The 72,089-nt window shown below is 37.2% G+C and overlaps 2 pseudogenes across 1 annotated transcript; both read left to right on the top strand.

Moving 5' to 3' along the window:
* Window positions 1-37,081: 37,081 nt before the first annotated feature.
* On the top strand, window positions 37,082-38,318 carry LOC100396300 (PRELI domain-containing protein 1, mitochondrial pseudogene; annotated as a pseudogene). Its single transcript, XR_013529194.1, has one exon. The product of XR_013529194.1 is annotated as a PRELI domain-containing protein 1, mitochondrial pseudogene (transcript).
* Window positions 38,319-41,554: 3,236 nt separating this feature from the next.
* Window positions 41,555-42,885, top strand: LOC100395944 (keratin, type I cytoskeletal 19 pseudogene; annotated as a pseudogene).
* Window positions 42,886-72,089: the final 29,204 nt, after the last annotated feature.

Below are 72,089 nucleotides of genomic sequence, written 5' to 3'. Positions count from 1 at the left end.
AACCCACATTGCACTGTACATTCATTAGCACTTACTGGGCCAAATGCATTGTTGACCTTGTGAATTGTCTCTACTGCTTTACAACCAATTTTGAACTCAAATAAGAAAATTGCTTGAATTTGCTTTTTGTCTAACATCATTTCCATAGTCTAAAATAAACATAAAATAAAGAGCAAGTAATACATCATTAGCAAAAAAAGTCATAAAGCGAGAGATGCCCATTAAAATGATATATAACATAACCACATTTATTTAAGAATGTATTTCAATATCAAACGGCAAATTCCAGCAATGCAAAAACCACTGCAATTACTTTTGCACCAACCTAAATATCTCTTTTCTTTCTTTTTTCTCTCTTTTTTTTTTTTTTTTTTTTTTGGAGATGGAGTTTCATTCTTGTCTCCCAGGCTGGAGTGCAGTGGCGTGATCTTGGTTCACTGCAACCTCCAAACCTACTCGTCCCAGGTTCAAGCAATTCTCCTGCCTTAGCCTCCTGAGTAGCTGGGATTACAGGTGCCCACCACCACCCTAATTATTTCTTAAATGTATTTGATTGAAGTCTCATGTCTCCTTAAAATCTATAAAACTAAGCTTCACCCTGACCACCTTGGACATATGTTCTCAGGATCTCCTAAGGGCCATGTCAGGCTATGGTTATTCATATTTGCCTTATAATAAATCTCAAATATTTTATAGAGTTTGACTGTTTTCATCAACAAAATTGAGATGAGATTATTTCAGCAAGAAAAGTTGGAAGAACCTAGAAATGGGTGAGGGAAGGATGGAATAGAGGGAAGGTTTTCATAGGAAAGAGCAATAGGAAATAAGGAGAGGCCGAGTCAGGGAAAGGAGGCAATGCAGATGATCCATCATCTCTTATGCCCAGCCAATGAGGTGTAGTTTTTAGCAAATAAGATAAACCCAGGGCAGGAGACATTTCCTCAGTCCCCAATACCTTCACCAGTCCTCAGCACTGCCAATATTCGTATTCCAAACAATGCATACAACTAATTTACCTTCAAGTTTCTTTAAAAGAGTTAAGTTAAGTGAAACACCCTCTGAAGCAGTTATGGAACAAACTCCTCTCAAACTAATTGACTAGTATACAGCTAGAAGGAATTCACCACAAGAGGATGGTCTCCTGTGAAGCAGCTGGGGGAAATGCACCGCCCTAGGCACTAGAGTAGAACTATAACCAAATAGGTTACCTGTTAGAAAATCTGGCATCCTACAAAACGAAAGTTAAAAATGTCATTAAATTTGCTTATTGGCTGTGTAAACAAAAAACGTGTAGGCACTGAAACCTGGGTAGAAGAACACTGCAAAAGTGTTTCTCACACGCACACAAACACAATTTACTAACTGACCCCCGCCCCCCCCCCCACACGATTTATTAACCAAACCCCGGATTTCCTGCCCCGGGCCAGCTAGGGCCCTTTGTTTCAGTCTTCCGGCCTCAGGCCAGGTAGGGCTCTTTGTTTCACCTTCCCAAGAACTCTCTGTCTCTAATTTTCCCCGCCTCTGGCCAGGTAGGGTCCTTTGTCTCTGATTTTCCCATTCCGGCTCTTGAAGATGGGGACTAGGTGACTCAGCGTTATAAAATATGTAGCCAATCCGGTAATGGAGTCAAAGATCAATCAATCCGGGGGATGTTTGAAAGAACTCCCCTCATTGGACGAGAACATCAATGGGGAGGGAATAATTCAAGGGTAAATACTAGCTGGCCCCGCGTGGGCTGGAATCCTCTCCCATCTCTTCCCAGAAAAAAGCAGGAGCTGTTCTTTCACTCTGCCTAATAAATCGCACTATCACAAACTCTCTGGGTCCACGAGCTGTAAAACTCGCCGTCTCTGGGACCCTTTTCCCCATTCTTCAGGGTTAGAAAGGCCAAGAACCTACTGTCCAGCTGCAGCTACGCCTGGTTTCCATCCAGGTGTCCAGGGTTCGACTCCGGGTGTGGGAACCAGGGAATCCAGCTAGCAATTGTATTCTGGCTACATTATTGAAAAAAAAAAAAAAAGCAAGGCAAAGAGTTGGTCATAAGCCTGAGAGGAAGAGAAAAACAAAGAGAACTTGAAGATAGGGAAATATGTATGATACGACCTGAGTTCTAAAGAAACAAGTGTAAAAGATAGAGCCATAACAGGCTTTTAATGTTTTTTTTTTTTTTTTTTGGTCCAACGCAGCAGGCATAAAGAAACCAACCTTGTTAATAGGCCTCCTGGGGGCCTGAGCTGGCCCACATGGATACCTAGAATACCCCTGAAACAGCAAGTGGGTGCAGCTGCCAAGTGTTAAAAGTGTCTGATTTTCAGCTCTTTCATTGATATTTCCATCCTCTCTGTAAAAATAAAAGCCAAAGCTCATCATGGGTATTTAAAAATAAATTGGGATGAATAGGATTTGGTCTCTAATGCACACTGAAACCAGAAGGAGATACAGCAACTCTTCTATGTGACTTGGCAAATAGTAAATGGGTTCTCAATCTCAGCCCTAAATTTCTCCAAGGTCTAGGGCCAGTGGGACAGCACTAATTTACAAGTCTTCTATAATGTATTAAAATATGTATCATTATGTTTTAGGAAAAATATTTAAGTCTTTATTCAACGATAAATACTAGTATGGGAATTCATTAAGAAACATCAAAAATGATTTTTTGATTTACTTTCTGTGCCTTGATGGTTTCTAAAAAGTAATTTATCTTAACAATGCATTTTCATGTTTTTACTCTTTTAAATAACATCTATGAGGGAACGTTTAGCTGAACTTTAAAGTTACAAGAAATACTGTGTCTTTTATGATTCCAATAACGTTTTTGGCATTGGTCATTATTGATTATACTAAGTCATTATTAATTATATTAAGCATTCTTTCCTTTATAATACAGATTTTTAAATGCAACAATATATTATAAATTCAATTCATTTAAAAAATTCCATGTTGAAGCATGTATTTTTATCATCTACACATTTCTTTTTTACACAATTTGCATGTTTAGTATTTCTCATTTTGAGCTATTCTTTCATTTTATCTTAATTTTTAATGACAATGTTAAAATTCTATTTTTTAATTATATGTTCTGTATCTTAAAGTGATAGGTACATTTTATTTTCTGTAGAAAATAGAAGCTAGAAAGTAGAATATGGTAGAAATAGAAATAGTAGAAACAAGTAGAAAATCAAAAATAGAAATTGCATGTGTGTAGGGGATATGATCGTAACAGGGTTAAGTGAAGAAGTTCTTTAGAACTGGAGCTTGTGAGACTGATAGCAATTTTACAGGGAGAAGAGGAACCTTTAGCCAAACAGAGGGGTGGGGGGCAAGAGCTGTGATAGCAATATTTAAACTCTTAGGTGAGGGACTTCAGGGACGAAGTTATTATGGTTCTACATGTTGAAAATGATCAAAGCCTGAATAAGTTAAGTGCAAGTAGAAAGATACAGATATTACAAAAGGAGAATGTTTCTAATTTCAAGGAAAAAATATAGGAGAAGAAATACATTTTGTTAGTGGAATAGGAGTACAAATCATATTGCTTTCAATGTCTACTTTATGATTTCCAAATTGATAACCTTAATCCAGACATTTTTCTTGGTCTTAGAAATGATTAGACATTTTCACCTGAATATTTCACAAATATTTCAGTCTAAATATTATAAATATTATTAAAGTTTAAGTCCATCATTTTTTTTTGTACCTCAGTCCTGCTTCTGTTTTTGTGTGTGTGTGTGTGTGATTAAAGCTCTACTACCCTTCCTGCTTTTGAGCCCCAAATCCTGACTATAACCCTTCATTTCTCCAAGTTTTGCTTATAGCGGCCTGCTCAAAATCTCTCAGCCCTGTACCCACTACACTAGTCCTCCTATTATTGCAGGTGTGTCGAATGGAGAGAATACAGTCATGGGCTCTTAGTTTCTGTTTCTGATTGAACCAGTAAAGCCCCTTCCTCATTCCTCTTTTCTACTTATCACTAAATGAAGAAACTAAAACCCATGGTGTCAGGCTGCTAAAAGCTTGAAACAAAACAGAACATCAATAACAAAACAAGCAGGTATTATTGTCTTATTTCTTCACCTGAACTTACTCGTTACCTCCAGGTTCACATTTCTTCAATCAATTCTCTCTACTGCTTCTGGAAGATTTGGAAATGCAAGTTGTATCAAGATCTCGCTTATTAGAGGTCCACTAATAGGTCCTCACTGCTTTTGAGGTAAAGTAAAAACTTTGCCCCACCCAAGAGTCTTCCTAATATGATCTCTTTTATCACAATATATGCACTGTACATCATCCATCCAAAAATAAATGTGGGTCAGAAAATGCCAGACCTTTTGATAAGTCGAAAGTGGCAGACAGAAGATGAGCGGTTGCCAGTGACCAAAGACTGGGGGATGCGGGAACTTCTGGTTTGTTTGTTTGTTTTCTGAGACACAGTCTCTCTCTGTTGCCCAGGCTGGAGTGCAGTGGCGCAATCTCAGCTCACTGCAACCTCCACCTCCTGGGTTCATGCGATTCTCCTTCCTTAGCCTCCTGAGTAGCTGGGATTACAAGCATGCCCCATCATGCCTGGCTAATTTTTGAACTTTTTAGTAGAGTCAGGTTTCACCATGTTGGCCAGGCTGGTGTTGAACTCATGATCTCAAGTGATCCGCCTACCCCAGCCTCCCAAAGTGCTGGGATTATAGACATGAGCCACTGTGCCCAGCCATTTTTTTTTTTTGACAGCCACCCCAGTGGCTGAGAGCACAGGAATGCAACAATGTACCTGGCTAATTTCTGAAATTTTTTCGCAAAGATGGAGATTTGCTATGGTGCTAAGGCTGGTCTTGAATCCTGGGCTCAAGTGATCCTCTAGTCTTGGCCTCCCAAAGGACCAGGATTACAAGCATGAGTCACTGGGCCCATCCCATGAGTCAACATTTTGAGGTGATGGCTATGTTCATTCATGGTTTTCTTGGCATTTCCATGACTATACATTTATAAAACTTATTGAAGTGTATACTTAATTTATTAAATTTTATTGCATGTGTTCTACTTTAAAATGATAATATAATGTCAATACAGTATATAACTGAAACAAGGTAAGTTTCAGGAAAAGTATATTTTTAAAATATGCATTGCTGTATGTAAACTCTTAAAAACATCTATCAGAAGACACAAATGCATCCAAAAATATTCAAAATTGTCCCTGAAGGACAGTGTCACACCTCTGAAATCTACTAGAATAAATCATTTGGTACTTCACAGCATAGGTGAACTTGAGGAGAATATGCCGTTTTGATTATAAATGAGGAGGTGGGAAAAGTATCTTGAACTCCATGTGGAAAAAATCAAGGCATCCCAGCAGATAGCAGACACCGAAAGACCAACATGCCAGAGAGCCCTTCTTGAACTTTCCAGCTCAGACAGCCCTCCTGTTGAATGCAGCCACATGGGGGAGTCCAGGAGAGGCCAGCAGGGGAGGCAGCAGGCTATCTGCAGAACTGTGAATAAAATAAATAGTGGTTCTCAGCAGTGAGAATCTTGGATGGTCTATTACATAGAAATGGAAGACTGAAATATCCTAAATCAGAATTGGGGGCTGATTTGAAAACGTGTAACATTTCATTTCAAAAATCTAAAACTTGTAACACTGGGGTTGGGACGAATGTAGATAAGAGAATAGCAAGGAGATTGTGAGCTGAGGCTGGAAGAGCAGAGAGAAAACTGCCACTGGAGGCCAAAGTAAAGGAGATGATGTCATGTAGACAGAAAAAGTGGTAAAATGTCATCAGCGTAAATAAAGAAAATGTAAGGAACTTGTTTATTTGGTATAGGGCAGAGTGTTCATTGAGTCAGCATTTTTATTTTCTTTTAGACCTATACATATAAGATGTGGGAAAAGAGTGATAAACGAATGAAGGAAGTGTTCGGTTGTCAGGCAGAATTGGCAAATATGGAAGTCCTAAGTCCAAAGCAAAATTGCGAGAAATAAGAAATGGTTGTTTTAATCCATAGTGTTCTGGGGTATTACAGGGAACAAAAGAATTCCCACAGCATTCATCATTAGCTACGACACCAGAAGCCAAAATGCACTTGTTCGTAAGTAAAATCATTTCTTCGACTTAAGACAAAAATTTGAGTAAAGTTTTGTTGTGTTATTTATGTTAGTTTGAGCGATATGAATTTGCACATCATCAACCATTTGTCTTACAAAAATGATACCTTCATATGGTTTCACTTCATAGATTTTCATTCCGCAGTAGAGAGGCATAACAACGCATAATACTTCACAGCACTTACAATCTGAGTATATCGGCAAAGTTGCGTAATTTACTAAACTCGATTTTCTCCTCTGAAATTCACACTTCCGCTACATAAAAATGGAAATAAGAATGACACTTCCTCTTCTAGCTGTTTTAAGGATTAATGAAAATCATACATGTTAAGAATTTATAATGCTCACTTCACTCACAGTAAGCTCCCAAAATGTTAGATCAAAACTTCTACCTATTAGTATTATTAAATTAATATTATTACCTCACTCTTGTAACCATTTCACTGACAAGGTAACCAAGATCAGGTGAGTGTAATTAAAATTTTCATAGTAGCAGATCCAAGTTAAAAATCTATGTCTTTCTTTTGAATACCAGCCTAGTCTTTCCCTAGATCATGAGAACCACCCTGGCCTTTTGACACCTTTAGTTAAATATTGTACTTAGATCTACTATATGTAGTAGAAATTCTTCAATTTGCCTGTATGTGTCTGAAACCTCCAATATTTTCCTCCCTCATCCTGAAATTCATTGAGCTTGAGAAAACCTGACAAAATTTGTCTCTGATGGACATTTAAACAAAATCTGCATTTTATGATAGAAAGAATGATTGATTAATTCAAGTTTTATAGAATTTTTTTTGACCAGTGTTTTAGGGGAAAGCTTGAATAACGAATTTAGACAACACTTCTTTTCATAACCAATTTTACAGGTGAATTCATTATCATATAATCTGGCTTCTGTCATGTGCAATACATATTTGTCAAGAACTATTTGGTGTTATTAGATTAGATTAATATTATTGTGTGCCTTGTGTGCCTGCAGTTCAACAAGTTGAGACTAATTTAATCTCATCCCATATCAAAGGTCAGATTTTATTAAGATTATTCCCATAAAATATTTAAAAATAAAAGCTTAGTGCAGATTTCCTGAGATAAATCTGATATTTTAACATATCAAGACTGTGATGGTCAATTTTATATTTCAGTTTGATGAGATTAGGGATTCCCAGATCAACATTCTTTCTGAATGTGTCTCTGAGGGTGTTTCTAGAAGAGACAGGTGTTTGAATCAGTAGACTGAGTAAAGAAGATTCACCCTCACCACTGTGGGGTTGGCATCACCCAATCTACTGAAAACCTGAATAAAACAAAAAGGCAGAGAAAACTTGAATTTTCTCTCTCTGCTTTTGCTGGGGCATCCATCTTCTGCGTTGGGACATCTGATGCTCCTTATTTTCAGACTTCAGAACCTACATCAGATTGTCAGCCTGAGTCCTTGGATTGGGAGTTATGTCATCAGCTTCCCTGGTTCTTAGGTATTCAATCTTCACTTAAATTATGCTACCAGCTGTTCTGCCTCTCCATCTTGCAGATGGCATATCTACCTATTGTGGGGCCTCTTGGCCTCCAGAATTGCATGAGCTAATCCTCATATGAACTGTCCTTATATATCTCTCTATATATATTCTATTGGTTCTATTTATTTGAAAAACTCAAATTCACATAAATTCCATGGTGCCTTTAGTCTAATGTAAAGTTGAAAGGTGTTCAAGTCTATAATCTAAAGACTAAAGTCTAAAGACCCCATTTATTATCTATTCCATAGTTATCCAGTTAGTAGCATAAATATTTTGTTCCTGTCATTTGTCATTTGATAAATGTTGCCTTCTACTACTAAAAACAATTTGGGGGTATTTATTTTTTCTTCTAGATTACGATGTAAGGTGCTTCAAGTCAAAGACTTCAGCTCATACTTCATAGCCTAATATATTCATAAATATTCAGGCTTCATTTGACTGCCCTACCAAGTTATAATTAATGGCCCAGTTATGAATTTTGACAACAATGTGCTCTTTTATTTCCACTTTTTATATTATTTGCTGCTCTAGAGCCTAAGAATCTTGAAGATTGGGATAATTTCTTAAAATTCCCTGGATTGCCCTCCAGACTAGCTTTATGCACATATTTGATACTTATTAGTAGTTGATTCATTGATTGAATTAGAAATGAGTTATCTGACTAAAAATGATATCCTAAGACAAAATAGTCAATGAAGCAAGATGTCAGGATTTTTAAATTTAATTTTCGATTTGTAAACTTGACATAAACCTTTGTGGATGATTAATGCTTCCATTTCTAAAATAATATATGTTTGTATTAATTGGCTTGAGTCTAAGAACATTAATTTAAGCACAATATGTTATTTGAACATATCCACTCACCCACATGGGGGCACCCCCAGGATCACAACAGGTTTGGGTGAAATCCACATACAGAGTCTTACTTTTCTTTTGTTGTTGTTTTGTTTTGAAAACAGAGTCTTGCTCTGTCACCCAGACTGGAGTGCAGTGATGCCATCATAGCTCACTGCAGCCTCTACTTCCTGGGCTCAAGCAATCTTCCCATCTCAGCCTCCTGAGTAGCTGTGATCACATGCACACACCAGCACGTCTGGCTAATTTTTTTTGTTTATTTGTTTTTTTGTAGAGTTATCTCACTATATTGCCTAGGCTGGTCTCGAACTTCTGAGTTCAAGTGATCCTCCTGCCTCAGCCTTCCAAAATGCTGCGATTACAAGGTTAAGCCACTGTGCCGAGCCAGAGTCTTACTCTACTTATCTTACTTCTGGGAAACCTAATCCTTACTACTTTTTTTGAGATGGGAGTTTCGCTCTTGTTACCCAGGCTGGAGTGCAATGGCTCGATCTCGGCTCACCGCAACCTCCGCCTCCTGGGTTCAGGCAATTCTCCTGCCTCAGCCTCCTGAGTAGCTGGGATTACAGGCACGCGCCACCATGCCCAGCTAATTTTTTGCATTTTTAGTAGACGGGGTTTCACCATGTTGACCAGGTTGGTCTCGATCTCTCGACCTCATGATCCACCCGCCTCGGCCTCCCAAAGTGCTGGGATTACAGGCATGTGCCACCGCGCCCGGCCCTAGGAGTCTACATTTTAAATCCTTCTTATCACACTATATTCTTCCTATGAATTGATCTACATTCAAGGAACAACTATGAGCTATATTTATAATAGTTAAATACCTTTTATCTCACTTGAAAACATTAATTGATTGGTAGATTTTCTTTATGTCATTGACCTTAAAAACCAATCGTGGTTAAACTTGTTTATACAATCTTGAAGTATTTGTTCTCTGTATGCATCCTCACTAGTGTCTGTTGAAGCAGTTTGGATGTTTGCTATACCTTGTTTGAAAATTTTTAATAGTCTTTTCATCATAATCTTCACTTTTCTACTCTCACCTCCCTCAGTTGTGCCCTGCTCTGCCCTAGTGTGATGCTTTTTACATCCAAATACGAAAATACGATCTTGCTCTCGCCTTCTCAGAATTATTCCTTTGTACCCCGTTGCCTTCAAAGAGAAATCTTTATTGGTATGTGTGGCATTGAAAGCTCTTTAAATTCTGAGTGTATTGTCTCACCATCCCAATGCTGTGTGACTTGCTGACTTCATGCATTACACTGTGTAGATCGCATTTACACTTTGCTCTTATATGCTTCTGTGCTTTTGCTGAAGTGTTCTCTTTTTTTTTTTTTTTTGGTAAAGCTGTTCTTGTGAGTCCCTAACTATTCCTTCTCGTATATTCCCCTGCTCTCTATTCTTAGCCCTTGCAATCATCAAAATATTAATATGTTATAAGGTTATAATATATTGTATGTTCATATGCTTTTATCTCTTAAAAATGGATTAAGTTCAAGTCTTATCTCTTTTAATCTGCAAGTATGTAATAATACTGTGAATGACACTGGATATAGTGACAGTTTTAATCAACAGATATTAAAAGTACAATTGTTATTATGTAGAGTGGCCTCTATATTAGTTCTAAAAATTTATTCATATAAAATGCTCAAAATGTTTAAAAAGCAACATGAGAAGAAATAAGCCTTAGCTGAAAAATGGGTCCAGGACCAGTTGTATCTTGCCCTACTAATTTACTGTGCAACTTCTGTAAAATTATTTATTCTTTTTCAGCATTAGTTTCCTCCTCTGAAAAATGGTGAGCCTGTACTGAATGGCCAAGAAGAATTTTTTTTTTATGAGAGCAAATTTGCCCATAATTAACATTCTAAAAATGGGCATGTGAAAGAAGCATAAAATATATTTTAACAGTTCTACAAGTTCATATTTTCTAATGACATCTTTTATTCAGGATTATGGATTTTTTAATGAAAAAAGAATAACCTCTTTTTCATAGTGCATCTTGTTCTATCTAGCCTGATTTTTTTAAATAGAAATATAAAGGTATGAGATAACAGACCCTTTGGATGACATATATTTCATTTTAGAAGAAAGAAAATGTTCAGGGCTGCCTATATTTTTTGGCTGTGCAAAGGTCAAATATTAAGAATTATCTTTAATATTTTTCTAGCCTGATAATCATCTTTTTTCATATGTCACGCAATTGTCTACCCATGACGTTTTATAACCCAGCCACGTCAACCTGATAAAAGCCCTTATATTCTATTAATCATCTAGATTCCATTTGATTGCCTCTTTGTATTTTTTGTGTTCCTCATATTTCAACAAATGTGAATCACGACTCTAATGATATAATTAAAAAGATGACAGAATGACAAAGGACTTATAGACTAAGTGCATTGAATTTAAGTTACTATTTTACTCATTCTTGTTAAAATATTTTTCTGTCACTGAATAAATCTTGTTATATGTGTATACTCAATCTAATATCAAAATAGCAGAGTATTTAAAACATGATAATAAATAAAACTCTTTAGTACTTTTTGCTGGAAGTATATAAAATTCTCCATCTGATATGACACATCCTTCTACCTGGCTTTGCCCTCTCTCACCTAACAGTTTGCCTACTTTAAGGAATAATCAAGGTAAATATCTATCTCAATTAAAATAGCCAATACTATAAAATAGTAGTAATATAAAAGAATAATTTTCAAAAAGTAAATGGGACAGGAGGTTTAACTGGCTATGCCCTGGTACCATCAAGAATTAATATATATTAAGGATTCATATGTGGTTGGGCTAGACCAGGTTTTGCATATGGATATGCCCATTCTCCTCTAACAAGTTATAGTCCAGTGGCACTTATGAGATAGACCAATAGGAAAAGAATGAAAATATACTAGGAAGCATTTAATGAACACAGATTCATGCCATTTATATTATAATTAGGTCTATCTTTCAGGAGCAAGGAGAAATATGTTACTGAGGTGAGAAAAGGGAAAATAACAATAATATTCTCATATCCAAACAGGAGGACATATCGAGTCTTCCCCAATAACTTCAGAAAGCATTCATGGAAGAAATAATATCTAGGGAATTTTTAACTATAGAGAAGGCAATTTTAACTACAGAGTACACAAGATGGAATAGAAATTTGTAGAATTATTCATTGACTGAAGTGAGAGAAATAGAGAAATTTTGTGATTACGATATTTTTTCATAAAGCATTTTGTTATTTCTTTTTTTAAAAATCAAGTTCTTAAAATATGAGTATAATTATTGAGAAGGTTGGATAGTCTTCTTGAGAAGACTCTTGAGTCATGGCAGAGACATAGCAAGAGCAGGAATTTATGGGTGGTCCAGAGATGAAGAGTGTGTTCTGTTTCAGGGTTAATATTCAAGATTACAGCATTTGTGTGCTGAGTCCCTATCAGTGCCAGCTCACTTTTGACTGTTAATTAAAAATTGTTATGGAATACAATGATGACTAAGGAGCTCCAATATATATAGATTCTGAGTAATTGTATAAGGCTCTAGAAAATGGATTGTAAAACATGTAATTTGCCAACGTTTTATTCTGCACTAAATCGGTATTGGTGTTAGTCAGCTGAATGAATCTGGGTGAGAGCAGAAGGCAAATACGTAGATACTAATGATCTCTGCCTTCCAGAGGCATCCACTTTCATTGCTTTCAGTCTGGCTTTCATGCTATTCACCATGATTTCTCAGTGACTTGCTTTGCTTTATTTCTCAGTGTTAATTATTAGAGAATGACAATTTTCACCATTGAAGGTCAGAATTTTGGCTGATAATATATTGTATTATGACTTTGTTAGATCTATTCTCAATGGTTACATTTCATTGACATATTACTGATGAGTTATACAGTGCTATGTACATTTTATTTCTTGGGGTAAATACTCATTTTTTGTTTATGTATCTTCTAAAAATATAAATATCCATCCAATACTTTCAAATTCATGAGATAATCTAGAAATCTTTCTTTCTCCTCTCTCTTTCTCTTTTTTGGCAGTATCTTTCCTGACGTATGTTTGCTTTTGAATGAGTATTCTCTAGGCCTGCTGCTCAGTTGCTGTTCTGCGATCTGTCTTCACAGTCATCCTGTAAAAATTTTTAAGCCATTTTTCTGTCTTGTATACCCTGTTTTCTGATTCCTACAACTCCTTTTTTCTTGACATATTCTCTCATTTTGACAATACACATTTTTTTCAATAGTTTTTGTGCATGAGTGCATGTTTGTGAAATTTGTGAGTTTTTATGTCTGAGAAGGTCTTGGCAGTTTTGATTATTTGTCTAGATATGGAGTTCTGCATAGAAGGTCACTTCCATTAAATCTTCAGGCATTACTTCATGGGCCTCAAGCTTTCATTGTGGCTGTTAAAAATGACTGATTATATTTTAATTCCTGATCTTCTCTTTATAATATTTTGTTTTCAATTTCCCATCTTTGGAAGTATTCAGGATCTCCCCTTAGGCACAGGTATGCTGAACTTTTACAGTAATGAGCTTGGGCATAGATCTTTTTCATCCATTTTAGTGGCTAGTGGGTGGACACTTTCGGTACGGAAACCCATGTGCTTTAATGTTGTAGTGTATAAGTGAATTTTTTTTTTGCAAATTCTTTGGCTTCATTTCCTCTGTTCTTTATTCATCACAGATTCATTATTTAGTTTTGGGTTTTCTAGATAGTCTTTTCATTTTCTTCTTTTGCCTCCCACCATATCTTTTTATTTATATGTCATCTTTCTGAAAGATTTTCTTCATTGTGTCCTTAATTGAGGTGTTCATTACTACAATTGAATTTTAAGGACATATTTGTTTTCTGAATAAGATTTTTAAAGATTTGTTTTTGTTTCATGGATCCAAAAGTTTTTTTCTGTCCCCAGCATTGCCTTTATTTTAAATCTTTTCTGTCATCTTCACTGTTTTTTGTTTGTTTGGTCTGTCCTCACTCATATGAGAAGCCAATCCTTACTCTCATTTGATTTATGAAAAAGGAGGCCTTAAGCATTAACTACACATGCCTACCATTTGCATGTAGAGTGAATTGTTGTGCTTCAGTATAGGGTGAAGTGGCTTGGCAACTGTTGTGGGAGGGCCCCACTTATCAGTTGCAGGTTTTTTCCTTTGGCTACTCAGTTTTCCCAGAAAAGAGACAGCAATTTCCGACCTGGGAGAGAGGGGAGTGAGAAAGCCTGGCTTCTAACTTTCTTAACTCCAACTAGAGAGAGAAAGCTGAGTTTTTTTCCAGTTAGTACATATGTGCATATTCATAAATTAGCAAATACATCAAGTTAAAAAAAATCCCATGTTATTTAGGCAGGTTTTTATGATTCACTTATTTACTTGATGTCTTGTTAAAATACCCAACCAGTTGATGGTGTGAATCACAAGGATAATAGTAATTCTAGAAAAAAAATGAATATGTTTTTAGGTGATTAGACCTACCTGTAAATGACCTCAGTTACTCTTATGAAACAACTGCTTCATTAGAAGGGCATAATTTTTAATATATTGCTTATCAACTTTGGATAATGTTAGTAGTGATCTCTAAATAAATTTGCTATGCTCCCTACTATACCAGTGAGTGCGTGTTTGTATGCATGTCTATGTTATATAGCTGTGTGTGTGGGGGGGGGTTCATAGAACTTTATCAAATATACAAAGAAGTTAGAAAAGATGACTGTATTAGGGAATGCCGTTGTAGGAAAGTATGATTTTGGAACTTTGAACACAATGAAGGGATTATTTAGAGAGCTGTTGATAGGGTTAAGGGAATCAGCAAAGACCACTGATGGACTAGCAACATCAGCAAATGGTACCACCTGTATCCCTGAGGGGACCAGGGGATGAACTAGTAATACTAGAGTGCGGAGGAGGCACAAGTTTTGGAAGAGAAGCTGGCCAACACCAGCTGTAACTGTAGAGAAAAACAGCTATTTCTATGATTCTGGTGCTGAAGCTAAGAGAAAATGCGAGTCAGAAAATAATCACCTTAACTTCCCCTTTCATTTTCTAATCTCTACCTGGTTCTCTTCATTGTCTAAATACAACCAAAATCAAAAGGCAAGGAACCCAGGTCACTGTTCCTAGAGTACAGCCTCTCTATGGCACAGAGCAGGGAATGGGGTGAAGAATGGACCTTGAGGAATAGAGACCAATCTAATAGGATTTTTAAAATTATATATAAATATGTCAGTAAATTAGGAAGAACTGATTTCCCTGAGCATCCTACATTGGTGAACATGTAGGATCATGTTTTTAGACTCTAAGAAGTAGAGTTGTAAATGGAAGTGAGCAGGGGTCCTGAAAGGAAATCTCGTTCCAATCCAAATTTTTCTTAATAAATATTTGTAACATTTTAATCTGTTTATGAATCACCAAGAATCGGGCTAAATTGCAGATTCTGATTCAATGAAATACAATCTGTAGTGGTGCTGGAGACTCTGCATCTCAAGCCATCTTCCAGGTGATGCCAGTATTTCTGCTCAGGGCCTACACTTGAATAGCAACTTTTTTTTTTTTTTTTGAGATCTGTGGCCCAGGCTGGAGTGCAATGGCACAATCTCAGCTCACTGAAACTTCCACCTCCTGGGTTCATGAGATTCTTCAGCATCAGCATCCTGATGAACTGGGATTACAGGCATGCACCACCACTTCCAGCTCAATTTTGCAATATTATTAGAGATAGGGTTTCACCATATTGGCCAGACTGGTCTTGAATTTACGGCTTCAAGTGATCTGCTCACCTCCGCTTCCCAAAATTCTGGAATTGCATGAGTGAGCTACCATGCAAGGCTGCTTTTGTCAGCAGGACTAAGCATAGTCAATTAATTATGTGCTTTTTCTATTACCTTTAAGATTCTTTAGCTTTCAAGGGGAGTTGGGGGAAGCCTTATGCCTAGAAAGTTTGCAAGTCTCCCTGTGAAATGAAAAGTTGAACCAGATAATCTCGCAAAATATCTAAAAATTAAAAATCCAATTCTGTGAAACACACAGACTTTTTTTTTGTATTTTATGATTTAAAACACAAATTATTAACTTTCCTGAATTGTGTTTTTTTCTAAATAATACAAGAGACAACTGAATTATTTTGCATATAATATAGGTAAAATAGAGATCAGTTAGGTTAACTAGGAATAGAAAAATTAAAGAATTTGAAAGAAAGGCTTTATAGCTATGAATTAATACAACATGGTGGGTGGAAAAATATGTTATTTTCTTGTCATGTTTTTCATTGTAAGATTGTGTATAATTAATTTCATTGCTGTCTTGTAGTAATACACATTTTAGGAAAATGAAGTCATACTTAAAGTATCTGAATAGCAAAAACACTGGTTTTCCTAAAAAATTATTTATATAGAAACAGCAGCCTGACCATAATTATGTCTATTGTTATGATTAAAGAACTAATGAGCTTTCATTTGTTCCCTGGATTCCCAATCTATTCCTAGACCAATTCAATTATCACACTTGTCATTGAAAATAAAATATCTATTTGCTACTGCTTTGGGAAGATTAAGAAAGTGTTTGTTTCATTACATGCAAAGTTAAAATAGCTAGCCCATTATAAAAATATTTATAATTTTTAAAATGTGTGTTATTCAATATAAACTGGTGCTCAGGAAAGTTTTCATAGTCACTCTTAGTGCTATTTTGGATTATTGATTACAGTAGAAACAGACCAGTTAAAAAAATAAAACAAAAACAAACAAAAGGGAAAACATGTTAAGTAAGCTACTTTAGGGTTGAGTAGCTTATCTATGGATTTTATTCCCAAGATCAACCCAGGGAGATCTCATTATATTCATGATTTATTCAATTTTTTCTTCCAGAATGTTATCTATGGTATCAATTTTGAAAAAAAATTCAAAATGTGCATTTATTATATTACTCTATATAGATCTGTACTGGAGGAAATCAATACCTTTCTTGATGACAGATACCTTGCTCTTCTAACACTGTAAACCTTCTGGGTACTAGAATAGCATAAAGTATACATACACCTCTGTCTGCTGAGATATCTTTGGATATTTTATTGACATCCTGCATGATCTCATGAAGAATTTAGAAAACATAAAGACTTATGGGTCAGAAGCTGTTCATAACCATCAGAATTCACATCTTTTGTTCCATAACCATCAGAATTCACATCTTATACTATATGACAAAAACTTTTTAAGCCAAAATGGAAAGTGCATATGCCAGTGTGAACTTTGATCTCAGCTTGTCTTATAAACAAATATTATCTTTTGGGGCTTTTATGAATTTTTAAAGGCTACAATATTTGCATATGATATTTACTCTTGAATTATGCCTTTTCTTCCCATATTTCACCAAAGATTTCACCTGCATCTTCCCTCTGTACTTCATTAATAGATAACCAGAATAATACATATATATAGATTTCACTCATGAATTAGGACAAATGTGTCTCTTAAAATTAGGCCAAATGATAGTGCAGGGTATTCAGGGTGACCCTTTTATTGCAAACTAAATTCAGGATGATTAAAATAAAATCCCACCACATTTTCTGGACAAACAAATAATAGACATCTTTCATTTTTGCAGAATCTAGAAAAGCACTTTGATTTCTCATCAAAGTCCCTACCCATTTTTCCCCAACACTTTCACCTTAGAATTCTCAACTATAAACTAAAGAGAATTAAAAGAGACACTAAGATCCTTCCTTTACTTAAATGTATGTAACTATAAATTTTTATATATCTTTAAAAGTATGCTTCTCTTAGTTGTCAGTTAAAAATAAAACATTAGCATACTAAAAAAAGACATCAAAAAATTATACATACATCTAACCTGCTCTTTTTAATCATCTCTCTCCTCACACATCTGCTGATTTAAAATTTTACTTAATTTCTTTCTTGTTTTTTTTCAGGACCATTTTATTTATGCTTTGCAAGAATATGTATGCATGAAGCTTAAAAATGCAGGTGTAAATTAATCTACTTAAGCATAATTTGGAATTTCTCCTTATGGTATTCCAAATCACTGTTAATTTGCATAGAAAAGAGTCTGCATTTCCAAATATCATTTTGCTCTTAGCAATAAAAGGAAAGGCACATACTATATATTCTTAACTTGAATACAATTTCTCTCAACCAAAGTGAATCTTAAAATTACGTGTTGTCTTCCTTATCTGACTTTTACAGATAAAGAAAATGTGGCTAAGAGAAGTGACTTGCCCAAAGGCATAGTTTTCTAGTAGTAATTTCTAGACGAGGACTCAGGCATCTTGATTCGATATACGATACGGTTATGATTATACAACACACCTACTCATTTTAGTTTACCGGCTGTAGGTAGATAGTATGAATACATATGCATTACATTTAAGACAAAATATAACCGATAATTTTGAACATCTATTCTCATTCTAGTGTGTGAAAAAATTACTTTTTAAAATTGTAGTGGTAACACTTAATACCTGCTGATCTTAAACACTTAGTGAAAATATTCTCTAATTCTTTTACTTCTAGTTCCTTCACTAAATATACAAATGTCCTAGATACAAACTGACATATGTAATCTGATTGGAATGACTGAATATAGAATCTGGATATACCAGATTCTTTGGATGACCTGCCCAGATTCCTGTTGTTTCGCTGATGCACCCATTCACCAGCTGTGCAAATGCAGCTGCCCCAATGGGAAACGCCTGGGAAGTTGTGCCTTCTTCCTGCTGAGTGGCCTCAAGCCAATGACTGAGTCCGGTGGGGGTATAACAGCTTGTCTCCAGGTAAGACAACCATTGTCATAGCAGTCACACTCCAGATTCTCCCATAAAATTATACTTACCTTAGACTTCTCCTGACACCACGTCTTTGCCTACCTTTTCTTCAACATTAACCTGCTTTACTCATTCCCTTCTTCTGAGAGCACCCCCCAATAAATCATCTCTTCAAGAATTACTTTTGAAACTCTCATTCGAAGTATCTATACCTCATATGGTAGCATATAACATCATTCCACTTGTAGAGAAACATAAAGGGTTTGATGCATTAAAGGTGACCCTACCAATAACAGAAACCAGTTGACTAGATTGAATCCACTAAACCACATTACAGGTCTGACAGAAGATGTATGTCCATTTTTAGATGTAATGAAACTTTATCTACTTGTTTTTCTATTCTTCTTCTCTACCTGAGAACTGACACTCAAAAAATTATGAGAAACCCAAAAAGCAACAAAAAAAAAAAAAAAAAAAAAAAAACAAGTGAGGAGAAAAAGAATCAGACTCAGAGCTAACATTGATATTGGAGCTATCATACGGGAAATATCATGCTAATATGTTCAAGGAGTAATGGAAAAATTGGTCAATGTATATAAAAAGATGAGTAATTTGGGCAGAGAGATGGAAACTATTAAGAAAGGTCACATACAAATTATAGAAATTAAAAAAAAACACTATTAGAGGTAAAGAATGATAAACTGCCAGCAGCAGTGGAAGCCAATAGGAATTGTGTACACAATTTTTTTGAAATTGAAATCTTTATGTTTCAATAAAGAGAAAAGAAAAAAAAGCAGAGCATCCAAGAGCCCTGGGACAATATCAAACGGTATTGCATAAAGGTAACTGGAGTTCTAGAAAGAAAACGGGGCAAAAGAAGTATTTGAACTTTCAAAACCTAATAAAACCATTGAGCTTTCAAAACCTAATAAAACAAGAGAAAGAAAAAGAAGAAAAGAGGGAAGGGAGGAAGGGGAGATGAGGTGAGGTGAAGGGAAAGGAAGGGAGGGAGGGGAGGGGAGGGGAGAAGGGAAGGGAAGGGGAGGTGGGTGAAGTGAGGGGAAGGGGGAAGGGGAAGGGAGGTGGGAAGGAAAGGGAAGGGGAAGTGAGGGGAAGTGGGGAGGGGAGGAGAGAAGGGAGGGGAAGGAGGAGACGGGAGGGGAAACAACGAGGATCACACGTTTCAGGTAAAAGAACTCCAGGCAAAATTTAATTAAAAAAAAGAGGCCGGGCGTGGTGGCTTTGGCCGGGCACGGTGGCTCACGCCTGTAATCCCAGCACTTTGGGAGGCCGAGGCGGGTGGATCACGAGGTCAAGGAATCGAGACCATCCTGGTCAACATGGTGAAACCCCGTCTCTCCTAAAAATACAAAAAATTAGCTGGGCATGGTGGTGCGTGCCTGTAATCCCAGCTACCCAGGAGGCTGAGGCAGGAGAATTGCCTGAACCCAGGAGGCGGAGGTTGCGGTGAGCCGAGATCGCGCCATTGCACTCCAGCCTGGGTAACAAGAGCGAAACTCCATCTCAAAAAAAAAAAAAAAAAAAAAAAAAAAAAGATTAAAAGTATTTGCACATCGATAAGAAAAGAAATAACTAGTATAAAATATAAAAAGACCATTCACAGAAGAAAAAAAGGCCTCAAAATTGTGAAAAAAGTTCAACTTTATCAATCATCATGAAAATATAAATTATAATAAGGAGATAATATGTTTCACTCATTGGTAAACATTAGATACACTCCTGGGTTAAGAGACTTCTTGTGATATTTTAAATAAAGTGTGTAGAGGGTAATTTAATAGTGTCCATTAAATTAAAAATTACGTAAAACATTAAATGTATTACTTCATTCTTCTATAGATCTGCTATTAAAAAATCAACTATAGGCTGGCGCGGTGGCTCACGCCTATAATCCCAGCACTTTGGGAGGCTGAGGCGGGTGGATCACGAGCTCAAGAGATTGAGACCATCTCGGTCAACATGGTGAAATCCTGTCTCTTCTAAAAATACACAAAAAAAATTAGTTGGGCACGGTGGCACACGGCTATATTCCCAGCTACTCGGGAGGCTGAGGCAGGACTATTGCTTGAACTCAGTGAGCCGAGATCATGCCATTGCACTCCAGCCTGGCTAACAAGAGCAAAAATCCGTCTCAAATAATAATAATCGAATATGAACAAAGAGACTTTTGAAAGGGGATGATTGCAGTACTGGTTGTAACAGCACTGGTAGAGAAGTGGTTAAATGAATTACAGTGCATTTGTACTATGGACTGTTATGCAGTCCTACACAGTGAGCAAGATATTTTTTCATGCTACTGTGAAAACATCTCTATAGAACATTATAATACAAAAAATTGACTGCAAAATATATATGACACAATTTCTTTGTTTAAAAATACATCTAAAACAAATTTCTGTAATTGTTTCAAGTTTTTCAGAGTACTGTAGAATAGTAATAAAATGAGATGCTTAAATAATTTATTAAACTTTTTTTAATGAGTAGGCAAAAACATCGTGTAATATGTCTTGTCATTTGTATAAAATCTTGTAAAAAGAGTTTATAGAAAAAATGAGTGTCTAGCCATTTCATACTGATTAAGAGATAAAGGTCATTGTTATAAATATTAGAATTTTCATGTTTCATTTTGAGAATAAGCATGCAGCCTTGGTATTATTGTTTCTATTTAAAATCATATTTGAGTTATATAGGTTTGCTAATCTGAATTCAAGTCTCTAAATTCTATTGACAGATTCATTTATATACAGGGACACAATTCTGAATATACAGGCAATCAAAGAAATCTATGTATGTGACTAAACAACAAATTACAAATAAATTTTCAGAGCTACATCTTTCATGATAAGTAAATATGTAATAGGAGTATTGAGCTCACAACTGAACATGTTACCTGGCATTCAGGTAAAAATAAAAAATAATATTTTTATTGCTATCATCATCAAGTTACTATTCTGTTTTTTCTTTTCTTTGAGACAGAGTTTTGTTCTTGTTGTCCAGGCTGGAGTGCAATGGTGTGATCCTGGCTCACCGCAACCTCTATCTCCCAGGTTCAAGAGATTCTCCTGCCTCAACCTCCAGAGTAGTTGGGATTACAGGCATGTGCCACCACACCACACTAATTTTGTATTTTTCTTTTTAGTAAAGACGAGGTTTTTCCATGTTGGTCAGGCTGATCTCGAACTCCCGACCTCAGGTGATTCACCCACCTCAAACTCCCAGAGTGCTGGGACTATAGGCTTGAGCCACCGCACCTTGCCCATGTTACTATTCTTAATAAGCATCAAGTAAAACTGACTACATATTTGTGGATTCAATTCTTCAAATAAAGAGATTACATGCTTTTTCCTGTCCTTGAAAGATTTGCAGCAAAAATCTTTAAGCCTCTAAATTTGAGCAGGATGCAATGTCTCACACCTGTGATCCCAGCATTTAGAGAGGCCAAAACTTGACACCAGGAGTATGAGACCAGCCTGAGCAACACAGCGAGATCTCCAACTATTAAAAATAAAAATTAGAATTAAATAAAAAAATTAACTAGCTGGGTGTGGTAGCATGCACCTGTAGTCCTAGCTACCCAACAGGCTGACGTGCCAGGATCATCTAAGCTCAGGTGTCAGAGACTGCTTGAGCCTTTATTGTACCACTGCACTCCAATCTAGGTGACAGAATAAGAACCTTTCCCTAAAGAAAAAAAAAAGGGAAAAAAATATTATTACCTTTTAACTGCGGCTAGCTTGTATGTTCATTTAGTTCAGTGAAAGCTGAAGTGCCTTGACATTTGCATAACACTGAAACAGTGCCTGTCTTGAAAAATCTCCAAAGGATTTTCTACAGGAGAGCCCTTTTGGCTAATCCGAGGTAAGTTTCCACCAAATAATAATATGTAAAATAGTCACCTTTTTAAAAAGAATTTTGGGACTATTGTTAGTTTGTTCATTTCAAGGAAGATAAAAATACCTACAATGAGCTAGAATACTGAGTTTCTATTCTGAATCTTTTAATATCTGAACAAATTTTTGAGGTTAATTTTTAAAAATCATTTTATATTTAGGTATTTAGCATCTGTTTTATTTCTTAGAGCTCTTGTATAAGACTGACAAGATATCTTCTGGTCCATTCAACATACAAGCATTCTGTAGAGTCACTAATTGTAAAAGTTCCTCTCTTCAACTCCAACCATGTCTATGGCAAGTGTATATTCTATTCACACTGATTGGAGTCCAAAACTAAGAATAATCCCTAATAATTGCTTACTTATTTAATTTGCTTTCTCGCCCAGTGTTCTAGTGAGGCTCTTATTAAAAGTTCAACAGCTTGTCTCCAACTCATTTATTAAATTTGAAGAAAAAGTAGCTTTATATTACTTAGCAATGACAAGGCATATAATCACAAAGTGAAAGGTGTTAATATCTATGATTACCTAAAATGAGTTGCAGTATTTCTTCAACTTTTGTCAGAGTTTTAGTTAGCATTTTAATAAGGGTAGCTTATTAAAATGACAATAGCATAGTAAAGAACACAATGGCTACCAAGAATTTCCATTATTAAAGAACACTTTCAGTCATTTGAAAGAGAAAAAAGGCTTAAAATAGTTTGTTAAATACAATTTTATTCATTTGAAATCAGTGGTAACAGTTTTTCAGTCACAGCAAACCAAGACGTCATTGATAATGTGGATTCTTATTAACAAACTACCTAAATTTGAATGAAAGATGAATAGGGTTTTATTTATGTACCAATTTAATTCTTTCCTGCAGAATCTTATTTCTTTTTTTTTCTTTTTTCTTTAATTGCATTTTAGGTTTTGGGGTACATGTGAAGAACACGCAAGATTGTTGCATAGGTACACACGTGGCAGTGCGATTTGCTGCCTTCCTCCCCTTCACCTGTATCTGGCATATCTTATTTCTATTTTCATCACAAAATCAAGCAAGCACTCCAGCTGGCACTAGCTAGGCAGAGTTTAATGGTTAAGGTTTACATCTTACCTTGTCCACTTATTAGTTGTTGATACATCATCAGTACCAACTACCTATCGTTACTGAACATTAGTTTTTATATGTAAAATAAGATAATTAAATCCCCTGCAGCACCTGTCTTATAGGGGTGCAGTGAACACTAAACAATCTACATAAAATGGTTTGCACAGGACTGATTACATAGTCAGTGAGGATAAAAATGAAGTTATTAGCATTGCTATCCTGTCAGTTGACCATTTTTCAAAACTTTTCTTCGGGCTTTTGATGAAATAGAAACAGTTTTCTTGAATGTTCGCCTACTCTCCCCACAGGTAAACTCTAGTCATCATTTTATACCCAGCTCAAATGTTTATAGCATCTCTAATAAATACTCTTCTGATCACTTTCATAAGTTTTTATTATCATTATCATGTTCTTTGCACTTGAAAAATCTTTCCTATTTATTAAATTGATTTATCTATTCTCCCCCTACGTTATGTGTATATTTTACATTTTCATTTCTTTGAGTCTTGGTTTTGTTGAGAATCTGATGAAAGCAACAAAACCTCTCCTAAAAAACTTGTCTATTTTTCTCCGTATGTATACATACACATATTCTATATATATACATATACATATGAGATACATGTATATGTACATATTTACACACACACAAACACACAGGATTCTTGACACCCAATTTCATAGGAGTTCATAACCTACATCAAATCATCACATCTCTGCTTCAACAAGGAGTTATTTAGGGATTTATGAGCCCAGCTTTAAATATATTGGTAGAATATCTGGATTTCTAAAAACCTCAGGCTGGCACAAACCCAATTCTGAATGAAAGATCCTGATTTCCTTTTGTTCCAGATTATAAGATAATGTAGCTAAGACAGAAAATACTTGGTAATTTAATGTGAAGTCAAATTGAGACAGGAAAAGTGAGGTTGATACAACTTGAAAAGACAGGAGCTGAAGTCTTAAAAGGGTGCTCATGGAATAAATCAGAAGATGAGGGCAGAGAAAATGCTGATCTCATTGAGAAAAAAATGTAAGGTAAGTGAAAAAAAGATATATCAACATGTTGCTTGTGTTGGAGGTACAAAAAAAGAAAAAAAAAAGAAGTCTACCACAGATATGTTGAAGCTCAGAAAATGACACTACAAAGTATGGCACTTTGACCTGCTACATACTTCAAACTAAAGAAGCAGCTTCAGAACCAAAATCTTTCTGAACTTGTTTCTCTCTACCTTGTTTGTCCCCTAAAGCTCTCAGAAAGGCCTTCTCCGAACTTTCCCTATCTGACTAAGGGAAGATCCTTCAGATGGAATGTGATTGCTATGAACCCTTTCCCTGGAATCTACATTAACTGGAGAAGATTATATCCTGTAGCAAGAGAGGAGACTAAAGGTCTTCGTATCCAGGATACCACATCTAAACAGGCTTTACACCCATTTTTTCTGAGAGTTAATCACATCATATCTGTACAAAAACCTGGACAATTCCAGTGTACACTAGAAAAAGTAATTCAGCTTATTTCAGCTTTACAAGAACTTTCTCATCAAAGAAACACACAGGCTTCTTGGAAATCAGTGTGGGAAAGACAGTGAAGAGACAGAGTGATGGAGAAAAGTGGTCCTATGTCTAACGCACTCATGTGGAAAATTGTTCACCCATCTAAGTCATTAGGAGACTTGAGAAGACTCAGGTTGGCTTAGTGATTAGGCTGCTCAAGTACAAATTCAGAAACCTCAGTTTTGTTACTAGCATTCTGCCTTTTGACCTTTTCCAAAAGTAATTTCAGATCTCATTTTCTCTGGCTCTTAAATAGAATCATACTTGTCCATAGGCAATTTTAAGGTACTCAGATGAATGATGTTACACATGTTGAAATGCAATTCTCTACTGATTTACTGGAAGACATATATTTCTTCATTTGGAAAGTATCATATATTTTATTAGTCCTTACCATGCAAACAAAGAAGTCAGAAATAAGCTACTAATAGAATCCCCAGTTTGTCAATACATAAACTAAATAATAGAAGTGCAAATAAAAGGTTCAGAAATCAGAGTTTCAGAAATCAAATACAGTCAGTTACTCCAAAAAAATGACAGCAAATAATGATTTGACACATTCCAACAACCTTGAAGCAAATGTTCTAATTTGGATTAATAGCAATAGGCATAACACAACATGCTGATTATGTGCAGGTACCGCTCTAGGCATTTTGCATACATTCACTCAAGTAATCTCACACCAACCCTTTGAGGTATATAGTACTGCTCTATTTTACACTTGAATCTGAGACACAAATGACTAATACACTTAAGATTAATAAGTGGCAGAGCCAGGATTTGAACCCGAAAAAACAAATTCAGAATCCAGGCTTGTACCAATTCTCTATACTACATATCTAGAGAGACAGTTTTTCATAACCATTGTTAAGTCAAAAATCCATGAAGTTACCTACCAGCTAACTTCAACTGTTTTGAAAATTGGTTAAAAATCTTTGCTTTTTTAAAACACGCAATAACTTTTATTTGATTTATATGATGTGTAAGTGGCTGAGCTTTACATTGGTTAAATGGAAAGGATTAAAAGGCAGTGTTGTTTTTTTGATATTTTCTATTATAGCTGGAAGAATACAACTTTAATTTCCCGGTAACTTTAGAGGAGACAAAAGAACAAATTACTATAATCAGATATTTTCTGCTAAAATAGCTAAATTACTCAGTTGCCCAAAAGTTATTGACTTCTTGACAATGTAGACTGGACCTAAATTTTGTGAAATAAAAACAGCTCCATAAAGATTGCTCGTTTGTTTGTTTGAAGATTACACCTTTAAACTGTACTTACCTAAAACTCACATTCATCTCAGGAAAATACTGGAAATAACACTTTTGCGGTTTAGAAATATTCAATGAGGCCGGGCGTGGTGGCTCACGCCTGTAATCCCAGCACTTTGGGAGGCCGAGGCGGGTGGATCACGAGGTCAAGAGATCGAGACCATCCTGGTCAACATGGTGAAACCCCGTCTCTACTGAAAATACAAAAAATTAGCTGGCCATGGTGGCGCGTGCCTGTAATTCCAGCTACTCAGGAGGCGGAGGCAGGAGAATTGCCTGAACCCAGGAGGCGGAGGTTGCGGTGAGCCGAGATCGCGCCATTGCACTCCAGCCTGGGTAACAGGAGCGAAACTCCGTCTCAAAAATAAAGAAATATTCAGTGATGGCCAATATATTTTAACTGGTGATGTCTTAATGAGTGATTCAAAACATATTTGACCCCAAATATTTTTAACAAATCAGTCTATATTTAAACTGATTTAGAGAAAGAGTATAGATTCAGATTCATAGCTCTTAGCCTATATCTAATCCAAAGCCACAGGCCATTCTTCCTAATTAAAACTTGGCTTCATACTCTGCTAGGACATGCTAATAGATTTAAAGAAGTATTTATTTATGTGAATACATCTCAACAACTTCTTATAAATTTGTTTCCTAGATGAGTACATAAATATTATTTATTGAAATGCTTATAGGTTTTCTTCTTTTAGTATTCTAATCAAAATGGGTTGCCCAAATTGCTTCCATAAGCAATACTTTCCAAATCACTTTACCAGCTAAAAGATCTGGCTTCTAGGTAAAACAATGCATTGCTTTGTATCTAGTTACTCTCATGTAGAATTAAAAAGATTTTGAGGAAACAATTTCATCAAAAATTTAAAAGACCACAAATGCCACATATATTATTTTCCATTTCAAATTATGCTGAACTATGTTGTCTAGATTTCCACTTTAAATTCTTATAAGCAGAGAAAAAAAGTTCTTCGATTCTTTTCCCCAACACCAACAAATTGCATATAGCTAGATACTTGAAATTCTGTTCAACTTGCTAGAAATGAAACTTGATCAAACATAATTAACCAAAATTATATGTTTGTTTGGCTGCCAATGGCTACAATTTGTGTTTAAGATAGTACTTATGTAGTTTGGACATATTTGATAGACTGAACATCACAATTTTTAAACAACCTTAATTGCAATGTGAGACAAGCTTTGGTCTTCTTAGGATAATATGCCATATGGTAGGTGGCCACTTAAGTCTCTTACTTAAATTACAGGTTATTCCATAAAGCGTAATGCACTAGAAATGATGGACTTTTATTCCAAAAGATAAATCATCCATGATATGAGACTACAGATTATAGGGCTTGAGCTCAGTAATATACACATGAAAATCTAACAGAAACACATCACATCTGTTTTTCTTTGACAATTTCATGTTTCGAGGGATACAAGGTTTCATATAATAAAGAACTTAATAACTACAGATAGACCAACCTAACAAGACATTTAGAAGTAATAGACATAAGAATGTGACATAAATCAATAAGAGCCACTTCGTTATGTTCCATGGAATATAGGTTTTATTTTAAAAAGAACAGATGGAGTAAAACTTGTGCTGTATCACAAAACAAAAAGCCACAGGACCTAATTCCCCAAAGAGAGTTCCAATGTTGAAGTAAATGTTTATTTCTGCTCTGCGAACAAGGACATGACAGTTTTCTATGGGGTATCTGGGGAAACTAACATATCTCTTTACTTCTATTAGATGTCACAACTTCATGCCAGTGGGACAGACAGAGATGTCATTTGTGGGCTTCTTCTGACAGAACGAACACCATAAAAATATTACTAAAGAAATTTGTTCTATTTTTCTGTGATCCTTAGCTATTTCTACCATTGCAACAATGAATCTTGATTTTTTTAGATTGCACATTGGAGACTGGTAGCACTTCAAAGATAATACACCAATAGTCTCAACTTGCTCTTCAAATGGACGTATTAAAAAGCCTTCCATTCTCCTTAGTACCAAGGAGAAAAGATACCAATTTATATGGTAAGCAAGGTTTACTTTTATTTTTATTATTTTTTTTTTGAGACGGATTTTCGCTCTCGTTACCCAGGCTGGAGTGCAATGGCGCGATCTCGGCTCACCGCAACCTTCGCCTCCTGGGTTCAGGCAATTCTCCTGCCTCAGCCTCCTGAGTAGCTGGGATTACAGGCACGCGCCACCATGCCCAGCTAATTTTTTGTATTTTTAGAAGAGACGGGGTTTCACCATGTTGACCAGGATGGTCTCGATCTCTACACCTCGTGATCCACCCGCCTCGGCCTCCCAAAGTGCTGGGATTACAGGCGTGAGCCACCGCGCCCGGCCAAGGTTTACTTTTAAAAGGAGCTGATGTATAGGGCTGCTGACTGACCTCATGCTTCTTTGCTACATGTTTGTTATGTTTATTTTTTAGAAGATATTTCTACAACTATTTCAAGAGCAACTTCTTGCTGCACAAAGAATTGGTATGTGCAGTACATTTTCATTAAATTTATTCTATTAGCAGTTCAGAATAGTTGCATGGAATTTTATCTGTGTCTAATTTCAGTTATGCCACTTCAAGCTTTACAGCATGGGATCAGTTTTCTCATCTGCATAAAAAGGATAATGATAATGAAGTAAGTTGTTATGATGGTCAAATGTGGTGATATACATATATATTAGTTATATAGCTAAATGCATATCCAAGTAATACATACTTCTATAGCACTTGAGTATATACTGATATATATATATATATATACATACTTTTACATCCAAATAATATATGGTTCTATAGCACTTGAGAGTATATATGTGTGTGTGTGTGTATATATACCCAAATAATAATATATTATTCTCAAGTAATTATATATATGTGTATGTGTGTGTGTGTGTGTGTATATATACATATACTTTCAAGTGCTAGAGAAGTATATATTATTTGGGATATGCATTTACCTATATAACTATCCATTTTAAATTTTACATCTAATTATATTTTATAAAATGCTTTGCTTTTGTATAAATTGTTTTTGCTGTAAGCTTCAATCACGTAAAAGAAGTCTCAAAAGCTCTAAGTTGGATTATTTCATATTTAAGCATTACTGAATTCTACCCCAAGTTCATTAAGTCGGGAACTAATTATATGGATTCATTTTTGTCACCTATTATGTACATGCAAAAAAAAAAACACCTTTGATATTTATCAAGGTTATTTGTGACTGTAAGGGGGCCAATATTAAATGAACTGGTTTTGAAACTATAAATTTGTTCCAAAATAGTACTAGTAAGTTCCTCACCATAAAATAAAACAAGCATGAATTGAGAGGTACAATCTCTGAAAACATTCTCTAACACAAGAATGTTTTTTGAGCACCTAAAAGCTCAATTAGTACTGCAAGAACGAAGTCAATGGTTACCACATAATAGGGCATTCTAAAAATAGGGCAAAATCATTTACTGTACTTCTTTCTATGTTCCAGGTAAATACGATACTGCCATCTGCGTGGTTTTTTTTTTTTTTTTAATTATTCTTCTTGTAACTACATGAGAAAATAGCAGGCATCTCTTATTCTGTTCAACGAAGGTATTAACTTTAGAGCTACCTATCTTGAAGAACAGGACTTGAATTGGACTCTTCAATTAGCTGGGATTTAACTTTTGGGTTCAATTCAGTACTGAAGAAGTGCATTCAGGCAGAAAACCAATTTAGGTCATACAGATTTCCTGTCCTTGGGACTACTAGACTTCTATCCACAGGCAAAGTTCTATTTTTTTAAATTTGTTTCATAAAACATAAAATAAAGTAAAAAGATGTGCTGTTACACTTCCCTGTGTGTTTATCTGACATTCTACACACACATAAGATTAAATTCTGAAACTAATTATTATTTTGAGAGCAATATTTCTTATACCCTTCATGCTACTTCTGACAGCCTAAGACTCCTCACTATTCTATCTCGCCGCCGATGTAACACTTGAATGGGGTCCTGTCTTGTCAGTATTTGCCTATCTAATATCTCCCATCTTCTGCATAAAAAAGGAATGCATATTTGGTAGGAAATTTTCAGAAAATTCCAGTGATTTATTATAAATATTATAGATGTCATGAGTAAATAAACAAAAATTAAAAATATATGGAGGGAAACAGCAGGTGTATGTTTAAGGTCATTTCTGAAATCATAGTCTGTGTCATTTGTGATGACTGACAATAAAAGAATACAGGCATAAAACACGGAAGTAATATTTTATTACTAAAGTTAAAATGAAAACTTGATATTTTGGTGGAAGTAAAAGACAAAGATTTGCCGTAAGAGGTAGATCAGTGACAATCTAAATAACTGTATCTATACACAGGTATTTCTAATTAATAATTCAGTGTAAAGAAACCTCAGGCCGGGCGCGGTGGCTCAAGCCTGTAATCCCAGCACTTTGGGAGGCCGAGGCGGGTGGATCATGAGGTCAAGAGATCGAGACCATCCTGGTCAACATGGTGAAACCCCGTCTCTATTAAAAATACAAAAAATTAGCTGGGCATGGTGGCGCATGCCTGTAATCCCAGCTACTCAGGAGGCTGAGGCAGGAGAATTGCCTGAACCCAGGAGGTGGAGGTTGTGGTGAGCCGAGATCGCGCCATTGCTCTCCAGCCTGGGTAACAAGAGCGAAACTCCGTCTCAAAAAAAAAAAAAAAAAAAAAAAGTCTCAAATGGAGAGCTGAAAAAAGCCTGTTTTTTAATATTGTAACTGTTTTAATTAATTTCATAGATTAAAGTCTTCGAAGGATACTGACAAATTTTTCAGATGTGAAGTTCAGTTTGTGATAGGCTTTTAGGGGGGAAAGAGGTAAAGGGTGGAGTAGGCAAACAAAGAGTTAAACCAATAAACAAAATAAAATAGAAAATAAACAAAAATTTAAACAGACTTAACTTCAATGCCTATTTTACTTTTTACTGTACTTTTTCTCGGAGATATCCGAGAGAGTGTAGAAAATATAAACAGGAGATAATCATGCTAACTTTTAGAAGACATGACTTCTGTTGAATTCTTATTTGTTGATGAAATGGTTTCGGAAACACCTGCTTCTCTCTGTTACTCCCTGGAAGCAACAATGTGATGCAAAGAACGCTGTACCTGATTCCTCATAAATTCTAGATGAATATACATGAAGAAATAGTATAAATAAAGAAATACCCCTTCCTGTTTAGCCCTGCCTAGCTTTTACTGATTCTAAGCCATGTCAAAGTGGATATAGAATAGGTATCAGAAGAAGGCTATTATAAAAAATTTGTAAATAACAGCTATGACTGTGTCACTAGTTACAGAAGAATGGATTAAAATAGTTATGAAAATGTGTGCCAGGTGTTGTGGCTCTCACCTGTAATCCTAGCTACACAAAAGGCCAAGGTGGCAGAATTCCTTGAGCCCTGGGATTTGAGGCTGCAGTGAGCTACAGTCATGCCCCTATACTCCAGCCTGAACAACAAAACGGGACCCTGTCTCTTAAAAAAAGAAAAAAAAAAAAGAAATTATATTTATTACTTTGATTTAAATATGCTTGTATGTATGTTAACCAAATATTTTTCTGCTCTCGCATTTTCCTCATGCATAATGTATGATTTGTTAATGGTCTTTAACTTTACTTCTTAGTGTTTCTGTTGCAGAATGTTGATGTGAGAATCAGCTACAGGAATGAACATCACCTAAAGAAAAAACAGGGTCTTGTATACATCTCCTGGGAAGGAGCTGTTATCATTTCCGCAAGGCCAATTGCATCATTTGGATAAAAGCACGATATTGTGGCCCTTATTTGGAAATAAAATATATTTAAAGAGATGTGAATAATTATAAAGTTTACAATAGGTATCCTGTGATGACTTTGTCAAATGTTAACTGGATTAGGCTGAATGATATTTCCTAGAATTCCCTTTCCTTTGCTTTCTGTTAAGGAGGGAATGTTTTCTGGTAGAACGTGTAACAGAGATAGAAGGTCTTCACTTTTATGCACTCATTCATAATTATAGCTTAATGAATCTTAAATGGAAAAACATTTCTCTTCCAGAAGTGTTTACTAACACTCTCAGGTATATGAGAATGAAATAATTTCCGGAAACTAGACTTTCTGTATTTTCCATGTTTGCCATTTCAGACTATTTCCCCACCCTTCTTTATCCTTCTCAATGTCCTGGGAAACTGACCTTTACAGACTGCGAAAGTATGCTCTCTTACACTTTGGTTTCTTATTGAGGTCAAGTAGTAAAAATCACTGCCAAAAAATTAGAAGGCAGAAGGACAGTGAGATGGTGCATTTATTCCACTCTGATGGGCAATATATTCAGCTAATTTTGATGGTTGGCCCTTATAACATTTTTAATAACCACATTCTTTGACCCTTGCAATCTAGAACGGTATAAGCTATTTTCTGTTGCTAGTCCTAATATGCTTTGCAATCCCTTTTTGGTTTTATGTAACCCTGCCCATAGCTTTGTAAATATTCTCTTTATTGACCTCTTCCAAATTACCATATTTGAGTGTACTTAACTTGCTGGGATCTGGACTTATACTGAAATGGCACTGGGAAATTGAACTATCAAGCTGGTGTATAGGATTGGCTTCCTTACATGTTTGAAGAGCATGCAGAAAACTGACCTGGCAGGGAGAAAGAGGACATGGGTAATCTGTGGCATGTGGTGAGTTCATATTTCTCAAATGATGGTTGCATGATACAAGATTGTGGTTGCATGATACAAGACTCAGGAAGAGACAAAATATAGAGAGATCAAGAGACTGTAACAGTTACCAAGATTATAATTGTAATTGTAAGGAGTGCAGCATGAAACGTCTGCCTTGAATTACCTGAGAGCATATACTCGGGAAAAAGAAAAAATTAAAGCCTTTCAATACCAAACATAGCACAGTGGGCAAGAAAAAAGAAACTACTATGACAACTTTAGAGGAGTCCATATCTTTACAATATCCTTGGGACTACTGAAGTAATAGTAGCAGACACTAGGTAGCTGTGCTTCAACATCAGAGAAAAAGTGGGCACAGTGGCCACTGTGAGTCACAGAGATTGAGTACTAATGAGACTGCTTTGACATACAGTTATCTTTAATGATGGCTAACTAATCGGGATACTAAGTAATGGAATATGGTGATGCTCTACCAAGGCACTACACAGGTTGTGGTATGTGTCTTAAAATGTAGGTTCTATGGGGTTTTATTTCCCACAAAATCCACCTGGGCAGCTATGGAAACCAATAGATGGTGATTAGAGTGGTTGCTTTACCTAATAAATGACTTAAATCATTTGTGGTCTTGGGCTTGGTGGATTAGAAGGTCATAAAACTCAGGACAGGAAGATTTTCACAAAGAAATGCAATCACTATTTTTCTTCTCTCATTTCTCTAAACCAGTAGTTAGAGAAAAAGATATTGGCTAAGGATATTTATTTCAATTTCCAAATTAGGACAAGGAAGACTACACCTGGAAACCAAGAGATTCATTGAGGTACTTCTTAGTATTCCCTTAGCCAAGAGTTTTTGTCAAAAATAATTATGTAAACTGAGTAAAATCAGGTCAAGAATTTTTTACCATGGATGCAAATGGGAGGGGGAGTCCACTAAGATGGCTGAATAGCTCCCGGGTGAAGTTCCCAGCAATGGACACAATAGGGGAGTGGTCTCCACATTTTTAACTGAGGTACCAGGTTTACCTCAGTTGGACTGGTTGGACAATGGGTGTAGCCCAAGGAGGGCAAATCAAGACAGGGGGGCACTGCCTCACCCAGGAAGTGCAACTGGCCAGAAGGCCCCCCTTCTATCCAGCGGAGGCCATCGGGGACTTTTCCAGCCACTTTGACACCCTGGTTCAGATCCTGTGCTTCTCCCATGGTCTTTATAGCCCACAGACCAGGAGATTTCAGCTGGGACAACAAGCGCTGTGGGTTTCCAGCACAGATCTGAGCAGCCATTCCAAGCAGCTCTGTGGGTTTCCAGCACAGATCTGAGCAGCCATTCCGACCAGCTCTGTGGGTTTCCAGCACAGATCTGAGCAGCCATTCCGACCAGCTCTGTGGGTTTCCAGCACAGATCTGAGCAGCCATTCCGACCAGCTCTGTGGGTTTCCAGCACAGATCTGAGCAGCCATTCCAATTAGCTCTGTGGGTTTCCAGCACAGACCTGAGCAGCCATTCCGACCAGCTCTGTGGGTTTCCAGCACAGACCTGAGCAGCCATTCCGACCAGCTCTGTGGGTTTCCAGCACAGATCTGAGCAGCCATTCCAATTAGCTCTGTGGGTTTTCAGCACAAATCTGAGTGGCTGTTTTGGCTGGAATCAGGAACACTAGTGAGACAGAGCCTCCCACTCCCCTGAAATAAAGGGAGCTGAAAGAAGGGAGCTGGGTGATTTGGCTCAGCAGGTCCCACCCCACAAAGACCAGCAAACTGAAACACTCTGGCTTGAGAGTTTTGCAGCCAGCACAGCAGTTTAAGCTTGACCCTGGACAGGTCCAACTCAGTGCAGGGAAGGCGTCTGCCATTGCCCAGGCAGTTCTAACCTCACCTGTGTAAACAAAAGCACAAGGAAGTTTACACAGAGCTGCCCAGAGCCTGCAGCAGCTCAGCAGTACGAATAGACTCTCTCCTAGCTGGGCAGGACATCTCTGAAAAAAGGCAGCAGCATGTCAAGGACTTATAAATAAAGCCCCACCTTCCCAGGACAGAGCACCAGAGAAAAGGGGCAGTTGTGAGTTACCCTGCAGCAGACTTAAACATCCCAGCGCAGCAGCCCTAAAGGGAGCAATGGAGCTCCAAAAAGCCAAAATCCAAATATCCAAAAAGACACTTCATACAGAAGAGCTCTGGCTGACATCTGGCAGGTACCCTTCTGGAACGAACCTACCAGAGGAAAGAAAAGGCAGCAATCACAGGTGATTGCTCTTCTGCAGCCCTCACAGGTGATTCCCAGGCAAGCAGGGTCTGGAGTGGAACTCCAGCAGTCCTACAGCAGAGGAGCCTGACTGTTAGAAGGAAAACTAAAAAACACAAAGAAATAGCTTCAACATCAACAGAAAGGGTGTCCACTCAGAGACCCCATCCAAAAGTCACCAATTTCAAACACCAAAGTTAAACAAATCCACAAAGATGGGAAGAAACTAGCACATAAAAGATGAAATCACCAAAAAAAGGAATGGCTCTCCTCCTCCAAGGGATCACAACTCCTCACCAGCAAGGGAACAAAACTGGATGGAGAATGAGTTTGATGAGTTGACAGAAGCAGGCTTCAGAAGGTAGGTAAAAACAAACTTCTCTGAGCTAAAGGAACATGTTCTAACCTGATGCAAAGAAACTAAGAACCTTGAAAAGGTTAGATGAAATGCAAACCAGAATAACCAGCTTAGAGAAGAACATAAACCACATAAAGAAGCTGAAAAATACAGCACAAGAACTTCATGAAGCATACACAAGTTTCAATAGCTGAATCAATCAAGCAGAAGAAGGATATCAGAGATTGAATATCAACTCAATGAAATAAAATGAGAAGGCAAGATTAGAGAAAAAAGAGTAAAAAGCGATGAACAAAGCCTCCAAGAAATGGGATTTGTGAAAAGATCTAATCTACACTTGAACCTAAATCAGGTGTACCTGAATATGACAGAGAGAATGAATCCAAGCTGGAAAACACTCGTCAGGATATTATCCAGGAGAACTTCCCAAGCCCAGCAAGGCAGGCCAACATTCAAATCCAGGAAATACAAAGAACAGCACAAAGATATTCCTCAAGAAGAGCAAACCCAAGGCACGTAATCATCAGATTCACCAGGGTTGAAATGAAGAGAAAAATGCTAAGGGCAGCCAGAGAGAAAGGTCGGGTTTCCCATAAAGGGGAGCCCATCAGACTCACAGTGGATCTCTCAGCAGAAACATTACAAGCCAGAAGAAAGTAGGGGCCAATATTCAACATCCTTAAATAAAAGAACTTTCAATCCAAAATCTCACATCCAGCCAAACTAAGCTTCATAAGTGAAGGATAAATAAAATCCTTTATGAAAAAGCGACTGCTGAGAGATTTCATCACCACCAGGCCTGCCTTACAAGAGTTCCTGAAGAAAGCACTAAACATGGGAGTGAGCAACTAGTACCAGCCACTGCAAAAATATATCAAATGGTAAAGAACAATGATGCAGTGAAGAAACTTCATCAACTAATGAGCAAAACAACAAGCTAGTATCAAAATGGCAGGATGAAATTCACATGTAATAATATTAACCTTAAATGAAAATGATCTAAATGCCCCAATCAAAAGACACAGACTGGCAAACTGGATAAAAAGCCAAACCCATTGTTGTACTGTATTCGGGAGACCTATGTCACATGCAAAGACACACAGAGACTCAAAACAAAGGGATGGAAGAAGATTGACCAAGCAAATGGAGAGCACACACACAAAAACAAACCCGGGGTTGCAATCCTAGTCTCTGAAAAAAAACAGACTTTAAACCAATAAAGATCAAAAGAGACAAAGGAGGGCATTACATAATGACAAAAGGATCAATGCAATAAGAAGAGCTAACTATCCTAAATATCTATGCACCCAATACAGGAGCACCCAGATACATAAAGCAAGTTCTTAATGACCTACAAAAAGACTTAGATTCCCACACAATAATAGTGGGAGACTAACACTCCACTGTCAATATTAGATCAATGAGGCAGAAAATTAACATGAATATCCAGGACCTGAAATCAGACCTGGTCCAAGTGGACCTAATAGACATCTACAGAATCTCTACCCCAAATCCACAGAGTATTCTTCTCAGCACCACACAGCACTTACTCTAAAATTGACCACATAATTGGAAGTAAATCACTCCTAAACAAATGCAAAAGAATGGAAATCATAACAATCTCTCAGAGCACAGTGCAATCAAATTAGAACTCAGGATTAAGAAACACACTCAAGGGACAACTCACGGCGGTGGCGGCGGCGGCGGCGGCGGCGGCAGCTGCTAGGGCGCGGTGCGCTGGTGACTGAGCCCCGAGCCTGGCGGAGGGTGTGCGCCGAGCCCCGGCCCGGCCCGGCCCCCGCGTGCCTCCCAGGCTCCGCACCCCTGATGCTGCGTGGGTGCTGAGCCCGCTCCGGCCGGGACGATGGTGAAGTATTTCCTGGGCCAGAGCTTGCTCCGGAGTTCCTGGGACCAAGTGTTCGCCGCCTTCTGGCAGCGGTACCCAAATCCCTATAGCAAACATGTCTTGACGGAAGACATAGTACACCGGGAGGTGACCCCTGACCAGAAACTGCTGTCCCGGCGACTCCTGACCAAGACCAACAGGATGCCTCGCTGGGCCGAGCGACTGTTTCCTGCCAATGTTGCTCACTCGGTGTACATCCTGGAGGACTCTACTGTGGACCCACAGAATCAGACCATGACCACCTTCACCTGGAACATCAACCACGCCAGGCTGATGGTGGTGGAGGAACGATGTGTTTACTGTGTGAACTCTGACAACAGTGGCTGGACCGAAATCCGCCGTGAAGCCTGGGACTCCTCTAGCTTATTTGGTGTCTCCAGAGCTGTCCAGGAATTTGGTCTTGCCCGGTTCAAAAGCAACGTGACCAAGACTATGAAGGGTTTTGAATATATCTTGGCAAAGCTGCAAGGTGAGGCCCCTTCCAAAACACTTGTTGAGACAGCCAAGGAAGCCAAGGAGAAGGCAAAGGAGACGGCACTGGCAGCTACAGAGAAGGCCAAGGACCTCGCCAGCAAGGCGGCCACCAAGAAGCAGCAGCAGCAGCAGCAGCAGTTTGTGTAGCCAGTCCCCCACCACGACAGCACCCCAGACAGCTTGGCTTAGCCCCTCTACCCTCCCTCCATTGTACTATATCATTAAAAATCAACTTCCAGCCCTATCTACTGTCTGGGTGGTAGGTTGAGGGTATCCAGTTTGGCATCCACAGTACACTAGGCACATTATCCAGTCTGAGCCAGTTCTGCTTATTTTCCCATTGGGCAGCTGAGGACCCAAGCACACAGGTGCGGTGACTTGCCTCAGGCTCCAGGTAGCCTGCAGGTGAACTGGCGATAAATGCTAGACTGGAAGCCCCACAAGGGCAGGGCTCTTGGTTTTGTTCTCTGATGTGTCTCAAGTACCTGGAAAAGTATCTAGCACATAATAGGCACTCAATAAATACTTGTTGAATTCAAAAAAAAAAAAAAAAGACACTCAAAACTGCACAATTACCTGGAAACTGAACAACCTGTTCCTGAATGACTACTGAATAAATAATGAAATGAAGGCAGAAATAAAGATGTACTTTGAAACCAATGAGAAAGAAGACACAATGTACCTGCATCTACGGGACACATTTAAAGCAGTGTCTAGAGAGAAATTTATAGCACTAAATACCCACGTGAGAAGGAGGGAAAGATCTAAAATCAACTCACCATTGCCACTATTAAAAAAACTAGAGGAGCAAGATCAAACAAACTCAAGAGCTAGCAGAATACAAGAAATAACTGAGATCAGAGCAGAACTGAAGGAGATAGAGACACAAAAAACCCTTCAAAAAATCAATAAATCCAGGAGGCGTTTTTTTTAAAAGATCAACAAAATAGATAGATGATTAGCCAAACTTATTAAAAAGAAAAGAGAGAAGATTCAAATAGATGCAATAAAAAATGATAAAGGGAATATCACCGATTCCACAGAAACACAAACTACCATCAGAAATTACTACAAACACCTCTATGCACATAAATCAGTAAATCTAGAAGAAATGGATAAATTCCTGGCCACTTACACCCTCCCAAGACTAAACCAGGAAGAAGTTGATTCCCTGAATAGACCAATAAAAAGGTCTAAAGCTGAGACCTTTTTATTGTCCAGGTACAGACAGGTTCACAGCTGAATTCTACCAGATATACAAAGAGGAGCTGGTACCAATCCTTCTGAAACTATTCCAAACAACAACAAAAAAGGGAAACCTCCCAACACCATCCTGATACCAAAACCTGGCAGATACACAACTAAAAAAAGAAAATTTCAGGACAATATGGCTGAGGCAGGAGAATTGCTTGAACCCGGGAGGCGGAGGTTGCAGTGAGCCGACATTGTGCCACTGCACTCCAGCCTGGTGCCTGGTGACAAAGTGAGACTCTGTCTCAAAAAAAATTTTTTTTCAATAAATTCCTGGCAAACAGATTGCAGCAGTCCATCAAAAAGCTTATCCATCATGATCAAGTAGGCTTCATCCAGGGGATGCAAGGCTAGTTCAACATATGCAAATCTGTAAATGTAATCCATTACACAAACAGAACCAAAGACAAAAAACACATGATTATCTCAACAGATGCAGAAAAGGCCTTCAACAAAATTCAACAGCACTTTATGCTAAAAACTTACAATAAACTAGGCATCAATGGATCATATCTCAAAATAATATAAGCTATTTATGACAAACCCACAGCCATTATCATAGTGAATGGGCAAAAAGTGGAAGCATTCCCTTTGAAAATTGGCACTAGACAAGGGTGCCCTCTCTCACCATTCCTATTCAACATAGTATTGAAAGTTTTAGCCAGAGCAATCAGGTGAGAAAAAGAAATAAAGGATATTCAATTAGGAAGAGAGGAAGCCAGATTGTCTCTATTTGCAGATGACATGATTGTATATTTAGAAGACCCCATTGTATATTTAGAAGACCCCATTGTCTCAGCCCAAAATCTCCTGAAACTAAGCAACTACAGCAAAGTCTCAGGATACAAAATCAATGTGCAAAAGCCACAAGCATTCCCAAACACCAATAACAGACAAACAGAAATCCAAATCAAGACTGAACTCCCATTCACAATTGCCACAAAGAGAATAAAATACCTATGAATTCAACTAACAAAGGACGTAAAGGACCTGTTCAAGGAGAATTACAAACCACTGCTCAAGGAAGTAAGAGAGGACACAAACAGATGGAAATACATTCCAAGCTCATGGTTAGGAAGAATCAAAATTGTGAATATGGTCATACTACCTAAACTAATTTATAGATTCAGTGCTATCCCCATCAAGCTACCATCAACCTTCTTCACAGAACTGAAGAAGAAAAAAACACCTTAAACTTCATATGAAACCAAAAAAGAGCCCACATAGCCAAGACAATCCTAAGAAAAAAGAACAAAGCTGGAGGCATCAGGCTGTATGACTTCAAACTATACTCCAAGGCTACAGCAATCAAAACAGCATGGTACTGGTGCCAAAACAGATATAGGCCAGTGGAACAGAACAGAGGCCTCAGAAGTAACACCACACATCTACAACCATCTGATCTTTGACAAACCTGACAAAAGCAAGCAATAGGGAAACAATACCCTGTTTAATAAATGGTGTTGGGAAAACTGGCTAGCCATGTGCAGAAAGGAGAGAATATCTATGACTCTGAATCACTGAACTCTAGAACATCTTCAAAAGGTTTCATCTGATTGTGTCAGGCTCATGAAGGAAAATGTATTTTTTATTATCTTAAAGTCATAGTTGAATATTTCTTTAGGTTTTTTTTAGGTTGCATAAAATTAATTGTTAAGCAATTCATGGAATTACTGACTGATTTCAATTTTAGGAAATTTTCTTTAATGAGACCATGTTTTTAAACTCTCCTTAAAAGATCAATATCATTAAAATGGGCACACTGTCCAAAGCAATATACACATTCAGTGCCACTCCTATCAAAATACCAATGCCATTTTTTTACAGGATCAGAAATTTACTATTCTAAAACTTATACAGAACCACAAAAGAACTTGAAAAGATAAAGCAATCCTAAGCCAAAAGAATAAAGCCCAAGGCATCACATTATCCAACTTCAAACTATAATACAAGGCTACAGTAATGCAAACAGCCTGGCACTGGTACAAAAATAGGTCAATGAAACAGAATGGAAAACCCAGAAATAAAGCCACACAGCTACAATGATCTGATCTTTGACAAAATCAACAAAAATAAACGATGGGAAAAGGCCTTATTTAGTAAGTGGTGCTAGCCGTTTGCAGGAGAATAAAGCTGGACCCCTATCTTTCACCACCTATAAAAATTAACTTAAAGTTTACTAAAGATAAAAATGTAAGACCTCAAATTATAAGGATCCTGGAAGAAAACCTAGGAAATATCCTTCTTGACATCAACTTTGGCAAAGAATTTTTGGCTAAATCCCCGAAAGCAGTGGAAACAAAACAGAAATTGACAAGTGGGACCTAATAAACTAAAGAGCTTCTGCATAGCAAAAGAAACTATCAATAGAGTAAAAAGACAACCTACAGAATGAGACAAAAATTTACAAAATATGCATCTAACAAAAGCCTAATACCCAGAATGCAAGGAACTTAAATCAACCAGCCAAACACAAATAATCCAATTTAAAAATGAGCAAAGGACATGATCAGACACTTCTCAAAAGAAGACATACAGGCCTCCGGTGATCACAGCCTCTGGGACCAGGGTCGCTCGGTCCGTGCTCCGCCTCGCCATGACTTCCTACAGCTATCGCCAGTCGTCCACGTCGTCCTTCGGGGGCCTGGGCGGCGGCCCCGTGCGTTTTGGGCCGGGTGTCGCCTTTCGCGCACCTAGCATACACTGGGGCTCCGGCGGCCGCGGCGTGTCCGTGTCCACCACTCGCTTCGTGTCCTCGTCCTCCTCGGGGGGCTACGGCGGCGGCTATGGCGGCATCCTGGCCACTTCCGACGGGCTGCTGGCGGGCAACGAGAAGCTCACCATGCAGAACCTCAACGACCGCCTGGCCTCCTACCTGGACAAGGTGCGCGCCCTGGAGGCGGCCAACGGCGAGCTGGAGGTGAAGATCCGCGACTGGTACCAGAAGCAGGGGCCCGGGCCCTCCCGCGACTACAGCCACTACTACAAGACCAACCAGGACCTGCGGGACCAGATTCTTGGTGCCACCATTGAGAACTCCAGGATTGTCCTGCAGATTGACAATGCCCGTCTGGCTGCAGATGACTTCCGAACCAAGTTTGAGACGGAGCAGGCTTTGCGCGTGAGCGTGGAGGCCGACATCAACGGCTGCGCAAGGTGCTGGATGAGCTGAGCCTGGCCAGGACTGACCTGGAAATGCAGATTGAAGGGCTGAAGGAAGAGCTGGCCTACCTGAAGAAGAACCATGAGGAGGAACTCAGTGTGCTGAGGGGCCAAGTGGGAGGCCAGGTCAGTGTGGAGGTGGATTCAGCTCCAGGCACCGATCTCGCCAAGATCCTGAGTGACATGCGAAGCCAATATGAGGTCATGGCCGAGCAGAACCGGAAGGATGCTGAAGCCTGGTTCACCAGCCGGACTGAAGAACTGAACCGGGAGGTCGCTGTCCACAGAGAGCAGCTCCAGATGAGCAACACCGAGGTCAGTGACCTGCGGCGCACCCTCCAGGGTCTTGAGATTGAGCTGCAGTCACAGCTGAGCATGAAAGCCGGCTTGGAAGGCACACTGGCAGAAACGGAGGCGCGCTTTGGAGCCCAGCTGGCGGAGATCCAGGCGCGGATCAGTGGTATTGTAGCCCAGCTGGGCGATGTGCGGGCTGATAGTGAGCGGCAGAATCAGGAGTACCATCGGCTCTTGGACGTCAAGTCGCGGCTGGAGCAGGAGATCGCCACCTACCGGAGCCTGCTGGAGGGCCGGGAAGATCGCTACAACAACCTGTCTGCCTCCAAGGTCCTCTGAGAAGGCAGCAGGCCCGGGGCTTCTGTTGTCCTTTGGAGGGTGTCTCCTGGGTGAGGCGATGGGAAGGAAGGGACCCTTATCCCCGGCACGTCCCTTGACCTGCCAATAAAATTTTATGGTTCAAGGGAAAAAAAAAAAAAGAAGACATTCAAACTGCCAGCATATAAACAAAATGCTCATCATCACTGTATCATCAGAGAAACGCAAATCAAAACCACATTGAGATACTGTCATACTAGTCAAGAATGGTGATGTTTTTTTAAAGTCAAAAACTAACAGATGCTGGCAAGCTGAGGAGAAAAGGAAACATTTATACACTGTTGGTGGGAATGCAAGTTAGTTCAGCCACTGTGGAAAGGAGTTTGGTGATCTTTCAGAGAACTACCATTCGACCCAGCTATCCCATTAGTCTGTATATACCCAAAAGAAAAATAAATAGTTCTACAAAAAAGACACATGCATTCATACGTTCATCACAACGCTATTCACAATAGCGAAGACACAGAATCAACCTCGGTGCCCATCAATGGTAAAAGAAAATGTGGTCCATATACAACATAGAATAGTACACAGCCACACAACAAAGAAACAACCTTGCTTTTTACAGCAAATTGGATGCAGCTGGAGGCCATTATCCTAAGCAAATATACGTAAGAAGAGAAAACTGAACACTGCATGTTGTTGCTTCTAAGTGGAGACGAAACGCTGCGTCCGCACACACAAAGATGTGAATAATAGACACTGAGGACCACGAGAAGCGGGAGGGAGGAAAAGTGGCCCGGGGTGACCAACTCCCTACTGGGTACTATGCTCATCATCTGGATGACAGGATTATCCTTCTAAACCTCAGCATCATGCAACATATTCATGTAACAAGTCCTTTAAATCGAAAATAAAAGTCAAAAAAACAAAAATTAAATAAAATGTCCTAATATTTTTATTGAAGATAAACATGATTAACGTTATCTAATGTTATTTTACTAAGTGTACATAATGTCTTTTCGGTTTCTGAAATATAAATGGTATTATAAAATACACACCAAAAATGTATACTTCTATGCCAAGTATGAAGAGATATATATATATATTTACTTTTAATATCTATACAGTATTATATGGATATGCCATAATTTTTATATCCAACCTTCTAATGTGTGGAAATATTGAGATTCTTTCATATTTTCTTTTCTAGGCAAAAAAATGTTAATGTGTGTTTTTATACTTATTTCCTTAGGATAAAGTTTTTAACATTATTCACATAATTAATACCATTAAGTTATTGCCTAAATGGCCAAATTGCCATTTAGAAAGATTATGACAGTTTGAAACCATAAAAACATGCAATAATTTTATTATTCACAATTCTCTAATTTTTGCCAATTTAGGATAAAAATCATATCTAATTTGTTTAATTTATACCTTTTTAATGCTGTGTGAATATTTTTCCTAAATTAGGAAATTTGCTTATCTTCTTTAATATCTTTTCTTGTCCTAATTAATTTTTGTATGGCAAAAATAAATATTTATTCTATTGACTTAGAAGGAAAGCATATAAATATTAATACTCTAAATTATGGTCATAGTTTTGCAAATATGTTTTCCTTTTATTTTGCTATTTTAAAACAATTTCTGTTTATTCATTATTTTTGGTGACTTTTAATGTATGGATGATTTTGGTCAGAGTTAATTTGCATGTAGTTAAGTAAAGAGGTTTTTTTTACATTTTTTCCTTTGATTTTATAGTTAAAAATTCTCTGAAAAAAATATGTATCCACATATATTTTTCTAGTTAGTAATTGTAAGATTTTTCTTTTTCTTGTGTTGAAATAATGCTTAGAAACTCATTTAAAAACACAAAATAGCTCATTATTTTATGTTCTTCCATACTAGAAATACATGAACATATACGTACATACATGCATATATTCATGTTTCTCTATGTGTGCATATATTCAGCTTTCACGCATGACAAACCTTAATTTGTTTCTAAATTTTTAATATCTTATAGAAATTTTTCTTAGCTTTATATATGTATAATTTATATACCAATAAATATACACTCATTTTATTATGTTCTAAATATTGAACTTTTTTCACCTAACGATACCTGTTGGGCATTTTTCTATGTGAATGCATAGGACACTAATTGTTTTTGGTGACTGTACACACAGGCATCATCTAGCAATGGGAATAGTCTCTGTGAAATGCATAGTTAGGCAACGTCATCATTGTATAAACATCCTAGAGTGTACCTACACAAACTTAGATGGTCTAGCCTACTCCATACTTAGGCTATATGGTATAGTCTGTTGCTCCTTGGCTACAAAGGTGGATAGTATGTTATTATACTAGGGATTGTAGGCAGCTGTCACACAGTGGTAAGTGTTTGTGTATCTAAACATGTAAAAGGTACAGTTAAAATACAGTATGAAAGAGAAAAAAATGGTACAGCTGGTATAGGGCAGCTTCATTACAATCTTACGAGACCACCTTCGTATGTACAATCTATTGTTCACTGAAATGTCATTATGCAGTGCATGACTGTGTACCCTTTCTTATAATGCACAACCGATTTATTCATTCACCTATTAATATTCAAATTGTTTCCAATTTTTGTTATGATTTATTTATATGTACTTGTGGCTTCATTTTGACAGAATCAATTTCTAGAATGTTTATTTTGAAAAACATCTACAAATATGTATTACAAACTACTAAAAGTTGCTATTTTGTAGTGGGATTATGATGGCATTTTTCTTCATGCATTATATATTTTATTATTTATATTCTTTATATTTTACTATTACCAAGTGAATTTTTCTGCATCAAAAAATGTTTATTTAAAATTATGAAGGATCTCCATGTAAGTATAGTGATTCAGCATATATATTTAACAAATCTCTTCCTCGATGCCCTCTTAAAGAAAGGAAAAGAGACTTTTCTTAAATTCAGGAATATACAATGATGAAGAGAACAGACAAGAGCAAGAAAAGAATAATTGGGAAAGATGGAAGGCATGCCAAAGCCTACATGATTTAGAAAATCTGATACCGCCAAATTATATATTAGGAATGGGAAGACCTAAGGAACAACAAAATTTAGTTGACAGATCCCGCAAAAGACTCAGCGGTGGGTGACGTCTCCTCCTACAAGGAGTGTGTTATGATTGTGTGTGTGTGCACATGTGTGTGTGAGTGTGTGCATGGGTGTGCATGTGTGAGTAAAAGTGGAGATTTGGTTTCACAAGTCCAATATCTACCATACCCACCCAGAGTCTGATCCCCCTGCTCTGCCATAGGGATTGGATTCACTGGTACAGTAAAAGTAGTGTCTGGAGTGGCAGATATCATGAATAATTTAGTGTTGATCCTGTACTGAAATCAGGTTGTTATATGAATATTTGCATAATGTATGTTGAGGTTTCTGAGTTTCTAAAAATTTAGTTAATTAAGCCTAAACTTTTAGGGAAAAATTTTAAAAAATGATCTTTCTCCTGGAAATTTGAACAGACCAAAATAAAAGGGACAATGATATTAATACTGGGGAAATCCAATGATATTAATACTGAGGTCTTTGTCCCAAGCCTCCAGACAAGACATCATTGTCTCAAGAAATTTATACTGGTCTTGTGACATTCTGAGTATAGAACCTGGCTGAGCTGCCTGACCTATGCAGTTATTGTTTTAAGTCACTGTGACAGTCTGTTATGTAGCAATAGGAAAATCATTCACGAAAGGTCATAAAACGTTTGCCTCTGGTACTTCCTTAGAAAGTTTCTAAAAACTGTGCACTACCTAAACCAGGCTGAACCGGGTCCAGATTTCAACTAGGTTGAAGTCAAGAAAGTAATGTACAAAAAGGTGCATAAAATAAGAGATTTAAGACAACAGACAACAGAAGGAAACAGCCAAGATAGTAAGTGAAGAGAGATGACAGGAAACTGTACCAGACTAAAGCAGAAGAGAAGCCCCCTGTAAAGTTTTCCTCGGTTAGATTGATTTGATAGAATCATTCATGAATTCCAAGACATTGGGGAAAGATTTAGACAACTGGTAGTGTTTAGCATTAAACAAGTGAAACACATCAAAACTAAGCAGGCTTCCTTCTCTGCATTCCTAAAAATAAGATAAATCTTAACTCCAGAGGAAAAATATTGAAGCAGGAAATTTTTCAAACGGTCACAGTAAAATAGATGGCTCAGCTTGAGTTATGTTTTCATAATTACAACATGAATACTGAAATCAAGAAAAATCAAAATTTCAGTTTAACTAGAGGTATAGGAAAAAGGGAGCTTATATGTGTTGGGGTGGTTTAGGGGCTTGAAACGGGTTGAAAAAGATCTTTGAGAAGATATTCTCTAGTAGGAGCAGTATATAACGCCTAAAACTTAGAAAATAATCAAGGAGCAGCTAAATAGGTATAGTATCTGGAATTATATAGTTAAATTCTAGAATAAATGTCAAACAGAATTGAAAGTGGTAGCCTCCAGTTAGAAGGAAATTTAGGATTGTGAATTGCTACAAGTAATCTTGTAGAACTATTTTACCCCCAAGTTATATTGTGTGCAAGGATAACTTTGAATAATAGTGAAAACCATAAATAATCACAAAAACAAGAAAATGTTTCATATAAAACAGATCTTATATGAATTTCGTCAGTTTCCACTTTTCTCTATTTCAGTATCCAACACAGAATCTTATTCTCACACTGTACATGTATCTCCTTGGTCTCCTCCAGTATGTGGCAGTTCCTCCTTCTTTCACTGTATTACATTACTTTGGCATTTTTGGAGAGTATTGGCCTATAATTTTTTCCTTTATAATTAAAATCATCTCAGGAAGATAATCCTCAGAATGTGTAAAAATTTTGTTTCTTTTCAAGTTGCAACTACTGAATTTTGCATCCATCTGTGGCTCTTATTTCCAGCAATCATTATTGTGATGTTTGCTTACTGGTGATTTTTACATTTCTCTTTACCCCCACATTTATTCATTCAAGTTATTTTATTAGGAAGATCTTTCCTCTCTCATCGTTTACCTATCTATTCAATAATGTATTGCTATCAATGTGGGTCCATATTTGTTTTTATTATTCTATGGATTATAATAACTACTATCACCATTTATCTTGTTATTCAAAAATTTCCATACAAATTTTTGTATGGAAAATTCCTAGCTCTCCTTTTTTGAACATGTGCCTACTTTCTGACACAAGATGCTCTAGGCTCATGCTGTATTTTTCCTAAATCAGCCTTGGATTCAACCATTCCTCCAAAGAAGTTGTATCAGTCAGGGCTCTCCCAAGAAACAAAACCACTAGGATGTGTGTATATATGTATATAGAAACATTTATGTTGAGGAATTGGTTCACACAATTATGGGAGCTGACAAGTTCAAAAATCTGCATGGCAGGCCCATAGGCTAGAAGAGTGCAGCTCAACTCTGAAGGCAATCCACTTGTAGAATGAGCCTTTCCTCTGGGAACTTCAGTCTTTTCTGTTAAGGTCTTCAACTGATTAGATGAGGGCCACTCACATTAAATAAGATAAGCTTTTTGCACAAAGTGTACTGTTTTAAATGCTAATCTCATCTTAAAAACACATTCATGGCAACATCTAGACCGTGCTGGACTGATTATCCGGGAACTATGGCCTAGACAAGTTGATACATAAAATTAATCATCACAGAGCCCTATTCCTCTTACTGGATAACACTTAGAAACCAACACGTAGGTGCCAGGCGTGCTCATTGCTACTGGGAAATCAATGTCCCTCAGGGTACAGAGCTAAAAACATACATGTAAATACTGTGTAGTATATGTATAAATTCTTTCTCTCCCTCACTCTCTCTCTCTCTGTCGCTCTCTCTCTCTCTCTCTTTCTCTCTGTGTGTGTATGAGTTCTTATACTTAAAATTCTATTCCAACAACAACAACAAAAACCCTCCTCTTTACTTGTAACCTTTTTCTACAACACCGATAAAACAATATATGTGTGTGAGGTCGCTTCAGAATGACTTACCCTCTTGTGAGAAACACATGGAATCACCATACGGCAGTGTGTGTATACAGCTTCTTTTATCTTTGACTTTACAGTATCTGGTCAAAAACTTTTTTTCCAATTTTTTTTAGGCTAGCTCTTTTCTTCCCTTTGACTTCCAGTGTAGTTATGTTATTCATTTGTAATGCATTTGGCTTCTTTTGTTCCTGTTTTTATTACCTTTCTGGTAGTAGGTCAATTTTTAATTGAACGTTAAAGGACAATACTTACATAATGAAGAGTGAGTTTTTAGATGTAAATTCCTATTAGTTTTTAAAAAAATCTATATTAATGTTTAAGTATTAGTTAATGGCTTTCATATTAGATTCTGGGTAAGCTTAATACCTCATGGGAAGATGGAGGGGAAGAAGCCATTGACCTTGCTCAGCATATAGAGTTGTTCTCTCCTCTTCTAGAATTTGCCCCTTCTCAAGATGCTCACCCAGATCAATAAAAGTGTTACTTTTGCAATTAAAATATAAGCCGAAGTGCTAGCATGTTGCCTGAAACTGCCATGAAAACTCTCAAGAATTCTCTAAGACATCTGGTTTGCTAATTTCGCATTCGTTTTTCTATCTAGTGAGAGTTTTCCACAGAACATTGAAACTATATAAATATACTTTCCAGAGATTACTCTGATTCAACAATAATACTTTATCAAATTTTAAATAGTTGATATATAATATGTGTATATATTTTTACACTACACGCGACCCTTTGCTACATGCATAGAGTGTGTAATGATTAAGTCAGACTATTTAGGATAGCCAGTGTTTTGAGCATTTATCATTTCTATGTGTTGGGAACACTTCAAATCCTCATGTCAAGCTATTTTGAAATATAGACCACATTGCTGCTCACTATTGTCACCCTCTTCTCATCTTGAACATTAAAACTTATTCTTCCCGGCCGGGCGCGGTGGCTCAAGCCTGTAATCCCAGCACTTTGGGAGGCCGAGGCGGATGGATCACGAGGTCAAGAGATCGAGACCATCCTGGTCAACATGGTGAAACCCCGTCTCTACTAAAAAAAAAATACAAAAAAATTAGCTGGTCATAGTGGCGAGTGCCTGTAATCCCAGCTACTCAGGAGGCTGAGGCAGGAGAATTGCCTGAACGCAGGAGGCGGAGGTTGCGGTGAGCCGAGATCGCGCCATTGCACTCCAGCCTGGGTAACAAGAGCGAAACTCCGTCTCAAAAAAAAAAAAACGTATTCTTCCTAACTGTATGTTCACGTGATCATATTAATTAAAATAGGTGTGTCTTCAGACAAATTGCAAGCATTTTTCTACAGAAATCACATGAATCTACTGTGTGATTCCATGTTTATGATATTCTAGAAAAGGCAAAAATGATAGAGACAGAAAACAAGTCAGGATTCACTTACTAGGGTGAAGACTGACTCTAAGTGGGCCTGAGGAAGTTTTTGTTAAAATGGAAACTGTCTCTATCTCGATGTTGAAGACAGCTTCATAAATGTGTATGATTGCCAAAGCACGTTAAACTGTGTACATTAAAATGGTGTATTGTGTTATGTATTTCAATTAGAAAAAAACGTTTCATCACAAAGTATAAGAGCTAAAGTATAACGTATTGAAAGTAATACGTAAGGGCAGCATTTATAAGCATGTCGGAATATTGGCTAACTCGACGATATGCAGTTTATGACCAAAGAGACTGTTTTTATCTTAGGTTACTTTCCTTCTGCAGCTTCCTCACCTCTCTCTGCCTTCATAGAATTAGAGAGAGTTAGAATCTTGCTCTGGATTAGGCTTTGGCTTCAGGGAATGTTGTGGCTGGTTTGACCTTCCATCCCGACCACTAAAACTTTCTCCACATCAGCAACAAGGCTGCTTTGCTTTCTCATCATTTGTGTGTCCACTGGAGCAGCACTTTGAGTTTCCTCTAAGAACGTTTCCTTTGCATTCACAACTTAGCGAACTGGTCCTAGAGGCCTTGCTTTCAGCCTGTCTTGGCCTTTGACATGTCTTCCTTCCTCGCTAAGCGTAATCCTTTCTGGTTTTTTATTTAAAGTGAGAGATGTGGTGACTCCTCTTTCCACTTAAAAGCTTAGGGGCCATTGTAGGATTATTAATTGGCTTAATTTTAATATTGTTGTACCACAGAGAATAAGGAGGTCTAAGGAGAGGGAGAGTGATGGGGGAATGGCTGGTAAGTGAAGTAGAACACAATGACAGCATTTATCCATTAAGCTTGCCTTCTTTATAATGGCATGATTGATGGCGTCCCAAAAGAATTACAATAGTAAAGAAAAATCACTGATCACATATCATCATAGCAAATCTAATCATAATGAAAAAGTTTGAAATGCTGCAAGAATTACAAAAACATGACAATCAGAAACAAAGTAAGCACCTGCTGTTGGAAAAATGCCACTGATAGACTTTCTTGAGGCAGGATTGCCACAAACCTTCAACGTGTAAAAATGCTCATCTCCAAACTGCAATGAAGTACAATAAAACGATATTGCCTGCAAAAGCACAGAGGATATACAGGTCATTGTTACATCCACCTGAGCAGCATCATGAGATGGGGTGATATTTCTCTGCTGTGGGAGAGTTTAGCCTACGCAGGACAGGTTGCCGAAAGCAAACAGAAGCGCCAGTATTCTTCCCTAAATAATAATAAGGAAACATCAATGCCAAGGAAGTGAGGAGTCCCTGAAATTGGCCTCTGCCAAACACAGGATGTGACCAGAAACACACCTGACTGCTGACCCCAGAAAGTGCAGCTCAGGTGCCCCCAGCATTCCTGTCCCCTAAGGTGGCTGACACCTGGGCTAGTATTTAGTCATCAGGGAGTTTAAATAATTGGCTCTGCTTATTTTGAATATTCCAAGGCCAAGGAATTTGAGTAAGGAGAACCATGGCAACTACGTACAGACATATAGCAGCCAGTTTTATGAGATTTAAAGGTTATTTTGATTGTGGGACACAACACACTGGCATGGAAATAGATGAAATGCTTATCTCTTTGTTTTACAGCTCCAAACAAGAAAAGGCTGCCAGACAGGGCATACAGTGGGCTGTTCCCCAGGGCAGGGTAACAGCAAGCTAGAGCTACAGGGGACAGCTTGTGTGGCAAGTGTGCTGTAGCTAACTGGGTTTCTTGAGCTTCTTGTGGATTGGCTTATTTGAATAATTTTCCAGGCTCCAAAGCATACGCTATTCCTGGTTGTCTGAAACCTGGCCTCAGGGTGATTTGGGCTGGAGCATATTGGCCATGAAGGTGAGAACTCTTTAACAGAAATGGTGGGGGTATGGACTTCATTAGCTGCTAAAAGGAAGAACTGAATCACTTGTAGCTAAAGACTCAACACTGGGCCAAGATACCATTTAGTTAAAACACAAACCAAAAAGCTCTATTACAGTCTCCTTCCAGGTCTGTGTAATCGGAACCTGCATTTTGAACATGCCAATGCACAATCAGATTTGTGAAGCACTGCATTAAACAATGCCTTTTCAAGAACAGTGGAACCATTAGAAATGTTTAATTTGGAAAAGAAGACATTTTAGATGGCTATGAAAAATGAGTCAAAATATATTTGGGGGACTTTTGGTGGGTTTAAATACACGCGTGCTCTCATGATACATTTGACCCCATAGGAAAGAATCAGAAATATCAATTACAAGTTCGAGAAGATTTTGTTAAAATAAGATTCTGATAAACTGACTATATTATCTGTGGATCATCTTTATGGAAGAATTACATCTCTGCATTCTGGTTGACCTAACCATGAACACTCAACTTGTTCTGGACAATAAAATGCGAAAAAAAAAAAAAGGCATTTGTAATCTCCACACAGAAACTGTAAGAGCAATGAATACTTAACATTTTGCCTTTATTTAATTCTGGGATCACAGAAGTATATGTCAAGACAGAGCTTCCAGTAGCCTACGTATCTCAGGGACTATAATAGAGTGTCTTGCCATACTGCAATAAACATATAAACATTATATAATGTAAACCATAAACATTTTCTTTTAAAAAAGTTTTTAAGTTAATTTGTTTCTTTTATGCCTCTGAAATTTTGAAGTTACTTGTTATTGGTGTCACATAACCTAAGGTGGCCTGAGAGATGGATATAATGATGACAGAACTTTCTAAGATATGAAATTTACAAAGACGTAATGCATTTTCTTCTGAAAAACAAGAATGAGGGCCTGAAATTAATTAAACTTAGATTTAAATTGCAATTTCATTTCCATACCATTCATACTGGCAGGTACTTCATAGGTGTTTGATAAATGTTATTTTTATTCAACTAATGTAGTAGTTTGTAAATAGTCTTCTGGAGCTCCATATTTTTATGGTGGTGTCTAAGGGATCATGGTGTATCTCAAAGAGGATGTTGTGGGTATAGGTGGTGCCTAAGGGATCTTTGCTGTACCTCAAAGAGCATGGTGTGAGTATAGGTTTCAGGTCTGCAGTCTCCCATTCAATTAATGTAACCTTACTTGAATATTTTTACATATTACAGCGGCATTTAAATTTAGCTGACTAAAAATGTTCAAAAGCGCATGGAATGTAAAAAACAGTGCTCTATAGAATTTGCTTGTGAATGAAAATGTTCTAAACATTTCAGTTAAGTATGGTTGAGCACCATCGGTGACAAAATATCTCAGTTTTCTCGGGATAGTCCTGATTATTAATTAGTGATTTTTCTCTCTTTTACTCTCAAAAGTTACCTAATTGGGTAATAAATTATATCACCACCCAAATAAAAAGTTGAGTACTATGACTAGGAATAAGTAGTCAAAATGTACATGTCACAATATACTACAGATTTCTTTCTTGTAAAAGTGATTCTTTGTCATTGAGTCAATCAATTAGATGCACTTTAAAAATACCTTTAAACTCCGAAACTCTATTACAGCATAAACAGAAATAAGCTATATGAATACTCTAAGGAATGAGGAACCTGTCATTGCTAAGAATACATTTTGATAACACTAAATATACAGAAGCCATAGAAAACAGACAATACTAATGGAACGTGATTTTAATATTGGAAAGCCTTACGTAGTTCTAAGAGAGGATGTATGTAAGAGTGTGGAGTTCTATCAAGTTCAAATGTCTTTAGAGTTGTAGGGAAAAGTTAATTAACTTGGAGAACTTAAAAGCAACAAATTAATATTACAACCAAGAGCTATAGCCGTCAGATACCAATTACATATAGTTTCACTTGAAACATAGATTCTAAATCTAAGGGGCATGTCCATCATCATTACTTCCTCTTTGTGAAATATATTGAGTCTGACAACTACAAAGAGGTTCACCTCTATCATCAGTGCCACGGTAAAAGTTGTTCAACTGCATCCTAGCCAGTAGTCCTGTTTCTTAAGTACTTAGGGACTCAAAGAGGCAGCGCCAAAAACTTTGCTTTAGGAAAGCAGCCCTTCACAGTATTTGGACTTCCATAATTGGGATTGCAATGGTAAACATTTGAAACTTATGAAAATTTAGAATCACTCAAAATACAATTGACTCCAGGAAATTAATAATTTGCATTAGGAAACATGAGTACAAATGTTTATGTTTTAACTATTTTGATTATCGAAGACAATTTGAACTTTTAAGAAGACAATTTTAAAATGTAACTCCAATCTCAAACGTGTAATTGTAAACTGAGATTTATGTTGAAGACTTCCTTAATTTAAAAACAGTATTTGAGTGTTTAAGATAATTTAAAAATCACTCTACTGAAAGGTCTAATACATTATAATTTTAAGAGTCACAAAAATGCTTGCAAAGGTTTCTCATCCAGGCAATGGGGAAAGTTAAAAAGGATATGAAGCATTGCAAAGTACTTGATTAGCAGAGAGATTAAATTCAGATGCCAGCATGAAGTTTAAGTGCCTCACACTGTTATTTAACTTGTGTTGGCCAATATAAACCAAATTTAGAAAATTCATCCTTCATGCCTGATATGTGAGTGAAGAAAAACAAAAAAAAATGTTCAAAAGAAAATTCATTCTTTTATAAGCATAACTGTTTGTGGGGAAAAGACAGCACCAAAAGCAGTCCTAAAACCATCAGTGGGCATTTTCCTAAGTAGCCACATACCACTTCTGTTTCCGGATAATTTCCAGTAATATTTTTCGGGTGTACAAATGACACCATACTGTCACGTAACGCAGTTTAAGAATCTAAGTATAATCACAAATTTCACGGAACACTAGCTTCTTGTGAACAATGGGGACTTGGGAATAAATCTAATCTTTGTCATAGAACAGTATCTCTACCTTTCATTAATTGAAATAGATAATTTTCAAGACTTTTCAAACTATAATTGCAACTCAGTAGAAAAAGTCTAAAGCTCAGGTCCGGAGTTCTTATCTGATGGAATGTTGAATCATGAAATCAATATTTTGAGAACAAAAATTCTAGTGAGCTGTGTGTGCCTGGAGAGAATATTTTCATGGTTTGTGATGCACCTTATTAAGTGGAAATCATCCAAGGCAAAGTCTGAGAAGGCAGTTTGTGAAATAGAACGTTTAGCTGTTTTTACAAGATATTGGGCAATGCAAATTATGTTGTCTAACCACTGTGATTTTTTAAAAAGTCTGCTGATGCCTGTGCAATGACTCCTCAGGGTGATAAAACTTGTAGTGCTTTTTTTCCCTGAGTTCATTGATAACTGATTTCACTTTTTAAGCCATCTGTATCAGCATTAAAAAGGTAAAAGAAGCCTTTACAAGGTGAAATTTGAGGTAGAGAAAATAAAGACACTGGAAGCACAAGCCCTGTATGTGTCCATATAAGAATCTACAGTACACTGGGCAGGTGTATTGACACTTTCCCATGTCTTGCATACGAGGCTTCTGTAATTCATTGTAATCAGTTCTCCCAGCCCCTACTTGCTACAAAACCCTATGGAGATGAAACATTTTGGTTACCTCCAATGCTCTTAGATAATGATTACTCTAATTCTAGAAAACACAGGAAAGCCACCAGCAAAAAGTCTTTTTTTTTTCTTGAAACAGTAAAAATAGCATAGTTAAAAAAAAATGAATGAATAAATATGGGGTAACGCTGGTCAAACAAGATGCCACTTACTGAAAAGAAAGATAGAGTAAGTAAAGAATTGGTCCCTCTAAGCATGTGTGACTGTGTTGACCTGGTGCAAGGGAAATGGACCGCTGATTCTCTCTCATCTTTCCCTTTCATGGCTTCTCTTTTCTCTTACTATCGTTACTATCTCTGCTCTATGAACCTAGGTACCTATGGCTTCCCAGTGGGTAAGATGAGCGCAATGTGAACAAAAGTGAAGCAACTCACCAAAAGCAGGGATCGTCTTGAGTCCCTTGACAAAATGTATGTTTGTTGGCATCTCGTTGAGTCTAGGCCCATTCAGTTCTCTGAAAAGCTAGCTGATTAATCTAAGTATGATAGATACAGATACATGCCGCCTGTCAGGGAAGAGCTGCCACGCTGCAGGAACGTGATCAGCAGAGAGCCGCTACCTATCAGCTCCTTTATAATCAGCCTCTGCTTCAGAGTGTAGCCTTGCCAGAGGTCATGATCTTCGCTGGGCAGCCCACACTGGATCAATCAAAAGGCTGTGGTATAAAGGTACAGTCATTTCAGCTAAAAATAGGACAACTAGACAGGTAATACTTGCTCCTGACCTCTTCTCTCACATTGGCTGAATGTGTGACAGACCTACATCAGAGTTCAACTTCTTCCTCTACTCAATCTCTTTTTGTCTGTTTACCTTTCACAAGTATTTATCCCTAATAAATACTTTGCACCCAAAAGTCCGTCTTAGTGTATGGTGTTGGAGCTTTCCCACCTGTGATACCACCTCATTTCTACTAAAGTGTTATTAGCAAATAACCGCTTAGTGTGTTACGCCTCTGGGTACACTGTAGCTTAAGAGACCCCTGAAAATAAATGCCTTTATCCAAAAATAGTCATTCTAAAATGCTAGAATTCTTGTAACTTGGTAGCCTAGAAATGTACACAATGCTAAGAGAGCAAAAGAAGTCTTTCTAAAGTAATTTTAATTGACCTTATTAAGAGGCTACTGTTGGGCCTGGTGCGGTGGCTCACGCCTGTAATCCCAGCACTTTGGGAGGCCGAGGCGGATGGATCACGAGGTCAACAGATCAAGACCATCCTGGTCAACATGGTGAAACCCCGTCTCTACTAAAAATACAAAAAAATTAGCTGGGCATGGTGGCGCGTGCCTGTAATCCCAGCTACTCAGGAGGCTGAGGCAGGAGAATTGCCTGAACCCACGAGGCGGAGGTTGCCGTGAGCTGAGATAGCGCCATTGCACTCCAGCCTGGGTAACAAGAGCGAAACTCTGTCTCAAAAAAAAAAAAAAAAAAAAGAGGCTATTGTTTCTTAACCATTTACCAACACAGCTAGAAAAAAAATAGTTAATTTTATTAAAAATGAATAATTTCACTTTTGATAGTATACATAAATGTCTTTAAACCAAAAATGTTTCAGGCACCAGATAAATTCTGTAAATTCATTATCACAAGTTTATTCTTGGAGTAATCCCTTATCTAACTTTATAAATAAGAAAACTGAGGCTCAGAAATGGTAGCTAAATACACAAATAAAATAGTGCTACAAAGTAAAAGCACGAGTCAAAATATCTAACTTCAAAGCCTATGATTCTAACTTTCTAGGTAAAAAGCAAGCAAAGGTAAAATTTGGGAAGAGGACATACTATAGCTTCTATCATTAGTGCTCCTATCACTGGCAGACCCAGAATTCTGGAGCTGGGACTCAGTAGAAAGAAAGCAGAGGAAAGGTTAGAGGCCTGCGATTATTTCAGGACTGATTCTTTTTGGGGAGAATTGCCGTAACCAACATCAAATGCTGCAGAAAATTCTGTATGAAGTTTGACAGGAAATGCTATAAATACAACATTTTAACTTGAGTTCTCTGTTTAGAAAGTAAAAGTTTAAGAATATAGTAAAGATCAATATATTCCTACCAAGGGTTTTGATAGCAACTGACTAAAAATGTGAATAAAAGCTTAGCATTATCACATATTTATTGAGTCTCAACACTAGACAACACCATGTGAGGCACAAAGGCATGTTATCTCAATAGCTGTTATTATTTACATGCGATCGAGGTTTTGAGGTGTCTAATGACAAACTTCTAAAAGCAACCAACAGACATCAGGATGGTTACCGTGGCAACCAAGACTAACCAGCCACATGTACATTTTAGGATGACAGCAGACTGTCAGTGACAACACTTTTGGGTTGACCCAGGAGGCAAAATCGGCATTCTTACCTCTAATAGAGTGGGAACACATGTAAGATAGGTAGAAATAAATGCTGCAGTAGAATGTGCTCTAAAATTCTACTTACAAAAAAATCACTATGGCCCAAATAACTCCATTAGTTTCCAGAGGATGTTTAATATTCTGTCACGGACTGAGTATTCACAAGGTCAAAGCTTTAGTTTCCTACCATGATCTTTACCGTAATATTGTATGGTCATGCCCAATTGCATCTAGGTACACAGATATTTCAAATAGAGCTTTCAGGGTTCTAGAAAACTCTTAGTCAACTGTTCCATGAATGCCTTTTAAATAAATAGATATAGAAGATACTACTCTAAAGTTGAAGATTAAGTCATTGACCTCAGTTATTAGGTAGATGTGGACAACTGAGAAAATGGGAATACTGTATGGTCTTGCTCATTTCCCTTCAACTATATTACACTGGCATATCCAACCACCTTGATTTTTTTTTTTAATTTTACTTTGGGCTCTGGGGTACATGTGCACATCCAGCATCCTGCAGGATTGTTGCATAGGTATATACATGCCATGGTGGTTTGCTGTCTCCATTCCCCCAACCCCCCCGCCGCCTACATCAGGCATTTCTCCTGGTGTTATCCCTCTCCACCCTCCATACCACCCCGATTGTCCCTTGCCTCCCCTCCCCTTACTCCCCCAACCTAGCCCAGTGATTGCTGTTCTCTTCCCTGTGTCCAAGTGTTCTCATTGTTCCTCACCTGCGTATGAGTGAGAACATGCGGTGTTTGGCTTTCCCGTTCTTGTATCAGTTTGCTGAGAATGATGGTTTCTAGATTCATCCATGTCTCTACAAAGGACAAAAACCCATTGTTTTTATGGCTGCATAGTATTCCATGGTGTATATGTGCCACATTTTCTTTGTCCAGTCTATCATTGATGGGCATTTGGGTTGGTTCCAGGTCTTTGTTATTGTAAACAGCACCACAACCAACATACATGTGCATGTGTCTTTATAATAGAATGATTTATAACCCTTTGGGTATATACCCAGTGATGGGATTGCTGGGTCAAATGGAATTTCTATTTCTAGGTCCTTGAGGAATTGCCACACTGTCTTCCATAATGATCAAACTAATTTACACTCCCACCAACAGTGTAAAAGTGTTCCTTTTTCTCCACATCCTCTCCAGCATCTGTTGTCTCCAGATTTTTAATGATGGCCATTCTAACTGCTGTGAGATGGTATCTCAATGTGGTTTTGATTTGCATTTCTCTAATGACCAGTGATGATGTGCATTTTTTTCATATGACCTAATACCATAAAAACCCTAGAAGAAAACCTAGGCAACACCATTCAGGACATAGGCACAGGCAAGGAATTCATGACTAAAACACCAAAATCACTGGCAACAAAAGTCAAAATAGACAAATGGGATCTAATTAAACTTAAGAGCTTCTGCACAGCAAAAGAAACAATCCCATAGTTCTTGGAGGCTTTGTTCATTTCTTTTCATTCTTTTTTCTCTGATTGTGCCTTCTCATCTTATTTCATTGAGTTGACCTTCTATCTCTGACATCCTTTCTTCTGTTTAATCAAGTCAGCTTTTGAAACTTGTGTATACCTCATGAAGTTCTCATGCTGTTTTTCAGCTTCATCAAGTCATTTATGTTCTTCTCTAAGCTGATTATTCTAGTTAGCATTTCATCTAAACTTTTTTCAATGTTCTTAGTTTCTTTGTATTGGGTTAGAACATGGTCTTTTAACTCAGAGAGGTTTGTTATTACCCACCTTCTGAAGCTTGTTTCTGTCAATTCCTCAAACTCATTTTCTCTCGTTTTGTTCCCCTGACGGCAAGGAGTTGTGATCCCTGGGAGGGGAAGAGGTGTTCTGGTCTTTGATGGGTTCATCCTTTTTGCACTGGTTTCTTCCTATCTTTGTGGATTTATCTCCCTTTGATCTTTGAAGTTGGTGATTTCAGGAGGAATCTCTTAGTGGATGTCCTTTTTGTTGCGGTTGGATCTCTATCTTTTTTGGCCTGTAGAGGCACTGGTGGGCTGCCTCAGATTCAGTCAGGTTGCTGGGTGGGTGGTCTTCCCCTGGGGTTTGTTTGCAGGTGAGATTAGCCCTGCCTTCCCAGTGGCGTTTCCTGAGCTCGATTGTCCCGGTTCGGGTCAAACCAGTGTATTATTCACTGCTAAGCTCTCTAGCCCATGGCCTTCAGTTTGAATTTTGTTGGGGGTGGAGCCTGCCAGGACTTATGACCTGTTTCCCTGCTTTCACCTCTGACTCTTTCTGTTGGAGGGGTTGTTCCGTCCCGCTGGTGTTATTCCAAACTTCTGCCCAGGTCCATGCTGACAACTTGCATCACCAGACGGGAGCCATTGCTCAGATTTGCATGGACAGCCCACCATGCCCCTCAGTCTGATGGGGCTCTCTGGACCATGGTTTGCAGGAGGGATGAGGTAAGCACAGGATCCGAATCAGAGCACTGAGAGGGTGAAGTCCCTGACTCAGTTGCTCTTTGAGAACAGCAGTTCTGTATGTATTAATTTGTATCTCCATTATCTAGCTCAAAGTAAATGTAAAAAAAATTACTGAATGTAAGAATAAAAAAATATGAAACATATGTGAATTAGAATTACTCCCACTTAGTGGAATGAACTGTTCCATGGTTTCTGATAGTCCTGATGTGCTGATGTCCCTGTTGGCTTCTGTTAGTCCCTGTGATGTGTCTCAAGGTATGCCTCACACAATCTCTTGGTAAGTTGGGCTAGCTCATTTAAAAATCATTTATGAAAAAACTGCAAGTGAAGGGGCGGTAACTTTTCTCTCTCTCTTTCTGTTTTTCGGTTGACTCACCTCACTATGAATCATAAATTTCCAATGTTGCTTTCAAACAATCTTACCTTTTGCAATTTTCTCTGCCCAGACTCCTAAGCTATAAGCCTCAGATCTAAGAGACTGAATTTTTTATTCTTCACAGTGGACTGGTGATTCCCTGTATTCCTTGTCTCGACTGACTAATTCCTGAGAACTGGCTAATTGAGCCCCACCCAGACTGTCTAATCCTAGCCAGATCTGCTTAAATTCTCTTATTAACATGATAAACAAGGATTTTTCCTTTGAAATTTTGTGCATTGTCTTTATGCCAGGGAATATCTAGAAATTGGGTCAACTACATATGCCGTCTTCAAGAAAATCTCACCAATCGCTTGTTGAGAAACAAAATGTATAGGTACACTGCTCCACTATGAACTTCTTTCATATTTTTCTTTCAGAGATAAATATTTACTTTAAAGGTATCATTTAATTTTATATTAAAAGTCCCATTGTTCTCAAGACAAATATTCTCCAAAAAAAAAGAAAAAAATAGTGTAATCTTTGTGCCTGTCACTTTGATTGACACAATTTGCGTTTATAAAGGGCCTCTGACATGAGTAGACATATTATAGTTCATTTTAGGTCCCTCTTGTATTGGGAGTTTATTTTTATTCATTGTTTCATTTCTCCCAGAAATCTGGGCAGTTTCTTTTCCATGAAAACATCTTTTAATTTGATGAGTTAGGAAGCTATCTCTTAATAGATCTCATGATAGACAGACATGCTAAACATTTATTTAAATTGGTGTTGTAAAGGCAAAACAAATGTCATGTTTTAAAAACGACAAGATGACCTTCTGAAACAAGGCTAAAGATCTCATACCAAAATGCATCAGTGACATAGAAAACATTGCTTTTCATTTGTCATGTTCTACAACCACACACATGACATTTCTATTTGAAAAGGTCAGGATGGATGCTGTGATTGCTTACGAAGATTTTATGAGTATATTATTGAAATGTTTTTCATGATGTCTGGGGAAAACTGATTAATACCTAAGAAAATGTCTCATTCTAAAGTTATTGTCATGTGCAAACATCTAAGATAGAAGGTGGTAAAATGTTTGGTCTGACAATTTTTCTTCTGGGTAATATCTTGAGCTTACAAAAAATATTTCTGATCCCATTTCTGCAGAACATATATGACCCATGCTTTAGCTGTGCACCTTAACTTTTAAAATATGACAAACTCATCTTCTGATCAGTTGATTGTTAAAAATATATGGAGCTGAAATGGGTAAACTTTATTCTTAAGGCACCAATTAGTATATGTTTTAGGTTTCATAGGTTACTCAGCTCTGCAGTTACAACATGCAAGCAGCTGTAGAAAATACACAAACAAATGTGTGTGGCCAAGTTCCAAGAGAACTTTATTTAGCAAACAGATGGTGGCTGGGGTTTGACTCCTAAAAGAATACCAGCATTTTGCAGTTTTGAAAGATGGAATTCCTTTGAAATCTTAATTTGCAAGTTACCAAACAATCTATTGTGAACAATATTACTCACAGGGCTTTCCTTGAAGGAGAAGCAGTTCCTCACTTCTTTCATCAGCTTACCAATTACGCAAGCCTTTTGTGGAAAATAGTATTTCTAGACAATATTTTTAGATCGGTTTGTAGTTAAAATGAGTTTGGCAAATACAGTAGCCCTCCCTTATCCATACGGTTCAATACGCCCAGTGGATGCCTGAAACTATATATAATGTAGAAGCCTATATATGATGTTTTCACATAAACCTACAAACCTATGATAACGCTTAATTTACATTAGTCACAGCGAGAGATGAACAACAATAAATAATAATAAAATAGAACAATTATAAAAATATTCTGGCCGGGCGCAGTGGCTCAAGCCTGTAATCCCAGCACTTTGGGAGGCCGAGGCGGGTGGATTACGAGGTCAGGAGATTGAGACCATCCTGGTCAAAATGGTGAAACCCTGTCTCTACTAAAGATACAAAAAATTAGCTGGGCATGGTGGCGTGTGCCTGTAATCCCAGCTACTCAGGAGGCTGAGGCAGGAGAATTGCCTGACCCCAGGAGGCGGAGGTTGCCGTGAGCCGAGATCGCGCCATTGCCCTCCAGCCTGGGTAACAAGAGCGAAACTCCGTCTCAAAAAAAAAGAAAAAATTCTGTAATAAGTTATGTGAATATCTGTCACTCTCTTTCAAAATATTTTGTTGTACTGTATTTACCTGTGTAATGCTCACTGTATTTTCTTTTTAAAAAATTTTTATGTCTTAATTGACAAGTCAAAATTGCATATAGTTATGGTTTACAATATGATGCTTTGACACATGTCGTATACGTTGTAGAAAGGCTAAATCAAACTATTTAAATACGCATTACCTTACAGACAAATCTTCTGTGGTCAGAACACAAAGTTTAGGCTCTTAGCAGTTTTCAAGTGTGCAATATGTTGCTGTGAACCACAGGCACCGTCACACACAATAGACCTCTTTATCTTATTCCTTCCCTCGAACTGAAATGTGACAAGCCTGCACGTTCTGCACACGTATCCCAGAACAAAATGAAATTAAAAATAAAAATAAAATGCAGGTTCCTCTGGCCAAAAAAAAAGATGAATACTTCATGATCTAACTTCTTATGTGGAACTTTTAACAAATCAAACTCAGAAACAGAGAAAATTGGTGGTTACCAGAGGCAGGGGTTTGGGGAATTGGGAGGTTTTAGTCACCTATTTTCAAACTGTAATTGACTGTGGATAACTGCAACTGCAGAAAGTGAAACCACAGGTGGGTGGGGACTACTGTATTGGATTTTAAAACATAATCAGTCTTTTCTGTAGCAGGATTTGTCCTAACTTTTTATTTTATTGTATTTTTTTGAGACAGAATTTCATTCTTGTTGCCCAGGCTGGAGTGCAATGGCACGATCTCTACTCACAGCAACCTCCCCCTCCTGGGTTCAAGCGATTCTCCCGCCTCAGCCTCCCTAGTATCTGGGATTACAGGCATGTGCCACCACACCTGGCTAATTCTGTGTATTTTTAGTAGGGAGGGGGTTTCTCCATGTTGGTCAGGCTGGTCTTGAACTCCCGACCTCAGGAGATCTACCCGTCTCAGCCTCCCAAAGTGCTGGGATTACAGGCATGAGCCACCGCTCCCAGCCCTTTTAATACGATAAAATGTATCAAGTATCTTCAAAGGAGGAAAGGAGAATTTTTCTGCACTTATTTTGTGTATGAGCCACTTCCTTTTTTTCTTTTTTTCTTCTTTTTTTGTTGTTTGTTTGTTTGTTTTGGAGACGGAGTTTCCTCTTGTTGCCCAGGCTGGAGTGCAATGGCGCCTCTCGGCTCACCGAAACCTCCGCCTCCTGTGTTGAAGCGATTCTTCTGTCTCAGCCTTCCAAATAGCTGGGATTACAGGCATCCGCCACCATGTCTGGCTAACTTTATATTTTTTACTAGAGATGGGGTTTCTCCATGTTGGTCAGGCTGGACTGGAAGTCCCAACTTCAGGTGATCTGCCCACCTTGACCTCCCAAAGTGCTGGGATCACAGGCGTGAGCCACCATGCCCAGCCTTCCTTTTTTTTTTTTTTTAGCACAATTTTTTCATGGATTGTTGTCTGTGGAACAGTTTGCAAAAAAGAATTACTTTTAGTAATTAGTGAGGTAGTGATTTGTTTTTTAATTATTTAAAACGCTATTTTGTGTTTTTTGTTTCTTTTTAAAGTTGGAAAGTATTCATATTCGTTCTTTTAAAGACTGCGTTACCCACAATATATGTCATTTAAATCGTTTCCTTTATGAGAGGTTTGAGAGTAAGATAAAATGGAGAAAGGTGAGATGACACTGCTGTCATCATCCTCTACGGAAACTTCACGGATGGAAGGGAAACTGTACTCACTTGTCAGAGATCTCACAATTAACAGTTACACACTATAATGTTGCTGGACATTTAATACAACTTTCAGACACGTTTTCCACGCCTGCCTCCAAGTGAAAACAATTGTATCAATACTATACGTAATGCAAGTTAAAGCACACTGAGTAATATTTATATATTTTTTTCTTTTCTTAATTCAAGCCCCAGATTTTAATTGACATAATACACAATTTCAAACGGGCTTACTTCATATAATAAACCTTCTGTTAACAACCTTTTAGCAAGATGATTCCTGCAAAGATGAACTACCTTTGAGGAGAAACTCTTTAAAATTACATAATGGCATCTTTTGCAAAAGACACTAACGAGTATGGTGTAAAATATGACATTTCAAGTAAAAGCTCAGGTTAAAATCGATTCTCACTTTTTAGGGACACAATCTACTTTATTCAGAGAATATTATGGGAACTAACGTGAAGTACCTGCCATATTTGGACGAGTCCACAACAGTCTGCTTTGCAGATTCATAAAGGATGCGGATAAGCAGGGAGCACCTTCCATGACTCCAGTTTCTTGCACAAGCATGTCATTTCCAAATATTTTGAAGCTCTCCTACTTGTATTTTTCTCATACTGGTTTTCTGTCTTAAAAGTAATTTTCAGTGTATTTTAAATGCAGTATAACCAAAAGCTCCTAAGTGATTGAGAAACGAGCAAAAATAAGACTGCATTTTCTGTTAATACTCTCATATCCCTATTCACAAACTACAACCCACTGTCAGCCTATCTCTTCCTCTTGGCAGATTACAACAAAGAGGCATCATAATTATTCAAAGACTAGATGCTTATGTTCAAATTACTCTTTGCTACTTGGACAAACTTTTTCTCTTTTGTTCAAATGATGTATATATTTTTCTCTTTCTGTTAAAATTTCTTGAGTTGCTTTGGCTATTATGAAATGTATAACATTTTCTGAAAAAATTAATAATAAAAATATTTTCCATAAATGGCTTTTATTCAGTAGCAAAGGAATAATTAAAATTATTAAATTGAAGGAGAGGTCTGGTGCAGTGGCTCATGTCTGTAATCCCAGTACTTTGGGAGGTCGAGGTGGGTAGATCACTTGAGCTGAGGAGTTCAAGACCATGGTGAAACCCCATCTCTACTAAAAATAGAAAAATTAGCCAGGTGTGGTGGCACATGCCTGTAATCCCAGCTACTTGGGAGGCTGAGACAGGAGAATCACTTGAACCTGGGAGGCAGAGTTTGCAGTGAGCAGAGATCAGGCCACTGCACTCTAGCTTGGGTGACAGAGTGAGACTCTGTCTCAAAACAAAAAATTAAAATAAGATAAAATAAAAAACTACATATATAAATTGAAGGAGAGATATCATATACTTCATTTTTATTAATGTCGGTCAAATATTCCCAGTTGATTTTCAGTGCTTAGACTGTAGAAATTACATCTCATATACCTTCTATATGACACAGTATTATGCTAGATACCTGGTAAGTTAATGGGATGGTTAAATTTGCTCAAGGAACAGTTGTTTAAGGCTTCCTATGGCACCTATTCCTTGAAGATTTTTATTTAGAAAAAAAACAATTTCTCTGAGAATGCTCCTTTATAATAAAGCGTTGTTAGGAATTACAATAATAGCAATAAGGTGGAGAAAGCGCAGGATGTATGTTCAGAGAATGTGAGTCTAAGTTCTGCCACTCAGGTTACTAGTAGTTTCACCATTAGCAATTTAGATAACTTGTCTAAGACTCATTTTTCTCATCTTTAATGTTTTAGTAATAGACCCAATCTTTCAATATCATTGTGGAGATTAAGTGAAATCATGAATGTGCACACGTGGAGGGAACATCTAGTGTGCCTCATGTTCTAAGTGGGAAAAATGACCACGAATTAACAAATACACAGAAAATAAAATATCAAAGCATGTAACAGAGAGAAAATTATCTTTAGCTAAGTATGTCCAAGACAAAGGAGGTGGTATATAAACTGTAGGTTGCCTCGGTCTATCAGTACCTCTCACACCTCTGTAAAGAACCATCTGAGACTGGGCGATTTATAAAGAAAAAGGGTTGAATTAACTCAGAGTTCTGCATGGCAAGGGAGGCCTCAGGCAACTTACAATCATAGCAGAAGGCAAAGGGGAAATAAGGCACATCTTACTTGATGGCAGGATGGGAGGAAAATGCTACACTTTTAATCCATCAGCTCTTATGGGAACTCACTCACTCTCAGGAGAACAGCACGGGGAAAACTGCCCTGATAACCCAATCACCTCCCACCTGATCCCTCCCCTGATACAATAGGGGAATTACCATTTGAGATGAGGTTTGGGTGGAGCCACAGAGCCAAACGATACACTTTGCAGAATGTTGAAAGTAGAACCCAGTGCCATGCATTTCAGGTGGAAGGGGATATGTGAATAAAGGTCAAAGTGTAGTGAACAGAAGGGAAGCTACGTCAGAGGAGAGGAGTAGGCATCTTTGGGAAATGATGAGAAACTTGCCTTGAAGAAGGCTGTAAAGGTAAATTGACATAGATCTGAGGGGACACCAGTACTACACTAAGAATTTTAGATTTATTTTTGTAAAGAAGGAAATGGATGGTACGAGCTTTGGGTGGTAGAAGCTCTAGGACATATGAATTACTGGATAAGTATTAATGGAAGATGAAGGTGGAATTCAGATAATTTCAAGATTGCCTGAAATGTGATACTGGTAACAGGAAAGAGAGCGAAGAGGAATAGGGCAGACAGATTTCAAGTATAGAACTGGAAAAACGATGATTAATAGAGAACATTATAAATATATCTAGGAAATCAAATAAATTTAAAGACATATACATTTGGCAGAGTCATACATTAACACTTGTCTGTGTTTGAATTGACTGGGATTCTTTAATCATGAACACATTTTGTGATTTCAAGTTTATTTCCCAATGAGACAGGAATTTTTTAAAAAAAGGAGAATTAAGCCTTTGGTTGGATGTTGATTTTAGGAGCTATGGTAAATAGCTGTCTATTGTGTTCACCTCATTGTATTTTGCTAATTGCAATAGAATAAGAGCAGCTTTAAATGTCTACTTCTGAAATAAGAAAACATAGGATTGCACAGATTAATTCTCATATCATTTAGTTCAAGTTATTTGTTTTATAGAGGCCCAGATGACTGAAGTATACTGAGCTAGTTCTTCAAAAGCTGGATTGGTAATCTTTCTAAAACATGGTTTAAAACCTTCTTATTTTATTGTAGAAAACATCACAGTATATGACAATAAAGAAAATAATGACATTAAGAGGATTCACGAATACTACCTACCTTCCCAGTGATTCCTTAGATAGGTTTTTAATGCTTTACCCAGGTCCTAAAATGTTTACACACTTGCTAAAAGACCTAGGTTAAAAATGGAATCATTTCTAGAGACTGAAATTTCAAAGAAGAAAAATTGGGAAAAAAACAAAATCTAAATTGCCACAACAACAAAAAGAAAAATCAGCACATGACCTTTCTTCTTGAAATAATTTTTAAGATTATATTTGCTAAATTTACTATTAAACCAACTAAAAAATATCAATCTAAAAAATCTAGTAGCAAAACAGAAGGCTGATGAATCACATCACTACATGAAGAACACTTCTTTCTCAGCATTGTACTTTTGCATATATACATGGAAAAGAGAAAAACAAATATGAAAATGCAAAGCTAAGAGTTACCAAATAAGCATCTCGATTTCATCATGCACAGTTATATATAAGATGAATATTGTTTTAAAGGGGTTTGACTTTTCAACTTTTTAAATGTATTTAAAAAATTAAAAAATGCAAAAGACTGGGTCCAGATATGCAATGACACTAACACTGATAAATATATAAACAGTGAAAATAAATATATTGAACAATGTTAAATATTTTCATTTCCGTGTTTTTCAATTTTAAAAATCATATCTGTCTTTGAAAAATATAGAAATATTACTAACCTTACTTTTATGTTTTAGAAAATTTGTTTATTTCTAATTCCTTAAGTACTTTTCTTTTTATTCAAATCAAACACTTCTGTCTGAATCTTTTTCCTCCTTGAATGATTTGGAATGTAAGTCTGTAGAAGATAGCTTTTTTTTTTTTTGGATTACTTACTTGATGCAACACAAAAGAGGACAACTTTCCCCAATAAAAGATAATACCTGAAACAGGTCAAGCATTTTGTGCAGATTTTGACTTGGTGCACCCATTCAATAGCAACAACAACAACAAACAAAATAACACTACCATGATTTTAAAGCAAGCTTGCGAAGTTGGCAGCAAGATGGTGGCATCAGCAACATACGATGTGAAGCAAACCACGCTTCTCCAGAAACGATTTAAAATTAAAATAATAAAATGATGACTTAAAATAATTTCCAAGTTCTTTCTGAAGCAGTTTGCAAGAGACAATGCATAGCATCAAATGCCTATGTTAGTAACATTTAACATAATTATACTATAAAACATAAAGACCTTTTAAAAAATCCAATAGAATAGGTTGAAAGAAAGCAGAAAGAAGTAATGATAAAAACAAAAGCAAAATTTAACGAGGTAGAATCAGCACAGTCATCATTTTAAAAGTTGAGCCTTAGAAAACAAAACACTTAGCTAACCCAATTAAAAAGTGGACGTGCTAATACATGATATTTGAAGTTATAAGGTATAAATACTTTGTAAAAAATTTATAAAAACATAGAAAACAGCTTTTCTAACAATTCGCAAATGTGCTTGCCAATCCAAGAAATTGATAGTTTTGTATGAAAATAAAATTTCCAAATTGACTTCAGTCAATCTTCAGAACATCTAAAAGAATTCTCAAAAAGAGAAGAAATAATTAATATATTCAAAAAGTCTCCTCCATATTAAAACACCAGGTCTTTATACTTTTCTAGAACAAATAACAAAACTATGCAAGAATAGACAATCTCAATCTCCTTTTCCACATTACAGAAAAGGAAGACTTCTAATCATTTCCATAAACTGACTTGAAAATTTGACAAACATTTCACAAAAAAGTTTTAAATTCTAATTTATAATATAATATCTGATTTTTAATTATAACATTGTAAAAATATTGCAATATTAGCATTAAACTATTAAATAATTTTAAATAGCAAGAATAAAACAATTATGTTTAATAATCAAGAATAAAAGGGTATTTTAATATTATGAAATATATTAAGATACTGAATTATATTAAAGAAATACAAGGATAAGAATATTGCTATTTCCGTAGTGTTTATCTACCCTTGTGTAACAAACTATTTCAAAACTTAAACAACAACCAATTTATTGTCTTATGATTTTGTGGGTCAGAAATATAGAGCAGGATTTTGTTGGAGAATATGTCAATTTTTCATATCATTGACTGGGATCACTCAGGGAAATCAACACATATCTGGGCTAGTCTAGAAGATTTTACAACAATTTCACTCATATAACTGGTTTATTGTCATAAAGTAGACTGACAGAGGAATCACCTGGGTGCCATTCATTTCCTGTACGTCTCTAGGCATTCTCCCCAGGAAAGTAACTATACTTTCTTCACTGTGGCTTAGAACTGCCATCCTCTAAAACACTAAGCCTAGAAACTGTTAAAACCTTATCTCTACTATAATCAATTGGCCAAAGCAGTCCCGTAGTCTAGGCTGAAAAGAAGGAAACACAGACCCCACCTCAATTAAAGAAAATCAAATAATTTGTGGCCATTTAAATTTCCTGCAGAGGTAGACAATGCATTTAAAAATAATCATAGCGATTTAACAAGGTTTTAAAAAATGGCTGTGTTAAAGTTAGGAATTAGACACAGATGCTGCCATCTTCACTATTATTGTGTTAGCCCATATAATAGGCAAGAGAAAGCAAATAGAGTCCTAATAATTAAACAAATACATTGATTTGAAAATTATATTGTTATAGGTGGAAAATTTAAAAGAATATGTGGAAAAGCTAAAATCAGCAATATAATTAAATGGTTTATAAGATCAACATACAAATATTAATAGCCTTCACGTATATAAACAAAACAGTTAGAATACACAATGAAGACCTCATTTGCAATGGCAAAAATTTTTAGAGGTAAGATAAAATGTCACACGTATACATTAAAAAAATCCAAAACTTACAAGAAGAAACTCTAAAACATTGGAAAAACATACAAAAGATAATACATTTTGTAAAATAAAAAAACATGCGTTTTTGACAAAAGTCTTAAAATTACAAAGACGTTAAACATTCCCTACATTAATTTATAACACATATATATTTATATAATTATAATTTATGATCTATAAATTATGTTCTCTAAATTAAAAACATCACTGGGCTTCTTATTTACTACGGCAAGACAAAGTGATTATTAGGGTCATGGGGAAGAACAGCCCAAACAAGAACAGGCAGAACAATTCTGCAAAAAAAGAAGAGTGTGAGAAGGGAGAAGGTCCACCAGTATTCAAACACTGTGACACTGTGTATAAGGAACAGAATAGAAATCCAGAGATTGATTCAATTTTGTATAGAAATATGTCATCAAAAGGCAAAATGATAAAATAAATAGTAAAAATGAGTGAACTTAAAGTTGTTCTTTGATAAACAACCATTTTTAAAAAGCTAAAAATATACAAATTTCTGAAAGCTTCACTTTATACCAAAACAAAAAGTTACCAGAAAAATTATTCTTTCTTATAATACACACAAGAATATATTCTCAATGGTTTAAGAATAAGAATGTAAAAATTAAAGCAGAGATTTTCTTTTTAGTACCTAGTGGAAATTTCCTAGTATAAAACATACCAGGAAAAACAATTGAGAAAAATGGTTTAGGAAACTAATATTGGAAACTGTCTCCAATTGTTTAGGCAGTAGAGAGTAGACAGTATAACGCTCAGATCACTGAAAGAAGATAGTATTACAAGTGGGCACCGTAACTGCCCTGGGTCTTGCCTCGGAAAAATTACCTTTCTGCAGCACAGTGAGCTGGATTCCAGGCTGAGCCTGTTCCCGTTGAGCCGCAGCAAAGCAGTCACAGGGTTTGAGGCAGCTAAACGTATCTATCGTGAAGAAAGTGGAGAGGAGGATGCTGCACATGTGAGGGTTTGAGAACTGTATGTGAAGGGTCTCCATGAATCCTTGAGCAAGAGATGTGCTGAGCATGTGCAAGACACAACTACACGAGGCTTACTAGGAATTATCCGCTATTGGGATGGGATTGGAAATAGCAG

The sequence above is a fragment of the Callithrix jacchus genome, chromosome 18 (assembly GCF_049354715.1).
Source record: "Callithrix jacchus isolate 240 chromosome 18, calJac240_pri, whole genome shotgun sequence".
NCBI classification, from domain to species: domain Eukaryota; kingdom Metazoa; phylum Chordata; class Mammalia; order Primates; family Cebidae; genus Callithrix; species Callithrix jacchus.
This window is presented reverse-complemented; position numbering and strand designations above follow the sequence as displayed.